Consider the following 72089-nt stretch of genomic DNA (forward strand, 5'->3'; position numbering starts at 1 on the left):
TCCTTTCCAACGCTAGCATGGTGAAGGGCATAGACATAGCGTTAACTTTGAAATCATTGGTCCAACCTAACCAATCACATTTCTCAGGGATTTCTTGACGGATAACTTCAAACTTCACCTAAACTTTACAAACTGACAAAAACATAGTTTCATACATTCTTCATAGTGCAATTTGTTATGTTTCCAGGCTTTTCTACTACCGTTTACCACAGCCACTTTTGGTTTCAAATTTATAGCGTCATCTCCTCTCGTCACTGATAGGGCAGGTGAAATGCTAGTGAACTATGGTGTTCCAGACTAGTATCTCCCTGAAAGGAGATGGGCGTGGCCAGGCTAATATATATCCGCACTGCAAACATCCAGTCATCCATCCAGAACACCACAGCACCTCATTAGCGACAGTGGACAAGGCATTCATTGGACTCACCACTAACTGTTAGGGTGCTGTGCACACATAGTTGGTAGTCTTGAAATAAGTGACAACATGGCATAAACAAAATACTGGTATGTCTCAGTGTTTGGCCTTGGACACATGCTTGCCTGGTCAATACCATGGTGAGTTAGAGCCCCATAGTAAGATTCACTAACTGCTCCCAGAGTATTTGCAAGGTTAGCAGCCGTAAGCATATAACTGGCAGTCTGACAAGCAGCGTAGGCTACTGATGTGTGTCTAGAGTCTGTGGTGATGTGCTAAGATTAAAGCCAACAACATGGAGTAGACAAAGTCCTGGAAGCTCAACAGTGTAGGCTTTGTGGTCATGTTTTTTTTAAACAGTGCCCAGCTTGCACTTTGATAGATACATCCTTTCAAGTCACCCAAGACGTCGGCTACAGTACTTGTAGAGTGGACCCTCAAACAGTCAGGGGGAGGGAATCCTGTGGCCTTCCATGAACCAGTGGGAAAGCCTCTGCCTCGGTAGTGCATGGCCCACTGACTGTGTCCATAGCAGAAGAACAGGCATTCAGTCTTGTGCAGGGAGCATGTGTAGGCACAGTCGGTGTAGCACGCAGCGGGAAGAAAAGCTATCGTCAACTCAAGAAAGTGTTATGTTATACAGGTTTAATGCACTCGCTAGCCTAGCAGGTTTTATTTATTCACATTTGGACAATGCTAGCACTCGCTAGCCAAGCTAGTTCATACCATGAAGCTAAAATTAGTTGATAACGGCTGTCATGTTATGGACGAAACCTACTAGCTGTTAGCCAATCAGAGTCAAACAGCTTAGCTTGTTGAATATTAATGAGAACTGGCGCAAATCAAGCTTTCATGCAGCCTTCATGCAGGCGTTCAATACCACGATAGAATGGCTTGAAACAAGGTAACCAGGGGGGCTGTGTCGTGACGACATCTCGTCATTCTCAATTGCATACTGCATGCAAGGAGTTGATAGGGAGTTGGCTGATAGAGCCGTTTGACTAATGTCAGCGCAAGAAAAAGCACCATTTAAGGGACAGCATTTTCAGCTTGATATTGAGGAAGCTCAAAGGGTGCACTACTGATAGGTTTTAGCACCACTATGAGGTCTTACAGGGACATTGAGGCTTTTCGGGGTGATAGACGGAGATAGCCGCCATGTACACTTTGAGTCTGGTGGCATATCGTACAGGTGTGGTGGCTTTTTGTAATCAAATAATACAAACTCAAAAGAATTCCAAACAACGTAGATAAATACTGCAGATGATGGCTTTAATGCATTCCAGAGCATTGGTTCGCGAAGCAAGCTGCTTCTGACTTGGTTCTGTACATGGTTCTTATACCTTCTCACGTCGTCACTTGTGAACTCAGAATAAAAAATATCTCCTGTGTCGTCTTTTACCACATTAGGAAGGACATACAGTATGTGCCTAGGTATTTTCCTTCTAATGACCTCTGATCCTTCTGAACAGCTGCTGAGGCTACCCATTCTCTCTTAGGCATACATGTCCTTATACGTAAACTCCTGGCCCCTAAGCATGCGTATGCCTTAGCTATAATTACCCCTGCTGTTTCACCACATGGACCTCAGACAGTTTACAGAATATGTTTTCATAAAACTACTGCGTAATAATAAGAATAATAAGAATATCTTTTCATAAAGCTACATAACTAAATAATACTACCACACAGGGGTCCAGCCTAGCAGAGTGGAGTCAGAAGTCTAGTCCATGTCCAGATTACACACTGTATGTACCTGTCCACTGTGGGGATAGCCCGACTGAACAACTCACTTCTTGACTGGCAAGATGGCGGTGAGCGGAAAAACCTACAGCTAATGTGAATTGTTCAAAACCTTTCTTTTTAGTAAACTCTGTGTACACAAACAATGTTGTCAATGCTCGAGTTCATGTGTAGAGACCCTGGTGATACTTCCAGCAAAGTTTCATGTTGAGCCGACTGCCGAGCCTTCTTAGTGTATTAAAAATAGTGCCCAAAAACGAAAATACAGTCAATCTTAAAAGTGGTTCTTATGTCGTAATTATGCTTTTAAACGAAAGTTTGACTCAGGTACATTCACAAAAAGACCCTACAGTGGGTCCCAGTTAAGTTTGGACGGGTTCCTTCATGAATCACGCACCCCATTTTCTCAGCAGAAATGGCACAAACTGCAGTTGACACAAACAACCACAAGGTGTCACTTGGGAGTTCTGTCACTACTATTTTTGATGCGACTTGACTTAACTGCTTCCATGACGCAGTGAGCCATTACCAAACATATATGATAATACAATAGCGTGAGTTTATATATCTTATACGCTATCTCGAGCCTATTATAAGGTCCTTATAATAGGCTCGAGATATAATTCCAAAGGGGGCAGATAGGGGCCTACTGCACTTAAAACTTAAAAAGATTGAACGAAGCTTCCCGAAATTTAAAATTGCGATCAGTGACTGGCATCGGGTGAAGCTTTTCGAAGTTGAACAGGCTATTAAAAACTATTTGCGCACCTCAATGTCACAGGAGAGACTGCTCTCCCTTCTATGAATTGAAAAAGACTTTATACTACCTGCAAACTGGCCTACGATTTCATTGCTGAGTTTGCGGCAAAGCAAGACAATGTTTTTTCAGAGTCAGGATATGGCGACTCAGTGTCATTTATTTGTCCAATGTTAGCCTACAGACCTTATTAGACTAGGCTACTAAAATGCACCGACAGTAGCCTTGGCTATGTTTAAAGTAAGCTATCGCATGATTTCATGCACGTAACTTCATGCATCTGTCAAGTTCGCACAGGGCCTCGCACCATCTGTCAAGTTCGCACAGGGCCTCGCACCCCCTTGCGACGGCCCTGCAGCTCCTCCTAAGACAGCGAGGAAAAAGTTAAAATACGCAATAAATCCGGGAAAAGTTGACAGATTTGTTTCGGTCCCGGTGATTATTTGTGAAATTGTGCAAACGACAGCCTTTTCGAGGCATTTCAAGGAAGGTGTCGTATGCAAGCTCCCAAATTGACCCAGTAGCCTACAGAAGGCATCAATAAATTGTTGGGACTGGGGAGGGTCATGTGTTTTTTCTCAATCACTTTGGAGGGTCATAGAAAAATGTCTTGCTGGCGAGGGAGGGTCACATCTTTTTTGACTAACGCTGCCAAAACTCCTCCGGTAGCCCCTTAAATAAATAACGAACAGTCCCTAATTGATTATAGCCTGTAGGCCTACACCAGCAATTGTTGAACATTTACCTGTACAGGACATTGACAGTAGCCCAGCCTAACAAGCAGATGTTGCAAAAGACTTCAAAAGACGCAATTAATCAGAAATAAATAATGTAATCTGCATCGCTTTATTTAACAAACTGCAAGCAACGAGGGTTGAGTTCGCTGTGAGGCCAAACCCAAGAGCAGAGCCTATCTGTTAAGGCACTCGATAGGCTATGGTAACGAGCTGTGTGCGCCTGGAAAGACAATAGAAGATGCTTTCTGAATAGCACAGCGAAGACGGGTCTGGTAATCCCATACCCTCCCCCCACTTCTTGTAGCCTACCATTATGACTTGTTGCCGTTTTGGGACATTAAGCTTTTTCACGTTAAGCCCCCCTCCCCCACCCCCTTCTTTCACAAGCAGTAGGGGAGCGCGGGGCACAAAGTAACACTTTTTGGTAGACAAAGGAGGGTTCTCCGCGCTTCTGTCGTTTGGCGACAATCCGGTCCAACCAGGCCAGGACATATTTTAGAAAGGAGGAGAGACGCCGGTGCAGCTCAGATGTCTTCTTAATTTTCTTTATTCTTTAGTAAAAGGTGCAGAACATTATTAAACTTTGACTAACGTTTCGATGTGTCGATGTTTTTGACTAACGAACATCGAAACGTTAGTCAAGCCACTTTTTGGCTTTGGCTAAATATTTCTAAAATCATTTGAGTTTCACTAGTCACATGTTTTAACAAGGAACGTTAAATTGAACTAATTATAATAAACGTATTGAACTAATAACAGACGTGTGTCAAAAATTTACTTTATTTTACATACGGAGAAATAACATATGCAGAGTCTAAACAAGGTCAATCTTGCCAAAAAAGCCCTCAAACCTGAAAACACATGAGGCAAAAGTGCAAAACATCACAAAACTAACTAAACTAACACGCGCATATTTTTGTATTGCAATCATTGTAGCCTACAGTTGTAACAGCGCGTAACAGTCGTTTTACTCCCCGCATGCGCTCATTAGAAAGAACGTTTAACGTGTCCCCAAAACAGCTATCAACTAATCACCAAACGTCTTATAAACAAGTATTGCCAGGAGCAACACCTTGCAAAAAATAGGCCTAGGCCTTTATATGGCTCTGCTCCTGCCTAGATTCGAACTCCGAACTGCGTGAAAGTTGTAACCTGTTCTGGAAATACGCGCATTAACCCACTCGACCGTCAGACAACGCTATCTGCTTCGAGTAGGCCTATTGGGTAGGACTGTAGCGTACACTGGTTGCTGTGGCACAGTCTTGAGTGACCGAATTCATTTTCCTTTGTCATATGAATGCTGTCATTTTGTTAACTTTATTATTATTTATTTACTTTATCATTACTGTTAAGGAGATGCTGTAGGCAAAGGCTATATTTAACATCGTTAGTGTAGTAAAACAAATCAGAACTATTCACGAGGTTTTGCAGCATATTTATGTTCTGTTAGCAAGCAAACTTCTCATGACTGCCGACAAAGTAGCCTACTGCCAGCTGACGAAGCTCTCATTTTAAAACATTACTGAGAGACAGGCACTGTACAATCAAGACATCTTGCCACTGAATCCAAAACTATGTTTAACATTATGTACAAAGCTTATAGGCTACAGTGGACTAGCATGTTGCAGGGGCTGCTAAAAACACAGAGAAACGCACTGAAAACTCCCACGCGGCTGCAGTTGTACTTACTTGTGGTGCGAATATTTTAGCCCACAAAAAAATCCCTAAGATGGGTGGTTGAAGATTGGTTGAGATCGATGCCATCATCTTAGAATGACTTCCCATTGGTTAACATCGAGTGAACTGTACACATTCTTGCTCGTTCTCAGAGTATATATGGCGTATTCTACATTTATTGGCACCCCTGCTAAAGAAGAGTAAAAGAGGTACAAAAAAAATAATATTTTGCTGTTTTATCTTAGTGTTAAAAATTTTAATTTCTTTATGATAATTGTTTTCCTTCATGGTTGGATTTTCCTCATTGTTTTCATTGTAAAACTACGATTAAAAACTCCATAAGATGATTTTTAATGCCTCTTTTTACTTATTATTACCAGGGCTGGTAATAAATGTGGAGGGCACTGTAGTTAAATACATTGTTGTGCGTGAACGAGTTCAAAAGAGCGCGTTCATTGAACACGCTCATTTTTTCGTGAACGTTGAACTGAACGCAACACATTTTTTAATAAAGAACTTGAATGTGAATTAGTTCAAATTATGTGTCATGAACACTGTAAATGAACGTTGGAGTGACATCTGTTTTCTCTTTTGAAACGCAACGAGAGAAAGTTCCTCCCTCCTGTATTCTCGCTGGTGCCGCTTAAATCATGTATCACCAGACAGAAATGGTTTTGACATTGTGTGCGCAATGCATTGCGGGCAATGTAGTGTCCGGCTGAGAATAGTTGAATAGCATACTGGCTTCCGCAAAACGTTACCCGTGATGAATTGCAGCAGAGCGGGGTAGGCATAGCAACGCCGCGTAGCAGGCAACGACGAGAGCGCGGAGGGCTGGATTTCAGTCAAGTATAGAACTGGTCTACCTTGTCTGTACTGCTGCAAGTTTCATCACCTGGTGAATGAACCCACAATTGCAGTGTCATGAGCAAATGTCTACAATGAGCAGCTTCAAAGAACGTATAGTGATTTCTAGCTCGTAGTGTGAAAAAAAGTATTTATTTGAATATCTCACGAAAAAAAGTAAAATGAACTGAACTTTGAACTAGTTCAGAATTAAAATTGTGACCTTTGAACGTGAACTGTTCACTTTGAGCGTGTATGAACTGAACTTTAACTAGTTCAGAAAAGCTGGCACAACACTGGTTAAATATATGCACCCACAATGTACTCAAGACGCCACACACACTATCCCCCTCCCACACACAACATACTCATGCAGTGCTATCTCACACTCTCTCCCTCTCACACACACAGACACACACTATCTCACACACTCTCTCTCTTACACACACACTTATGCAAATCCTGGAGCCCCAGTGGTGCAGCAGTGGATCCAGGCCTGACCTGATGTAGTTAATATTTATATACCTACGGTCCCATGCCAAGAAGCCGCTGCTCTGCTCTGCTGTGTATTGACAGAAGGTAATCTGGTGTACCACACCTTTAAGGTTATCACATCTCACCGGTGAGACAACAGTGGCAACCATCAAAGGGGATTTATCCTGAGCGAAAATTCCACACAGCTGACAAACAACTATCCCTTAAAACAAACAAGAGGGTTGTTTAATAAGCATCCTATGTAAGTCACTCAGAATGAGAGAGAGAGACCCAGAGAGAAAGAGACATACAGAGAGAGAGAGAGAGAGACGTTGAGAGAGAGACGAAGAGTGATGGAGGAGAGGTAGACTGACTGGACTCTATTGTGTATAGGAGGTATGCTAGGCCCCAAAGAAAAGAGTGTTCTCTCTAAATGCTGACCACATTCAGAGCCTCTGGGCAAATTTAATAAACTGACTCAAGCAACTACTCCCTTAATTAATCCATGTACAGCTCGCCTTCTCTTCACCATTCACTCCACTCTCCCCCCCCCCCCCCCCTCTCTCTATCTCTCTCTCTCCTTCCCTCTCTCTGCAATACACAGTATCTCCAATAAAGGACTGTACTTTGTGGATTTCACAGAGAAACACTCAAGGAGATCGACAGAGAAAGACAGAAGGGCAGAGAGAGAAAGGGGGGAGAGGCGGGTACAAGAGCGAGGGGAAAGATGGCTATTTACTGTCAGAATGTCCCAGGAGTGCACTCTGAGATATAGTGTTCTCCAGAGTGTATCATATTAAGTGTGCTGGGCCCATGTCACGTCTAAGTGGCGACATACTAGACTTTGTTTCTTTTTTAAAAATAAATGAATTAATGAATGCATTGCCGCAGTGCTACACTTTGCCAAGTCAGCTGCCGGTGCTTCTGAGTGCGTCGTGTAGCTTTTCAGGGAAAGAACAGCAGAGAAAGAGGGACAGAGAGAGATATATAGAGAGAGAGAATAATAATAAAAGGTAAAATAAAACAAGACAAAATAAGATGTGGGCGCTGCTGTTGTCTTGCATCAGAAGAGATCTGCCCATGAGGATGAAAATCTTAGTGGACGCTCGGAGAGCCTTCTTGACAAGGCTGAGCCGTGTCTGCGTTTGAGGCGAAGACGCGCTGTACCCGTCACGCACCATATCTCATCTCAACAGATGCCTTAAATGCCTGGGCCTTGTCAGTGTTCACAGCGTTTCTGCATATTGAAAGAGACTGTTATTATTTAGAGTATGCCCTCAGAGCAGGTCTCCATACATGTGGACATTGGTATCGGCATGGGAACATTGTCTACTTTATTCAAACCATGGATGCCAATAATGTCTTGTACAAAATATTTTCATTCTGAGCCGTACATTGCCGCCATGTGCTTTTGGGGTTAACTGAAAGGCGTCCAGTGCGATCCAACAAATAGTCACTCAACCACCTCACTAACTTGGCCTCGTTTTATAAAAGCACACCAGAGCACGACTGATCATTATCATCATCATTGACATCAGCTTTCATCCGTTTGTTTGAGCGTGTGTGTGGCTTTATGCTGTCCCACAGTTAATTATAGCTCAAAAACACACACAAAATACATCCTTTGTCTGTGAGGGGAAAAAAGGACAATGTCAGTCAAACCGAGTGTGGGTGTGTGTTCTGCCTTTCTTTTCATATTCCTGTCGTGAGTCCTCATGACAACACAGTTGCCCATGAAGGACAGTGATGCATCTAAAAAGTTTGGTAGAGAGAGAGAGAAAGAGAGAGAGAGAGAGAGAGATGTGGAGAGAGAATAAGAGGGACAGAGGGAGGGATTGAAGAAAGGGACACGGTTTACAGTCTGAAGTGGACAAAAAAAGAGAGTGAGAGGTTTGAAAGAATGGAAAATAAAAACATCAGCATCCAAAAGGAGGCTGATGAAAAGGCAGCGAGCGGAAGAGGCCAAGCTGGGCAGCGTGAGGGAGCCTGTAGAAGGGGAGGAGGCCGCTGAACCCGCAGCTACTGATAAATAAAACCCCATCAGCCACTCAGCCATTATTGCAGGGCCAGGGAGAGCAACTGCAAGCCTGAAAAAAAAGACTGCAGGCCAGACTCCAACAGAGAGAGAGAGGGAGAGAAAGTCTGCAGGCATCGTCCGACAGGAAGAGAAATACAATGAGGGGGAAAGAGAAAGACAGACTGACTGCAGGCTGTGGTCCAACAGTGTCCGAAAGAAAGAAGGAAATCTGGAAAGGAACAGCAGACAAAGAGCATACAAGGCAGAAAGAGAGAGAGAACGAAGGGAAAAAGGAACAAGCAGACAGCCGAAAAAGGAGAAGAAAAAAATGTGTCTTTCTCTTCGTTCGGCAGGCTGGTACAGGCGAGGGTGTGCTTCAGTGCGTCCATCCAGCTTTGGCGCCTGCGAGAGGGAGAATGGGAGACGGCTAATAATAGATTAAATGCATAATAACTAGCTAGCCCCAGCCTCTATCAAAGTGCTTGCAGTCACTTTGCTATCAGTCCATTTATTGTGCGGCCCGTGACAAGGCCCGTGCTTGTGATTATGCGTCCCGGTGTGGTCCCATGTTAACCCCACTATCCAATTAACAAGGTCGATCAAGGTCATCGCAGCCGCGCCGGCTAATCTCTGACCCTCCCTTCAACTCTGGATCAGACGCCGTGGAGTTTTTCTCTGGTAGACTAATTCGCCCCAAATTCAAGGTTCTCCTCCGAGCGAATTCATCGCCGCCAACAGAGGGGAAAATGTCTGCTTAGAGACATGAAACGCAATGCACTGGGGAGAGGCCTGTCACCAGTCGAACACCGCTTTGCATCCTGTGATCAGCATTTCCACCGTGGCTCCTCTTGTCTCGTGTTTCTGTAGTTTTTTCACCCCCCCCCCCCCCTTCTTCTGGTAAGTAATCAACACATTTGTTTGCCTTTTGTTGCCCGCCACTGTTGTTTTAATGTGTTTTTTCTTGCCGTGACCTGAGTCATCTTTTCAGGCGAGATCAGACAACTCTTTTAGGTTCTTATCTCCAAAGCGATAGGCGATGCTATCAGGGCTTGCTGACATGCCAAGGTGTATCATATTGGGCTTTAACACTGGCATCGTTTCCGCTGTGTTTATTTATTTATTTATTTATTTATTTATTTTCTTTTACTGGGCATGGCTACTTTTCACTCCGAGTGAAGCCTGGCAAAGGCAACTGTAAAAGCTCTGACCTTGTCACTTGATAGAGAGATTGCCTGATGTCGCTGAGTGAATCATTCTGAAGTCTGAACCAGCGAAGCAGGGCTTTATCGGGACGCATACCACTGCTATAAGAGGAGAAAGCTTTGATGTATCTTATCCAATCCTTTGTTCATTTGATTTGACCCTCCCGACCCCCCCTGGGTCCAAGCCAAACATTAATCAGAATTTCAAACGAGACCACTCACCCTGACACCCTCTTGTTCTTGCATATAAAGAAACATTAATATCTGATACTCTCCCTTTTTTAATGAGTATATAATATATAATCCAGCAACACTAATTAACTTCAAAGATCGCCTTTAGAAAAAAAAAACCTGCATGCATAGAAATCAATAGTAATTCTAAACCTGATTCTTTTTTCTCTCTTTTTTTTCCCAGGACGTTTTTTTATGTAAAGAATGCATGAGTAATGGGGTGCTGTCTGCGAGAGATACAGATTTATGAGCAACCCACGGGCAGTGATACGCGCTCCTCCATTCTCAAAGCCTCTTTCTTGGAAATGTACACAAATGTGTAATAAGGACAAAATGCTCAGAGTTAGTGTACCGTGCCCAGCCGGCCTCAGCACTCACTCTCGTATGATAGGGGGGAGTGTTTGTTCAGTCTGGCATTTTGTTGTGCAGTGCACTTCTAGTTGCAAGTCATGTAGACAGCTGATTTCATGGTATGAAGTGAGAAGGCTAATAGAAAAGGAAGGGCCGTTTTTTACCATTCAACCGCTAAAAGCAGCGGTATCAGCCAAACTTCACTTAGTGCTCACAACAGCCCGTCCTATCAACATACTGTAACATCTACCAGCAATATCTTCTGTATAAAAAAGGATGACCGTTCAAAAAAAAACTAACTGGCACACCAAACAAAATACACATACACACGCACACAAAACCCATACACAGATAGGCACTCTCTCTCTCTTTCTCTCTTATAGCTCCTTGGACAGATTTCCTCTGATTTCTTTCTGATTATCTATTTTGTCCATCACAGCATGTTTACAAGACAGCACCCTTATTTTATTTCCTGATCTTATCCCCTTTTCATTTCCTCTGAGTGTCTTTCATTTTGCTGGGGCCTGCTTGCCATTGCCAGGCCTTGTCAGAACCCTCTACTAAAGAGCATTTAGCCATGTCTCCATCTCTCTCTCTCTCTCTCCCTCTCTCTCTCCCTTTCTCTCATTGTTCTTTCTTAAACTGATAGCTGCAGTAAAGCGTCTCTCCGAGGAAATATAGAGCCTGGCAGAGAACTCATTGAATTTGTTGTACAATTGATCCCACAGTGGAATACGATGCGGTGGAGGAGGTGGGGGCTCAGAAGCTGAAGGTGGGTGGCTGGGGAGAGGGATGGAGATTTGTGGAGCAAGGGGGTGCTGAGGCAGGAAGTCGAGGGGTTAATGTGGAAGGCAAGAAGTGTGTCGGGGGATTCTGATTGAGCATAATGGCACCAAGTCTCAATTTGAAGCGATTACACCGAGCCCTGAATCCCCAAATGCCATCAAACAACCCCCCCCCCCCCCCTTTCCTCTTCCCTCTTCCTGTCCCCGTACCCACAACCCCCCATTCTATACACCCCCCCCCCCCTCCCTCCCTCCCTCAGCACCACCAATCTAAAGCCTTGTGTAAAAAGTGTCAGAAGGGCATGCGCTGAGAAAGGCGCTATAAATAGCCGCGCAGGGAGCTTAAAATTCCACATTTACCGGTTTAAAATTATTAGCGCCGTCCCGCTTTCTTTCACCGCGGCCTCGTGCTGGGAAAAGCTGCGGATGTGTGGAGTATCTGATGCCATTTCGGAAGAGTTTAGCCCCTAATTCACTTCTTGATTTAAGGGGTGGGAAGGGGTGCGCAAGGCCTCAAATGTGGAGGGAAATTGGCCTTTGTCATGGTCTAGTAATTACCATGAGCAGTCTAAGTCCGGTCAGTTCTGACACACAAGGTCCTCCATTGTTCCAACATGCCATATAACACGTCACTGAGAAATAGGAGGCTCACTGTATGTCAGCTTGCCAGAGGATGTTTGACCTTCTCTGAGCCTCGAAGCTACTCACACACCCAAAACAATGTCAGCCAAGTTAAGTCAAAGGCAAACCTCTTGGACTCACACACACCTAATGCTCGAACGCTGAAGTTATGACCAAATATTCCAGGCATCAGATGATATCAAAAGGATATTTCATTGACATTGTACGATTGCGCCCCGACCTCACTGCATTAAACGAGCATGCTGTTTAATTGAAATGTAATTTGATAATGAAACAGATGTCCGTCAACAGGGCGGTTTTGGACAAAGACAACCTTTTTGACCGGCAGCCTGAGAGCAAACATTGGAGAGGAAAAGATTCTTTTTTGTTAAATTAATGGAAAATGAAATATCAGAGGCAGGCGGAGGAAGGTTTCCAGACTTATGCAGAATTAATAAATTATTTGGATGAATTGAGAATGGGAGCCAGAGAGAGATGGTGAGAGATGAAGTCAGATGCAGGGCTCATTCTCCTACTCTCCCTCTGGTTTAGAGGTGGCCCTGGCAGAAAACTGAGTCTTGCTGAATCTCCTCTCTCTCTCTCTCTCTCTCTCTCTCTCTTTATCTTGCATACACTCTCTCTCACACACACACACACACACACACACACCATACATCACACATATGCCCAAACATACACACACATCACAAATACACCCAAACATAAACATAAACACACACACATACACCAATAAATAGACACAAACAAACACACAGACACACACACACACACACACACACACAAGATAGATACTTTTCTTCCTGGCAGGCCTACAAAGGGAAGGGGTGGCTCCAGGCACCCTGGTCACCAGCGCTGTGGAAGCTGGTTCGGTGGACTGATTGGGGGAGTGAGGCAGTGTGCTCCCCCGTTGTGTTATCCTGGAGATTTCTCCATCTCTGCCAGCTTTGAAGTACCCTCAACACCCCGCAGGAGCAGGGGTCAGGCCAGGCAGAAATCATTTTCTGAGACGGTGGCTGTCGCACAAACACATACACACTCACACACACACACACACACACACTCTCTCTCTCTCTCTCTCTCTCTCTCTCTTTCTGTCTCTCTCTCTCTTAAACACATTCACAAACATGCACAAACACACACACTCTCTCTCTCAAACACATTCACAAACACACACACACACACTCTCTCTCTCTCTCTCTTTCTGTTTCTCTCTCTCAAACACATTCACAAACACGCACACACACACACACTCCATCCCTCTCTCTCTCTCTCCCTCTCTCTCAAACACATGAAAAAACACACACACACACAAACATGCACACACATTCTCTCTCTAGAGAGAGAGAGAGAACAAGAGAGAAACAGACATACATGCATATGCACTAAATACTGAAGACAGACGTGCACATAGTCACACCAACAGATAGAGACATGCATGAGCACACAAACAACCCCACCCCTGATACACACACACACACACACACACAGGCACACGCAAACACACCGGCAGTGATTTAATCAACACCACCCCAGGGCGTCATTTGGAGGACAGACTGAGTGATAGACTGAAGCGGCCGGTCCCTTGTTCATCTCTCATCACTTTTTCATGGCCAACCTTTCACACGTCCACTTCCCCCTCAGCGTCCCCTTAAACCCAGCCGCAGCGCAAACAACAGATCTCAGACCAGCTGGCTCAGGAGCCGCACCGAGTTTGTCTCCACACCAGCCTTTCATTGCACACTTCATAAAGCCGGTGTCTTACTCTGACAGATAGAGCCGAGACCTGAAGTGCCGTAGCACAAGGTTCAATTTTGTTCCAGCAGCCTGCAATTCCCTGTGGCTTTTAAGGCACAGTATCCAACTGTGCTTTAAGATAAGAATGTAAAACGATTATTTTTTCCCCCCAATGAGTTATCAGAACAAAATGTACTACATTTGCAAAAAGTACAGTTTTGAAACAATGCAATACATTAACAAATGTATTCAGATGTATTGATCCCACAGGGACCCAGCGAATCCTATTAAGGTCACATTGATGATGCAGTGGTCCCCATAGTTCCATATATTATACATTATTTTGATAACATCTTCATTGTGACATTTTCCCATAAACCACAAAATCTTTAGCACTTGAGACATTTTGAACTGTAACTGATTGAACCCCTGCCAACCAGTATTCCGTGGAGGTGTTTGTGTCACTGTTTTTACTGCGTGTGGCTGTGAGTGATGTTACTGCAGCTAGCTCTGTGGCGCTCAGCGTTTCCGCACTGTCAGCGGCGGCACCTCAGAGACGACTGGGCGGCGTGTCATTGACCGGACTGGGTCAGGACGATGCATGATCCATGACAGGAATCATATAATATTTTACGACGTGGCCGTTGACTTGTCACTCGGCTATGTAAAAGAAGAAGCAAGGGCTGTCCGACTTACTCGGGCAGGGTGACAAGAAGACCAAAAGCCCACCACAACGCCATAGATCACTCGGGGGTAAAAGGATTACTCCAAGCACTGGATGGAAAGGAAGGCCCCTCTTCTAGGATGATGCTCCTGTTTTAACAATACCCTCGACTGTGATGTAGTGACAGCACTGGGTCAGTAGACGGGTAATGAACGATCCCTTTTGCCCCAGGGGCGCGTCTCATTGGAGCTTGACCCCTGCAAAATCGCAAAGGCAAACATGCATTAGTGCGCACCCACAGTACACGCCGCTGGATGTTTGTGTTTCCCTGAAACCCTTTACAGTCAGCAGTCTGGGCTGGGGAAAAGACTTGGCAACAGAAGCATTAGCTAGCGCTAACAAAAAAAACTAGCCTAGCCTCTGCAGTTTAGAACACACGGCAAATATTGTGGTTCAAGGCTGGGGTCGATGAGGAGGAGAAGGGGGCCTTTAAAAAGCTAAGCAGGTGGTCTATTCTGGCTGGAAATGAGTCAGGTGAAAACATGCTATTTAAAAACCACAGGGGTTGGGTGGGGTGAGGTAGAGCGGGAGGGGAGGGCTAGGAGTCCAACCTAGTGGTAAACTAAAAGCCATCTTCACAGCTAAGCGAGTGTGACGGCCTGAAAGAAAGACAACGGAGAGAAGAGCCTTGGAGCGTCAAATGTTTTCTCTCTCCATCTCTCGCTCTCTTTGTCTATCTCTCGCTCTTTCTCGCTCGCTCACCCCTCTTCTTTTTATTGCCTTGCATTCACATTGTTTTGCGTGTTGCTCACCCAACACGAGAGTCTTGCAGAGACTTTGAGAAGGACAGCCATTCTCATTCACCTAGGTTGTCCAAGGCCACAGCCTCTCCTCTTCCACAGATGTATCTACAGCACCTTCTGCTGGACAGAAAAGGTAACTGCACCCACCTCTCCAATGCTCTTCTAAAATGTCTCCTGTTTCACCTTGCCCGATGCGTTTATTTTTATCTCGCCACAGATCAGGGGCTGAGGGATTTATTAGTATATCAAATCAATATGTAATTCCAGCCAAAGCTTTTTTTCTTTCTTGTATTTGGATTTGCTTGAACGTGAGGAGCGCTCTCTTTTTCTGTTCTCTCTCTTTTTTTTTTTTTTTTTGGTCGTCGCCAAGATAAATGAGCTGTCTCCAGGTCACTCCCACTGCCTCTGTGCAATGACAAAACCCAGAGGAGGCGGGAAAGAAGATCTGTGTCATCCACATTTCTGATTAAAACAGCTTTGTACCGTGTAGACACTAAGAGAGTTTTATTTTTTACTCAGGCACTCTGTGCAGTGGGAGGCAACACATTGTTGTGTTACTCTCTTCATAATTAATATAGAATAAAACAGTGATAGGGAAGAAAGTAGCTCCCACAAAGTTTACTCCGAACCAATCCGAAGTGGTAGTGCAAGTGTCACGTGTGTGTCGGAGGAAGTTTGATGTCAATGGTGTCATGTTACTTGTGTTGACATTATGTATTTATCAATCTGTCCAAAACATAAAGTGCAAATGCTAATCCACCCACAGAAGCTGGTTTCTTTGTTTGTTTGTTAGTCTGTGTTTCTCATGCAGGACTGCATTCTGAGACTTGGATGAAGCTCCAAGCTGGATGGCCTCCAAACATCAAGTATTTTCTCCCTTCATGTGTTGAGTGTGTGTACACTTTTAGATGGAGTCTATGTGCTAACCAACACTCCGTGTGGGAGTAGGCCTACTTACGACTCAAGTGTGTCTGTTCTTTGAAATCACACATTTTTTTTCCCCTTCACAATCACACATCCCTCTAACAACTACAATTTGTGACAAATGGTCTTGATTACATCATCATTTTGCAGTAATTCACTGCATGGTTTTATATGCTAAATGGATTTACGCAAAACGGCATAAAAGAGCATATGCGTGCCTACCTATTTTTAGGTATGTACTGTATGCATGTATGGTGGTAATCACAGTAACCACAGCAGAAGTAGGACAAACAATATCACCAACAAAAGCATCTTCAGCTCAGCAGCATCTTCTTCAGCCTATCATACCACTCCTTACATGTACACAGACTACATATGGCGTTACCATAAATCTAAGATACCTACTGTATGTCATTATATACAAAAATAGTCACTGTGATCCATTTATATATACTTTTTTTTTTATATATATACTTTTTTTTAGCCTGCCATATGGTAACTGAACCTGTATGTTCCCACATCAATGTAAAGCTTTCAATGCACTCATCTGCATATCCCTGCAGTGATCACACAGGACTGGGTGCTCTGTTGCCAGGATTTGCCTACTTATGCCAATCTATGGAATAGAGTGGAATGAAGGATCTGTGCAGACAATATCCAATGTAGCATGGCAAACTCTAGTCAAATTTTACCCTCAACACACCGAAAGGAGGATGCTCCACAAATATAACCCTGGAATGTGATATTGAATTCTTGTCTTTCTCCAGAGCTTTGTGCTTGTGTATCCTTGGTATGTGAAAGAAAAACATTTGTCTATGCTATTTCAGCTTCGGACTGCTTTGTGTTCCAGCTTTCGTTTTTTTTCCAAGAAATAGCACTTTCCTTGAGCAGAGTAATCAATACACGTTGCTCCATTATGAGTCTTGTCATACAATATTGTCTGTTTTGTGCTGAGTGTGTGATGTTTGATTAGACCCCTGCTGAAGAGTAATGGGGAAAATAATCCATCATACTGTCATTACTACACAGTCACAAACAAACAATTACACACAGACGCACACACACACACACACACACACACACACACATACACACACACACACTCAACCTCAGATTTATATTCATACCCACTCAGACAAGGATACATTTTTAAACCCCCAAAATCATAAGCACAAGACACAAGGCATACCTTCATCATACCATCACACAGACAAACACATATTTACACAAAGATGTGTACACACATTCTTCACCACACACACACACACTCACAGAGAGGTTCATAGACATCCTTATGCACACACAAACACACACTCTCTCTCACACACACACATACACATACAGAGAGGACCAGTAGGTGTTGGCAGTTTCTCAGCAGCCGCATGGACTCACTGCGCTGGAACACATTCGGGTAATCTATAAGCAATCAGTCCATAGAGGCGCACTGTCATATCCCGTATCCTCTGTGCAAATACCCCATAGCGCATTAGTTCCACCTGCGGTGACAGCGTATTTCAGGGTCTTAGGAGGAAAGAGCTGAAGTGTTTTTTACAGTCCAAAGTCACTTATGGAGGCCAGGTTTTTTGTGTCTTCTCTTTCCCTTCTGGTTTATTTCTCCTCAGTCGCTCAGTTTGGTGAGTAAGGTGTGTATTTTTTTTGTTTATGGGGTCTGGTTCAAGGGAGGGACTTGACCTGCCTGCAACCATGTGTGCTGTTAAAAAATAAACAAATAAGTAAAACTAAACAAGGTCAGTTGTCCTTGTGTTGTCTTGTACCTTAGAGAACCTCGTTCTACGATATGACAAGGAAAGACAAATAAGTGAATCGGAAAGAAGAGAGGGGGGATGGGTGTGGGGGGGGGGGAGGGGGAGTAATCTGGCGATGCTTGGTTGACGTCCTCACCTGTTAATTTATGGTGTTATCGTTTTGCTGCATTTTTCCAATTACTTTAAAGCACCAAATCCCAGGCAAATTTGGAGTGCAATAAATTACCATCATTTAATTAGGGGAGGTAGTAGACATGGGGACTATCAGTCCATGTTTAGCTTCACACTCTGAGAAAGATTGCATGATTGAGGGTTTCTGACTAATTGGATTCTCCACTAGGCCTGTTCAGTGTGTTTTTCCAGAGCGAGAAAAAATATTGAGAGACAATAGGTGGGTGAGAGTGAGTAGGTGGGTGAGAGAGTAAGAGTGACAGGATGAGTGTCTATGTTTCTGTAAAACAGAAATGTTTTTGTCTTTGTAACATTTTGAGACTTTTTTGAAATGTTCTGTTTTTGTAACTGGCTGATTCACTGAATGTATTTCAGTTTGGGAACGTACGCACATCCAAATTAAGGTGCAGAAGCCAAAAGTCCAAGATCCAGTAACAAAGATTTTGTTACTTTTTTTTTTTACTTCAATCCCCACACACATGACGTTTCGAGCCTAATTCACTGAATGTACCAGACAAAGCAAATGAATATTAAAGTGCCTATGATGTCTATTACGTGGATAGAATTGTTGATTAAAATAACTTATTTTGCCCACAAAGGGAAAAGTGTATTCAACCTTTTGTTCATAAAAAGTGTAACAGCCAATTTAGTGGCTGTTTACATGAATCATATCTTGTTTTCTGTGCACAAAATAATGTTCCGTGTTCCATGGATAAAATGTGCCACGGTGTTACATGGTTGATTGATGACCGCTCCAACTCAGACTACATTCTGTCCACAACATAAGGTGTGTAACATTTGGCACCCCATACTGCAGATGAGAGGGTGAGCACAAGTAGAATGGGGAGCAAAATGGCAGCCTGAGGAAAATAGATTAATAGAATAGGGGGGAAATGTAGACACATAAGGGGGTGACTGAGCTGGCGAGTAAGAAATTGAGAGTGGGGTTGAAAGAGAGAGAGAAAGAACGGGCAAGAAAGAAACCCCATTCCACTGAGTAATTTTGTTGCCTTGAATAGAAGAGGAGAGAGTGAAATTGACTCTCAAACTTGGGAAGCTGAGTGCATCTTTGGGTGCCTCTCAATTACATCTGCCCATCAGAGAGTGAAAGGAAGGCTTCTCCGCATGTGGACCAAAATCAGGGCCTGCTTATTCGCGTCCTGGTGACAGCGAGGGAGACGTTCATTTGTCTTCGACTTGGCTCTTCAGAAGCACTCTCGTTGTTGTTTTTTTCTAACACTGAATGGGAGTAGATGTAAGAGAGGGATGCCATTATTGTAAGATAAATATGCCTCTCTGGCCTCTGAACAAGTGTGCACCAGACTTGCTGCTTGCACAATTTGTTCCATGGAGTGCAGTCAGTGCATCGCCTCCAGTTCATGTCCCTTCTCAACCACCCAAGGTGAGTGCACAGCAAGCATCCATGCCAGGGCTCCAAGTTCTACGTGAAACACGGCAATACGATGACCACTGCAATGGCAATGCCTCTCAATCAACCGGCAGGTGAGCTTTTAGCCAGAAAGCCAAGTCAAGCCTCAAGTCTCATTCTCCATTTTACTAATGATACTCTCTGTGTGCAGGGCTTTGCTGCTATGTCAAATCACTTTCTATTTCTAATCGGATTACACATATTCAAGGTAAAGCTGGTACACTTAAAATATAACGCAAAAACTCATTGATTATGCATTTGTTCATACATGAAGAAAATGTATAAGGGTTGGTAAGATGAGAACATTAAAAATATGTTTAAACCTTTAAAACAAAACATGCCTGAGATTTGCTAAAGTGTATACTTTGTATTTCTGTTGTATTCATATTATTTAATATGACGTGTATACTATTTTTTAACAAAAGATGGAACTAACAGCCTGTTAAATTGTCAAATGGTGCAACCACAAAAATGCAATTGCTCTCATGAAATTATTAGTTTATTTTGTAATATCCTATGAGAATATGTTTTATTATATTTATTTCTAAATTTAAATTATATGGGTTTTTCATTGTACTGAGCAAGACCATATGCTATAAACATCTTGTTTTATGTCTATTTTTGACCATTTGAGTAAAAATGGTTTAAACAACCATTATTACAGTGAAGTCGAGTTTTAAATCATTATCCATATTAACTTTTTTGTACATTATTAGTCTTTTAGACAAAATATTGGTTACACCAATTGACATAAATCGGTTACACCAATTGACCATAAAACGTTTATAGCAATAGGACAAGAAATTGACACAGAAAATAGGCATCAAGGTAAACTGAGTTGGATATTTTGATATGTATATTCATGTCATGTCATATTCCATATCAAATATCATTTCATAACATCAATGAAAAAACTTGTGTTCTATTTGATTTCAGATCAGTTCTCATACAATTTCAGTTTATACCCATTATTTTCAAAGAGAGTGAGATAAAGGGCCCTATTTTCGCGATGCAAAACCTGGCGCAAAGCGTATTATTATTCTGACGCAAAGTTTTTTCCTATCTTACACTTCACTTTTATTAAATAATGCGCCCAGGGGTGTGGAAATTACCGACATAAGGTGTGGTCTGGCACAAATCACTATCTAAAAATCATTACGCCACTGACCGAGAAAAGTCTGGTCTAATAGCGAAAGGCGCATATGAAACACAACTAAAGACGCACTGTCACGAGATGTAAGCAGCAATTCCTCTGCAGAATAAATGTCCTTAGGTTATTTATTCAGTCATTTGAACATTATAGGGGGAAGTGTTGCTTTTTTCAGGCTAAGTTTTTGCTGGTAACCCATTGTCAGTCAATAGTGAAAGTAATTAACTGTGTATAACTTTTGTCATTGACTATGACACCACGGTGAAGTTAGTTTCACTTTGCCTATAGTTCAATTAATAGACAAGTGCAGATGTGTGTACTCTGATAGGTTTTAGTAAAGAATGACTTAGTGGAATACCTGTTCCGTCTTGCGTACAAGCAGATTCCTTCAAATACACCGCTGACTATCAAAATACTGATGCGCTGTTTGATGTTGCCCTGCTTGCTGTTAAAGGGAATGACAGATGTCCTCCTCATTGGTTTAAAGGATGTTAAGCCCAAAACACACCCATGACTGATTAAGAAACATAAGAGCCACCTTTTTGCACCAGGCACCTGATGTTTGATAACAAAACTCCCCCAAATGTGGACTGGGCAAACCCCTAAATGTATTTACGCTATTCACTAGTGACCATGCATTTTAAATTGCTAAAATAGGGGCCAAAGTGTGTGTGAGAGAGAATAAGAGTGAGTGAAAGAGTGGGTATGATCATTTCTTAACAACCAACCAACAGCAGGATCTGCGTTCACTTGCACTCTGTGGCGAGACAAGTTTTCCTTGCTTGTAAGTGGCATCCATTGGGGGACAAGAGGTACATTTTATATATAATAAATGTATGTTTATATTATTTATTTATAATTTGAACATACTGTTTACATACATCATAATAAAATATTTAAAAATAATTATGGAAGTTTAAATTTAAAATGAAAAGCTTTGACATTTCAAAAATCGCTTAAATTGCAATCTAATTAAACCCTTTTAAAGCTATTGTTCATGCTGAACAGTTAGTCACTATTTAAATTATAAAAATAATATAATTGGCACCTAAAATTACATACTCTTGGCCCTGAATCTGACCAAACTGGTCTTAAACAGAAAAGAGTCAAATGGTGTAACCGGTTACACCATTTGACATTTCTATTTAAAAGCAAAATTTGCAGGCATTATTATGGACAACTATGTACACACTTCACCTTTATGTGAATATCCAAACACAGTTTTTACATTAAATTGAATATTTTATTATTATTATGATTTATAAACATTTTCAAAAGGTCATACCATTTGACATGTAACCTAAGCTTGCCTGGCCATGGCCTAAAAACACTATTATGTTACTTTAAGAGAGTTGTTAACCTTGACTCATAGCAATTGGGGTCTTGAAGGGTCCTTCTCTATGACATAGTTTCCTGTCACATGATTCTCTGGCATAATACATACAAAATTGCTCCTTAAATGGTGGTTACACCACTTGACATTTTAAGTGGTTGATGTGACAGACACGATTCCCCATAATAATTAAAACATTCAGAACAATGGGGTTTCATTACTTGTATTAAATATAGAAAAGTTCTTCTTCAAGATCATGCCAGATTATTTTAGAAGGGATTTTGGAGAGAATTTCACATTTTTTTCAGCAAGTGTAATTATTTGGTTCATGTTTTTGTGGTTACACCGTGTTGACAATTTTACCCAAATTAAGTTAATACAGTTCAGTTGATTCAGTCAATTCAGTTGATGAAAATGATTAGAAAATAATTTGTAAAATTATTTTCAAATTTTAACAATTTTAAATGTATGTAACCCATATGTACACAAAAAAATGTTTGACATTGACCCATATCATTTCATTATACTGTATGACAAGATTAAGATACAAATGGAGTCCCTTATCAGTAGAGGATCTCAAAGTGAAATGCAGACCATGTAAAGCCCACTGGCCTTTGCAACAGATGGATAGATGACCTTCTGGACACAGACTTTGACCAATTCTAAGCATTACGACTTATGTGGACAAGCAAGCTAATTTTGCAGATCAGAATATCAAGTTTGTGGACACCGTGCCACAGAGCCTGTCTGGGTTTTCCTCCTACCATCTGGACACCAAACAGACGATGCAGTCTGTTCAGGCTGTACTGGACAAACAATTACTTGGCTAAAGTATTCTTTTGTGGAGCTGTGGAAAGATTGGGGGAGTGTGTGAGCTTAGGAAAGTGCCTCAGTTGCAGCTGCCCTGTTAGTTTCAGAAATTGGAATAATGAGAAATCGGCAAACAAGGCGCCCAAACTCACACACATTTGCACATGGTCACACAGACATAGACTCACACACACACATACAGTACTAGCCAACACAAACACACACACACACACACACACACACATAAAGGGAGAATAAACACTAAACAAACAGTTGTGAGAATATGCTAACAACCTTGCCAGCTGCTATCTACGCCCAGTTTAAGAAAGGCTTGTAGTTATTCTTCTGCCTGTGTTTTGTCACCTGGAGGGCACGTGTGGTTGTTTTTTCTTCAGGGTTTTATCTTCTGGCGGCACAGCCAGCACTTCCTGTGAATTTGCAAGCAATGCAGGGACGAGGCCGAGCTTTCGCCGCCCACTAAGTTACTTTGAATGTGCTGCACAGCGTGCCATATCATTAAATTTCTCTCCAAATATAACGGCTAGATTTCGTTCTATGCTAGGTGAAATGCTTTACTTCATTGAAGTTGGTAGTAAGATATGATGATAGCAAGAGCATGTGGCAATATCGAAGTACAAAAACAATGTATCGGTGCGTCTACTTTGTGGACATCGCAATTAGGCAAGTTTTCCCCTACACTGCAGAGACTGGGTTCTGCGCAGACGATGTCATGCAAATTGTTACTCAAAAAATCATTGAGTTTTGAGCCGTTTCGAATCCATCGACTGGTAATTGTTCTCCAAAAAAAAAATCTAATTTGGGGAGGAAAATAAATAAATATATAACAAATCTCGAGGCTTATGGGGATCTGAGACTGAGACCACTCTCGACAGACGCCCCATCAACCCATTCATTCCCAGCAATCTCTGCTGTAATTCCACGGCCGCAGGACTTCCATTATCTGCATTAATTGGCTCCAGGGTGGTAGGAGATCAATCATGGACAAGCAGCACTTAATCAGCGGTCACTTTATCGCTTGGCAGGACAAGGGGAAGGCTGTCCATTCACACGGCAGGCGCATGATGGGCAGCGAACGTGAGGGAACTTGAACAGGAGCTCCAGGGTGACCAGGGGTGGGTGGGTACATAAGACAGGAAAACACAGTCCTGTGAGGCAAGATGATAAATTCCATGTGTGAGGGGCTATAAGCCCATCCTTGCATACTCACTTTATGGTGTTTTTTGATATACATTTAAGTTTGGGTTGCACTTAAATTAGGCACTAAAAAATGAACCCTTATACATCAGGCAGATTGTGATTCTTTTCTTCAGGGTTGGAGAATCAGATTTTTAAATGAAAAAGATACAAATCAAAAGTGTGTATATACCTATCTACACTTATGAGTATGGGCATTGGGTGTGACATCTAGATGAATACAGCACGCACACACACACACACACACACACACACACAGAGACAGACACACACACACACACGCTTTATGGTCACATTAAGAGTGGTGTTAGACATGCCTTTATTGTGAAGAGACGGGTGTCTGTGTTGCTGTGTCTGAGATGTCGCTTCTACTTGACTTCTTGTCCCACAATACCATCGTGCGCCAAGAGCACGGACGGCAGGTGGTCTCGCTCTCAGTGGAAGCCTCCTGTCGCTGTCGTCCTAAACTAAATGGCACGTGTATGATACAGTTGGCTAAATTAAATCCTGCGATACATATCATGATTTAGAGATAGCTACTTAGTTGACAATGAAATCTTAATTCATCCTGGCTATCTTTAAATCATGTAATTGCACTGAAGGTGAGAGATAGCGAGTGGGGGATTCTTGGGGATAACAAATTGGTTGTGCAGGAATCTTGTGATCACTATCTTCTGTTCACAAGATAAAGCCAATGTCTCAAGGTGCTTTGAACAAGCATTTTGTTCCTCTCTCTCCGACTCCAGAACAAGAAGATGCAATACAACCCACCTTTCCTACATGCAGTCTCTGATCAGCATCTTTTAAGTGGCATCAGATAAAATACCACAAGGGAAAAGATATCATGTGTGAATGCTCTGTTACTTGTTCCCCCCTAATTATTTCCATCACATAATTTATACAAACAGAGCAGGCATGGCGTGAACACTAAACATTCAATCTCCTAATTTCTCATCTTAAAATGGGTACTGATAACCAGGAAAAAATGTGCAATTGAATTCACTATGCTTTATGTTTTTTTTCCCCCTGAGAAATTGGATTACACAATTCCATTCAAAAGAAGTTATAAAGAATGTTTTTGACTGATGAAGTGCAATTCTACCTTCTCTCCAGTAGAGGGCACCCAGTGATTTATGCTTTTTCTGTCACATCAGCACCTTCACTCTCCAAAATGCAGGCAACTAAGAAATGTGAAAATGAGAAACACTGAAATGTGCACATTTGGGTAATATTGTGTAGGTTTCTAATCTCACATTAGAATTACTGTCTTTCCACCATTTATGTCCTATTGATTAAATCAAACCCAGATTTAAAAAGAAAAATGGGAACTGGAATTTTTGTTCTCAAGTGATTTTGACTCACAATTCCAAAACTTTTTGGGAAGGTACATGCTGAAGAAACTGTTAGGTGGCAAATTGTCTTATAGTTGGCCTAAATATTGATGTTTTTCTTCCATAAAACCAATTTTATTACTTTCATGGAAGCACAGCATGAAATGCAAACCCAATTTTTTTTTGCAATAGTATGTCACATGTAGCCAAGACATGTAAGATCCAAATTTTCTATTTCAACATCCCCTCAAGACATGAAGCCTGAAGTTGAAGGAGCCAAACTGGTCCTGAAAGATCCAAAATGGCAATTTTCTGAGGTGTGTCTATCCATAATTGAAAAAACATATCTCACGAAATAAGGTATCATGCTGAAATGAGGTAACGAAATAAGGTAGCAGGCTGAAATAAGAAATGAGGTAACGAAATAAGGTAGCAGGCTGAAATTCAGTATGACAGTCATACGGGAGACTGTTTAGACAAACGAAAATTAGCAAAGATCTGAGACCATGGTGTTGAATCCAATATTTTTGTGCTGAATAGATATGGAATAACCCATAAGTATGTGTAGTATTGAATGCAAAAGGGTAAAATAGAATAAAAAAGGATAATCACAGACACATGAAAGACACACATACACACAGTAAGCTATAGATTAGTAGCTTTTCGAGTTCAAGAATGTCAAAAGCAGTGGAATTGTCAAGTGAGTAGCCATATTTGCATATAACTTAAAGAGAAAAACATATTTTATAAATGAAATAATGTTATGAGGCATATTCACAGTCCTATCTAACTGGATGTGTGAGCAGATTTGTAAACTGCACGGACAAACCCACACTCTACAGTAATGAAATCTGACACTGATGTAGAGCTTAAAAGCAAAATTCAATTACTTTACCCTAAAGCGAACAGCATATGAAGTCTTTCAAGATGGATCATGAGAATTTACTCTAATATATAACACAAGAAATAAGGTTTTAATAAACAGACAGGCCTCTCATATTAAATGTAGAATCTGACCGTAAAATTAACTCTTTTTTTCTCATGAAATGTCTTATGCTTGTTCACAAGCATTTAACAAGCTTTCAGTCATACCTGGAGGCTCTGTACTGAACGGAAATAAGCTGACCAGAGGAAAGAGGACTCATGCATTTACTTCTGCTGAATACTGCTGATAGCACCAATCAACATTTACATGATATATCTTGCAAACATCGGCTGCAATACTTTTTATATTACATTTGTGTTGTCTTGATGAAAATACTATTCGATCAATCAAGTAGAAACTTTAAACAGCATATATAATTTTTAATCTGTTTTTCTTGTTAACTTCATTCAGAACTGTACACCACATAAAATGATAACATATAAAGTCATTTTGTCATAACTTATACTTGTATACTGATTTTTGCTCCTTATCACAATGTTTATTCATCCAACCGAATGTTTGTCATTTGTTTGGTTAGCTTAAATAAAACACCTTCTCTGATTCCGCAGGGTCTACTACTTTCAACACATAGATAGACTTTCAGTGGCATTGCCAAAAGGGGTCTGGAAATCCCACTCACCACAGGTTGGTTTATGCAGTACTTGTAGCTAAGGTTAGGCTTGGTTATGCTGTTGCAGTTGAAGGGTTCTATTTTTAAAGGATGTTGGGCTGGGGGTGTGGAGAGTTCTCCCTGAATGCCTCTGTTGTCCTCTGTTGTTTCCCAGAGTACCCTTTGATCACCGTAGCAACACCACGCTTGCTTGAGACCCCGGTGTTTTCTTTGTCGACACATCCCAGCAACAGACAGGTCAGCCAGACTGGAATGTTAAAACAAGTCATGAAATCTGAACGAGTGGCCATATTGCAATTAAAACCAGTGGTATAGTCATCAATGAGGAGAGGTGGTGTGAGTGAGAGAGAGCTGCAGCAATCAGAGTTAACATGCTGTAACAGTAGCACTAGTCCTAACATTAGTGATATCAGTTGTGTAGCAGTAGTAGTAGTAGTAGTAGTAGTAGTAGTATAGCATAGCAGTAGTAGTAGTAGTAGTAGTAGTAGTATAGCAGTAGTAGTAGTATAGCAGTAGTACTAGTAGTAGTAGTATAGCAGTAGTAGTAGTAGCAGTAGTAGTAGTAGTATAAGTATAAGTATATATACTTTTTTGATCCCGTGAGGGAAATTTGGTCTCTGCATTTAACCCAATCGGTGAATTAGTGAAACACAAACGGCACACAGTGAGGTGAAGCACACACTAATCCCAGCGCAGTGAGCTGCCTGCTGTGGCAATGGCGGCGCTCGGGGAGCAGTGAGGGGTTAGGTGCCTTGCTCAAGGGCACTTCAGCCGCTGCCCACTGGTCGGGGCTCGAACCGGCAACCCTCCGGTTACAAGTCCAGAGTGCTAACCAGTGGGCCACGGCTGCCCAGTAAAGTATAGCAGCAGTAGTAGCAGTAGTAGTAGTATAGCAGTAGTAGTAGTAGTAGTATAGCAGTAGTAGCAGTAGTAGTAGTAGTATAGCAGCAGTAGTAGCAGTAGTAGTAGTATAGCAGTAGTAGTAGTAGTAGTATAGCAGTAGTAGTAGTAGTAGTAGCAGTAGTAGTAGTAGTAGTATAGCAGCAGTAGTAGTAGTAGTAGTAGTAGTAGTAGTATAGCAGTATAGCAGTAGCAGTATAGTAGTATAGCAGTATAGCAGTAGCAGTAGTAGTAGTAGTAGTAGTATAGCAGTAGTAGTAATAGTAGTAGTATAGCAGTAGTAGTAGTAGTAGTATAGCAGTAGTAGTACTAGTAGTAGTATAGTAGTAGTAGTAGTAGTAGTAGTACTAGTAGTAGTATAGCAGTAGTAGTAGTATAGCAATAGCAGTAGTATTAGTAGTAGTAGTATAGCAGTAGTAGTAGTAGTAGCAGTAGTAGTAGTAGGCCTAATCATTGCCTTTGTGATTTACACAATAGAGAAATTAGTAGTTTAACAGTAACCCACCTTTACATAGGTAAAGCAACTAGTCATCAGTCTTTACATTATCTCTGCATTAAACAGTACATAAAAAACACTTGGGAAAATATATCTTTGACAGGAATATGCAAGCCAGTTATAAACTATTTCCACCTTGATGAAGAATATCTGAAGAAAAATAATTGGCCACTAGATGGCAGTGTAAACAACAACTGACATTATATCTGATTCTCTGCAACAGTTTGTATTTGACTTTTTGTAATTGACCTTTTTTATACACACAAATTTATACAAATCATTCATTACATTAATGTTTAGAATTGCGATAATGAGATGTGTGTGTTGGTGAGAAAACAATGGAGTACATACAGCCATGAGAAACTAGTTCTGATTTAGTGTTATTTCCATATTCACTGGCTGTATAGTTATTACTTTTCTGTTAAACTTTACTTCATATTTGCATTCACCTGTTTTTCGTTAGATCTATTTTCATGATAAAAAAAATCAACAGCAGAACATATTTTGAATGCAAGGACAAGGCCCTGTATAAGTCCTGTATTAAAGTCAATCATGCTGTATAATGCAAGACATTATGCAAGACAAATGAGCAACAGTACAGCACAGTTTCAAATATAACTTTACACTGTGACTATATTGCTGACAATGTAAAACAGATGTAGGTGTTAACAGTGTGATAAAATTAATAAAATTAGTTCAATTAAGAGGATCTTTAAAGGGGAACTATGCAGGTTTTTTAGCTTAATTTACCTAACAGCTTCAGAGTCATTGGAATGGTTATATTACTTTTTTCGGGTGGTTGCCGTCTCGCTTCCCCCTAGCGCCTGTGAGCGGAAAAACCACCCTTGCAACTTGCTGGCGGGCCGATGGCCTCAGTGTCAGGAAGTATAACGATGCTTTACTGCATTTAAATACACATACAGGCCAGGCACCGGCTAGAACAAGGTGGCGATGCAGTTTCTCAGACATTCGTCATGACAGAGCCAGCGAAAAGAAGCAAAAACCGAGAAAACAGTGAAGAAATTGGCAAAACTGCATAGTTTCTCTTTAAAGGTCACCCCTATTTTCACAATTTGAAATTGTCTTGAGATCTTAATAAAACATTTGTGTCAGTCTTTGGTCAAAATATCAAAAGAGAGACGGACCATAACACCGTTTTCAACCCTGTCAGTGGCAGTGAGGTCAGGTGGGTGTGTGCCCTGTTCAGAGTGGCATACCTGCTTCTTGACAAACGAGCATATTACACAATGGCTTTTTGTCGATATTTTGGTAAGAGGTCCAGAGCATGGGATAGAAGCAATTTTTGCCTTTTTATTCTTCAGTCATGAGCAGAAACATGGTTCTCTACCTTTTCTTGCTTCATGTATGTAATTTGCTTATTTGTCACTACACTGAAGTAACAACAAACTGAAAATACATGTCTGAGCAGATCTACAACATGCATTTCTAGAATGTCTTGAATTTGTTTGTTGAGATACCCGTTTGCTCCAGTCCTCCAGTCCAGTCCAGCAAGCCGTACAAAGCAGCCGTTCCTTTGCATGTACCAGGGAGTTTTTCCTTGCCCCTGTTGCTCTTGGGTGCTCCTTGTTGGTGCCCCCCACCCAATCCCAATCCTCCCCCACCTTTTTTATGCAGCCCTTGCCACTTAATCTACTAAACCCCTCTTCTACTGCACTCTTTACCCCCCCCCCCCCCCCATTAATGCACAAATAGGCTGACACCAGACATAATTTCACTGCATTTCTTACTTCCAGTAACTATATGCATGTGACAATAAACTTCCTTGTATCCTTGCAAGTAGGGAAGCCAACAGGGCTAATAAAGATGCTTAATTTGCTCCTATGATGAGCTCAATAAGGCAAGGCGGACCAGCTCATCAGCGGCACACAGATGATTAGCTCACCTGAGAGGTAGGCTAATTCAATTAGAGTTCCCGTTAAGTGGCTCCGAGCACCCACTGATGGATTTCCCCACTGCCTTTCAGCACACACCCACCTGACCTCACTGCCACTGCATGGTGCCAGCACAACAAAGTGGGATCCAGCAGAAGAATGGGAAGTAATACTTACCAGTTATTCCCCTTGAACACTGTTGTGTTACTGTTTTTTATTTTTTTCCTTAAGAGCTCAACAAACTAACCACAAACCTATATAACACCAGCAGAACATTATACGTGTTTTGCAAAAGCACACACAATTCTTCAAGGGAGTAGGTTTGGTCTGAGCTTTGGTGGGGACACTACAATACACCCCCCCCCCCCCCCCCCCAAATAAAAGAAAATGGAATTAAATAATGTATGATGCACACCTGACTTACTGATCATATCCCTATCTGAGCAACAACCTGGTCGGGGTTCCTCTGTCACCTGATAAAATATTGATGTCATGTCATGAGCAGTGACACAACAACTCAAATCTCAAAGAAAACCAGCAGTATTCACTAGGTCTACTTTTAATATTATAACTAGCAAACACATAAAATTAAATTATTAACGACCACGTCCTTATTCAAGTTCACCTGCTGCTGTGACTCTGCCACATCACCTCTGTCTGATAAAGAGGGCGGCTGGGTTGCTTCTTCTGTCACCTGACAAGGTAACAAATCAATCAAATAACAGACCCGTCTCAAAGACGTAGGCCTATTTTGGGAAGCGGTACCGAAGTGGGAAATTATTTAACCCTTTGTGTAGGCTACTGCATGAGGCACTTTTTTTCCATTTTAACCTGAATATTGGTGGGGACGTTTCAGTCGTCATTTGACATTGCTGGACACGTCCTTCCGGCCCCACGCAAATCTACGCCCCTGCAATTCTTACTAAACTCTTTTAAAGATGGTCTTTTTGTGTCAAAACAGTTCACACAACATTTTGTGAATAAGCACACAGTGCACCAACTACGGATCCCGCCTTAGCCAGACCTGGCAACAAGACCTACATTGCAGGTCTCGCATTGCACAACGCCTTGTGAGCCGTATCCACCCTTGAACTGACTCCCCATATATTTTTTATAGCCAAAAAGAATTTGGTAACACTTTACTTGAAGGCATCTACATAACAGTGATATGACACTGTCATAACCCTAACCTTAAACCCTAATTGGCATGACAAAAACCAAATGACACACACCCTAACCTGTCATGACAAAAAACAAATGTGACGTGACAAAAGCGAGTGACAGAAGCGTCATGTCAAACGTTTATGAGTTGTTTACAATGGTTATGACATGTTCATAACAGTGTCATGTCACTCTTATGTAGATACAATGGATCTTTCTAGATACCTTCAAGTAAAGTGTAACCAAGAGAACCAAGTGCAAAACTGAAATTGTACAGGTACACAATGTAGTGCTACACAATGACTTTATAGTGCTAACATTGATTGTTGTTCAGTTTGTGTGTAAGTGTTTTCCGATATGTTTTGCACATATGGAATTGAATTTTCCAAATTTAATTTCTGAATGAAGCCTGCCAGAGGCAGTGTGTAGTGTTTTGCAACAAGCCCAAGTGTGCAAAGCAACAAGCCCAAGTGTGCAAAGCAAAGAGTTGGTGTTCCATAATTGGCACGTGTTAAAACACTTTTAAATAATGAATTTACACAGCAATTAAAGCTTGAGCACAGATAAGCCTTTGGTCTGCATTTACACTGAAGGAAAATTTGGACAGTGTATGAGGGGTAAAATTTAGAGGAGGGGAGGGGAGGTGAAGTAGTAAGAGCAGGACGTAGGACCAGGAGATGAATACTGCAAGACAAGGAGAAGGACAAGGACTATGCAATACCATGGTGCATTAGACAACATTGGATGTTGCATCCTCGCAAATCAGCGCCAGTCATGAACAAGAATTAATGAATGAACTTTATGACGAAGTCATAACCTTATAAACTACAGTTAAGCCAGTGGGGACATTAGTTTCGCATGCAATGTCTTCACCACGCCCCTCACTAGGTGTGAATCTACCCGTGCTTTAACCATCTGTTAATGCAACAGGAGCAGGAATTATGCTACTTGAGGTACAACAGACACACTGGATATATATAAAACTCAGTTTTATTACAATATTAAAAAAAGGCCACACACACATATATATATGCAACTAGGTACCGATGCTTCAAACCAGTGTGGAAGATTTAGAGATAGTAGCTAGTTAACTGCTTCAAACCAGTGTGGGAGATCTAGGGATAGCAGCTAGTTAAAGGATAATTCCGGTGTGATTTTGACCTAAAGTGTGTTGAAACATGATACCGAGTGTGAACGTATGTCTCATAGCTCACCTAGGCTTGTCCCCTGCACTCAGAAATCTGGTGCTAGTTAGCCAATGCTACCAACATAGTGTTTCGTTGTGGTGCCTCGGGCATCGGCCTAGCCATGCAAATAAATCACTGTTTTACACCATTTACGAGGCTCAAAGTAGCTCCATACGTCATTGGTAGACTTCCGAAGGCCTTGACATTTAAAACAAGACATAGAGAACTTTGAAAAAGCACTGGTAGTTTATTTTTAAGACTATTTATACAGACAGTACCTTAAGGAATTTTACCATTTGACGCCATCTTGAATTTAGGCACGATAAGTCAAGCGATGAGTACGAACAAACGGGTATGATAAGGGATCAGATTCCAAAAAATACTTCTGTAAAAATGCATGGATTCCAGTTGCTGCTACTGGAAGCAACTGAATCCATGCATTTCCACTGAATTATTTTTGGAAAATCAAATTAAGTTCTAAATGGAACGCGATGTAATTAAGCTGTTCAGATCTTTTCCAGGCGTCTTGGAGACGTATGTGTGTTTGTACGGAGAATGAATGAATAGTCCAGCAACCACTCACGACCCAGCCCACAGTTCGTAATCCACAACACGGAACAAGGAAGTCGCCGCCGTCTCGGCCTCTTTGCCTCTCGCACTGAAGCAGGGTAGCTCGCACCTCTCGTCGCCAATGCTCCTTCTTGAAGGTCAACAGTCGGCACTCCACCCGGAACTGCGAGGAGGAGGAAGTGAATCAGTTGAGTATCCACAACAAATCGCGGGGTAAAACCCACTCACAAGACAACAGCACAATTACTTTCTTTCACGTGAAGAATTGGGTGTGTTGGATAATCCTTTCGCGGCCCTCACTGTGTCCGAGCGGATGTTTGGCCAATTCGCCGTTGTAGCTGGGAAGTCAGAGGCAGTAATCCCGACGTCTCAGCTCTCGTGGGTTGCGGTGCGTGAAGTATCCGGGCGCCTGTTGCAGACAAAGGGAATGCACCGATGAGAGGGCCCAGTCTGCTTTTATCCCCTTCAGCCACCAATCACGGGTCCTGCCAATTGTCTTCATTATCGGCAGCACCTGTGGAGGAACGTCCCACAAACATGCACACACACACATACACATATGCACAAACCCCGCCCCCAGACAGTTAATTCAACATTTTGACTGTAGAGCCCCGCTACATTCAGATATACGCTCATTCCAGTAACCCCCAGACTTTGGTAGAGACTAGGGGGCTGGTAGCCTAGTGTCAGACCAGGGTGATTTTGAAGTAAAATAATTCGGACATTGTGTTCATACAGTCCGCCTGTTTGATTCCCGGATCATGTCCGGAGTCTAGTGCATGTTTGAAAAGGGCTAGAAAACAAAAGCCATACCTGTTTTTCATTTATATTTTCAGTAGTTGGTGATTTATGTGCTTATTCATAATGGTTATGTGAACTGTTTTGACACAAAAACAAGACTGTTTTGCTGGTTTGGTGTGGACTTTTGTGATTAGTATTTGCAAAGATAACCAACAGTTGCAAAAATAGGACCTAGCAATAATTAAAAAAAAACCTGTAACACGCAAGTATTGATGGGTTTCATCAGGTCCCTTTCCACAGGTGTATTAATCAAGCACCATGCAGTCTGCATTGATAATCAAGGTGCTTGATTTTATACACCTGTGGAAAGGGACCTGATGAAACCCATGAATTAATAGAGGCACTCTGGCCAAAAGGACACATTTTGTTTGCAAAAGGCAACTTTGGTATTATTTCCTTCAAATATGCAAGGAATTGTACAATTAGCACCTAGACAAATGTGTACATTCAAATAGAACTTTCTTTGGCTTCCCTGATTTGTGCTGGCAAATAGCAACATATAGAAGTGGCATATATTGCTGCTTGAAGAATGTGCAAGCACTATCTGATAGTTGTGAATAGGTGTTTTCCTTCCATTTGTTTGGAGACTTTGGAGTCATGAGATATGTTCAATGTTTTGAAAGGGGTGTAAAAAATGTGTGAAACCAATGACAAAGTGTTAACACGTTTGCAAGAGATGACTTCTGCTGTGCTAAGAAGGTAGATCAAAGGGATCCCAGTTTCATGAAGTTTATTTTATCAATAAAGAATCACATATAATCTGTCATGCTCATCATTTTCATCTCACGCATACTCAATAAACAATGCCAGGGTAACACTTTACGGGTACATGAATTATCATGAATTCATGCATGAATTTATTAATGATTTATGCATTACTTAATTCCTTTATATCTTATGAATCGGAATTGACATGAGTTCAAAGTCTCTCATTCATGACCTCATGCATGAACTACACATCAACTAAAGCATAAGTTAAGGTGGGTACATCATTCTGATTTATGATTTCTTAAGCATGATCATCATGATTACATGCATTTAAGGTTAATTATTCATGATTTCATCATGTTTGTGACCCCTCAACTAAAGTGTGAACAATGGCATGCATGTGCTTAGAGAACTGCACAAGTTGTGATCAAATTGGAATTTGAGTAATGATGACCATATTCTTGGAAGAAAAAGAAATCATCATGATCATTCTTAATAAATCATAATGATGTGCCCACCATATTTAATGCTTAATTGATGTGTTGTTCATGTATGAGGTCACAAATGACAAACTATGAACTCACGTCAATTCCTGATGATTCATGAGATATTAAGGAATGAAGTAATACATAAATCATGGATTAATTCATGCATAAATTCATGATGATTCATACCGTAAAGTGTTACCACTTGGGTATATCTTTGTCTTCGTAATGTGTTAAATGACAATGGAAACCCGACCAGATCCGTTCTCATTGAGGTGCACTTGGCCCTGCAATAAAGCTTTTAAAAGTCCCTGGTTCCTGTTGCAGAGAACGCTGGGCTTGCTGCCTCTCTGCCTGGGAGTTCATTTAGTTTTTTTACTGTTGTCTTTTGAGTACTTGTTGTCTTGATTTACTGTCTTCTTGATTATGTAGATATTGAAGTCTTCACTGATATTCAACCTTTACTTTTAAAAATCCAATGGCTTTCGTATATTTTTAAAAGGTATGAGAGTTTGGGTCAATGGTTTTGTTGTCGTCATATGGCTCTCCAGGGGCCTGTTGCACAAAAGCAGAATTAAGACATCCGGGATAAGTTACTGAGCTGCGCTCAATGAATCCAAAACAAGAGCGTACAGGCTTAATTGGTTGCACAACGAGCAAGCCAGGATGAGCAGACACGGATTCATCAAGCCAGGTGAAACCTATCCTGGATAAGTGCGCGCTCACTGCTCCCTCAAATAGACCCCGCCACCGATCACAGATTCACTGATTCACCATGGCAACTAGAGCGGCTTCACTGCTTCTTCTACGGTGTGAAGTAGGTAGATAGCCTTCTCACAACAGCAACAAACAGTAACACCTCTGTTAAGGAGAATATTGCAACTAGTTCCGCGACCACCACGTGTGAAAAGGTTCGGCACTCCCGTGACGTCACATTGTCGCATGACAGGTCGGGAATGGCGAGTATGTAAAAGTTAATTAATGATCACAAATGTTTAAATAATGACAGTGGGTCTAGGTATATGTGATGACAATGTGTAGTGGGCAGTGGAATAAGTATTGTTTTTTCATTTGTGGTGACTGCTGACTGAGATAAGGGATGAGATTAAATAGATCCTGGAACTTCGCCTGGTCTAGAGCAGGCTAGCTCCACAGAATAAATCACCATGGTAACTTATACCATAACATATCCTGCTGCCCCCTATCCTGCTTTTGTGCAACTGGATCATGGATAAATTGAGCCAGGATAACCAAGATATCCCGGCTTAATCCCTTATCCTAGTTTTGTGCAATAGGCCCCTCGACACCAGGCGGGACACAACTCCATTTTCTCTTTTAATAACTGTCAAACATGAAGCTATGAAATCGCTCCTCTCTCACTTTGAATGAATGGATCGCTCAAGTCAGGCCATTCAATGCATAATGCGTTGTGATACTAGCGGGCTAGCTAAGACTCTGGGTGGGGATGTCCTGGGATACTGCCACTCATGGAATGCACTTGTCCAGTCAGAGAGTAATACATAGTTTGACCGGACCTAATTTTATATATGATTAAGCGAGGTTGGTGATTGGCTGGCAGCACATAAAGGAGGACCTGTACAGATCCCAGGTAGCATGTGATGTATGTTGTGGCTGTGTTGAGCCAGTTGTGCATTGCTGTCTTTCTCAGCCTCGATTGATTGATTGATTGATTGATTGATTAAATGAATGAATGAATGAATAATTTGGAATCTTACATTTCCCTTATAGTTTTCCATTTTTTACAACTTGATTCTTTTGAAATTCGTTTTATCTCTGGCATGGCTTCTTTGTCGAGCGGCAATCGTGATTTCCCAATCAGTTATTTGTTTAGTTTTCAAATTCCTCTGAGAGGACTGGAACCGTTAATTTCTTTATTCTACAAATGTATTAGCTACAAGAGTTGATAGTTTCAGATATTGTGCTTCAAGAATCTAATGTTTAGTTAATCAGAAAGTAATTGTTTCAGAAGTCTAGCTAGTAAAGAAGAGGACTGCAGGGTTATCAGATCTAAACAAATAAAAAGAAGCAGACAAAAACAAAAGCAAATGTTATGACAATAATCACAATGATTCACTCTGCATTTTGTGAGTCTTCTCAACATTTAACTTCAAAGGTGCAGTCAGCGATCATACGCAATTTCAAGCCCAGAACATTTTTGTCACATTCAACCATCATCTCCTCGCAATCTGCTGGCTGTCCATTTTGTGAGTATAACAAAAAAAAAAACACTCTGTATAGACAGCCCAGGCTCTAAAAACGGGTAACTGCCGTATTTCATTTTGGACAAAAGCACCAACTAATCATTTTATATATAAACAAAAACATTAACAAACATAAACAGAAGTCATCCAAGTGGCTTGCATGACACTGTTATATCTTACAACACTGAGCATATATGGCTGTTTATGACATCTGACTAAAATCACGAGACATTGAACATAAATGCAATGGACAATTTGGTTTTGGTTGCACCAAAGGTTGTTTATATTTGAGCTCAACATTTGATTGGCTGGGATTATGGCTTGGTTCAAGACGCTATTTCTTTCCCTTTAGCAAGGACTGATGAACACCAGTTTGCTCAGTGCAAACAGAGGATATACTGCATATATATATATATATATATATATATATATATATATATATATATATATATATATATATATATATATATATATATATATATATATATAGATATTAGGGCTGTCAAAATAACTGATTAATTTCGATTAATTATTTTCAGAAAAAATAACTGATTAAAAAAATTCGTGCAGATTAATCGATTCCGTATGACCTTTGACCCCGAGCCGTTCTAGTCAGTAAAAATTAGACTGTAAAATGAAGGCGAGAAAAGAAAACGTGCTGCCTGGATCATTGATTGGAACATTTACTTTTAAAAAATGGCCTGATGGTGATAAAAAATAAAGTGTTGAAAATAAAGTCCTCTGCAATGTCTGCAGCAAGGAATTTGCATATCACCGGAGTTAATCAATTCTATAGTCGCACATCAATGCAAAGAAATAAGTGTTGACATTGAGGGGAGTGTTGATTTATTTTCATTGTGTCCCCCAGGTTATATCTGTGGCCTGAAATGCCTTGTATGTGAAAAATGTGATAATTATTTGAACAGTAAAAATAATGTTTTTTAATTGTAATGTAAATTAATTGTTTCAACTTTAATGTCACTAATACTGATTAATCAATGATTCATTTGAATTCAAATATTTAAAATACTTTCACGGCAAAAATTATATATGCGATTAATTAATCACAGAGTATGTAATTAATTAGATTATAATTTATATATATATATATGACAATAGGCTACAATTGTGGTATTGGTGTGCACTTTTAATTAAAAATGGGGTTTCTATCATAAGTTATTGAAATTAAAAAATATTGCAAATGACATTGTCAATGTATCCAGCTTGCTTGATATTGCATAACGCTGTTGATCAGGAAGGATCATGACCCTTTTGGGTTTTAACAAACTGCGTACCCTATACCCTGCATGCGCTAAATGGTGACTGATGACAAGAGGGATAAATATGAATTTTTCATCATGTTGCTTTAGGTGATACATAGTGCAACTTTTTGAACAATATTGCAGGGCAACCACATAACCGGTCCCATGTGTTCGGATTGGGCGATTCAACTTCTCAAAAAAACTGATGATTAAAGTTATCAAGAAACTTGAGGTTATGTGAGTGGGAGTGTATTGTCTGTGTAAGCAAACTGCACATTATTCCTCTTGCGCTAGATCATCTTGAAACACAATATTCGAATCACAAAAAGTCTGGCCAAAATACTCAGCACCAGTCAGAGGCTACAGTACATTCCTTGTTTTGCACTTTTTTCATGTCTCACATCACCAAAAGTATTGGTTGGAGTATTTTCAAACTACACAAAGACACACCTGTAACATATTTCGATATAAAATATGAAGCCATTTTTTTGTATTTGTATTTTGTATTTGTACTTTGTATTTGAAATATGTACAGTTTTAAATGCATGTATCATAAATACTGTCCATCCCTGCTTAACAATTTGTTCTATTTCTCCTTGAAGAAGAGCACCAGTCCACTAAAGATGACAGATGACAACCAAAACTTTAAACAACTGATTATAGACTGCAGTTTCAGAATAAATTAAGTGAATGTTTATTTGGACAACATTTTTCAGACGTATTTAATCAACAAATGATATGAAATGTTTGCTGATAGTTAATGGTTACAGAAAAACAGAAGTTCTGAAGAATAGTTGGTGTTAGCCTATGTCATACTCATGACGTCAACAGCTATTAAAAACATTTGAATTTTGAAAGATGAAAGTTAACAGCTGTTGCTGCCTAACATACAGTAAAAATAATAAAGAAAAAACTTACAAAAGACTGATACTCATTTCATAAATTATTTGTGAGGTTTTTTTTTATAACTAATACCTTAAATATGAAAATAGTGTATGGTAGACCATTTGATTTGATTCATTATGGCTAACGTAGTACTGTAACTCCACTGTAAACCTTTTAATTCAGATCACACAATCTGACCGCTTGATTGACTAATCGGATGGGGGTGAGCACATTTAGTATAATACAAGTTTGAAATTGGGACATTGTTTGTTCTTTTTTACATTATCATAATCTCATTTCAGACACAACTAAGGCACAAGATCATGGCCAGACTCTGGCTCAGGGAAAATCCAAGGTCAAGCGAGTATAACTCAGCAATATAGTCCAAGGTCACAAGAATTTTCCCTTATCCAAACTCTTGAGTATGAGCAAAACGCTCATCTTCTTTAAATAAGAGAATGCTTTTTGTTTAATGGTACTTGCATATATTGAACATTGAAGTTTGTTTACTGATTTGTATTGTTTATGTTAGGACTGTTTTGAGTAGCCTATATTTCAAGTGGAGATAACTCAGACATTCAAAGTTACGACTCACGTCATTAGTTCAATATGTTGATCATTTCCTTCCTCTGAGCTTCATATTATGTAAAATGTAATCAGAAATCTAAACAATTGTTTTAAAGCACATCTGCAGCGTGTTTCTAAAGTAGGCTTGGTAAAGCTGTATTAAATTCCTCTTCTTTGGGGGAAAAAAGAGTACAGTACGTGTTAACATCATCCTACACCATGCTTTCATGTTTTATTTGTTCTCAGCGGAAATTTGTAGCCTCCAGAATCCAACTAAGTTTCAGGCAGCATTTCTCCAATGTAGCCATAAGGTTTCAGAAAAAAAGCACAACAGCTGGTGGGGTCCTCTGTGCAGTCCCATGCCTTGTTTTTGTCTTTCTCTGTCTTGTTTCCCTTGCAGTCTGTCCAGTTGTCCTTGGCTGGCCTGTGCACTTCTCATGTGAGATTTCACAGATGAATAGGCTGTGGTAGGCAGAGGTGAGTTTGACTGACCTTAGGTCATAAACAGGGACAATTCTTTCCCTGGCTCTTTTGGGAAGAACAAAAAAACATCTCCTGGCCCCCCTTGTGGGAGGAGTCAAACTGCTGCCATTTTAGACAGACAGAGGAAAAGGGAGAGAAACTGAGGGCGAGGGAGTGCATGTGTGGGAGACTTGCTTTGTTGATTCGTAAAGGAGAGCTAGGTGTTTGTAATGATTTTTTGTAATGGATAGGCTAGCCTACTGTAGAACTAGTTACTTTTCTCAAATGGGAAGACTAGACTACTATGAACAAAGTAGTTTAATAACTACCATTTTTAACCATCTCTGTTACGCATGTGGAAACACTTACTATTTCAATGTTTGCCTTACTAATCTGAAAAATACTTGAGTCAGTTGTTGCTGTAAATACATTTTTGGCAAATTAGAATCTTCTGTTCCCTCCATTGCCATCCAAAATGGAAGCATTTCCTTTGTTCAGAGGACACTAGGCTCGGGGTGTTGACCAAGGGGCAGCCTTGAGCCGCATCTGACCTCTGTGTCCATGTAAGGCCTAAGGTCTCTCCCCCCACTGTGGCAACCCTGGCCCCCTCTCTATTGGTGAGTGGGGGGTTGGGGGTTACAACTGAGTGATCAAGCACAAGACAAAGCATAAGCACCACACAGAGAGAAAAAACCAAACAGTTGCTTCTGGGAGAAAATGAAAGAGGAGGGTAAAAAAGGTTGAAGAGATAATGCAAGGATGAATTGAGTCAGATGTGGTCTATAACATTGATATTTTGAGGTAAATAACAGAGGAAAGGACAAGTATTTACAAATGTAAATGTAAACTCCAAAATGTTTGAGGTTGACCACCATATGTGTATTTACTGCATGATGAGGAAAAGGTGCTACCAAAGAATATGACTTTTCACTATGGTAGCATGCAGTTTTTGTTTACATTTTTGGAACTGGCAATTGCAAATGTGGATGCATAGGTAGTTAGGCCTAGATAGTCAATAGGTTTTTTTTTAGATATAAAACCAGGGGATATATATGCTAAAAAGCATACAGTCTTTACTTTCAAATAAATACAACATATATTTTATATTTAGGCTATAGATTTATAGAACGTTGTACTTTGCATAGGGCACTAGATATAAGTAGCCTAATTGGCAAAACGAAATAGTGACCAAAAAGCCTCTTTACTTAGACTTTAGAATGTTCTATTGATGCTAGAAAAGTTGCTTAATGGAGGACTTTACAGAGTTGTCTAAAGTAGGCTAGGCGACCTTTTTATCCGATATTTCCCAGGCTTATATTTTTATCAGATGTTGCATAAAATGTTTTTCCCCCAGAAATTAAAGCAAAGCAAAATCACGTGCCTCTGTAAAACTCTCAATAAAAAAAAATACTTATAAAAAATATTTCGTTTATAAAGGGAAAAAAACGAATAAACATGAGCTGTAATGAAGACATCGGGACTCTGTGTTGAACTATTTTCCCCTTTCCTCCAACTCTTTTTTAGGATTGGTGGAGGGTAAAGATCGGAAGTAGTTTATTTATGCTAATGAAGGAGTTGGGGGTTGTAGATATTTACGTTCAACGGGAGCCGCCCTTCATTCACCCACATGGTTATAGGCAGGTTGTATTCGCGCCACTTTCGCAATTTACTATGATTTATAAAGTCAGGTTGGGGCACATTTAGCTCTCGTTTGGATTTGCTCCCTGCTCTGTACTTGAGCACAATCGCAAATTAAAAGTTTACGGCGTACTTTTCGCACATTTGCTTGTAACGGTGACAGTAAACGGTAAGTGTGAGCAAGTGAGTGAAGATGGTGGATTTCACTGGTGAGTGTCTTACTGTGCGTTATTGACAAGGAACCTGTTGTTAATGTTTTGCTGCGGTGGATTTGTATTTCAGTCATCTTTTCTTCTCACGCTTCTTTGGATTACCCGGAGTTTGGATTTTTGCTGCAACCCTTTCGGGAATTATTTTTATCGCCGATAAAAACAATGTAGTATGAGGCGCATGGTATCCCTCTCCTCCTCCATAGTTGTGAGAATGAGGGAGATTTGAAAAGCGTGCTGCTGTTGGGTTCGCTGCAGTGCCCCCATGAACTTAGTTTATGTGACGACTGCTCGTGACTTTTGATATAGTTTGGTCAATAATCTTTTGTTGGCTACGATGGAAATCTATTTTTGTGTCGTAATCGAAATGTTTTCTTGACATATTCTATGTGCAGTGGCGTGTGAGTTAAAGTGCCTCTAGAACAAAGCAGTAGCACATGGGGCAGCTGTAGGCCGCGCGCTCTCTAGTTAGCTAGCTAGCTAGCATATGATCAGGTACTAGGGTTTATATTGCGAATTACAAAATGTGAGGGTTATTTCCGAGTTGCTTAACAGACTGAGCAACACATGCCACACCATCTCATCTTGGGTTCCTTGAAATGTAATATGAATGATCTAAAATATTTGACCACTGGTTAGCAAGCTAGTTGAACCTAGTTAGCTAGTGAGCTAGTTAGCCTGTATTTGATGTGACTGGAGGTTTTAACGTTATGCCATGTTGACTATCGTTAGGTGCCTAGCTAGCTATCCTATTTTATTTGCGGCGCACTGGTATTCAACATATCTCAATATTGGTACTAAAAACCTTGAATGTTTTTGGAGTATCGTATTTTGTATTACATCGTAGTTTATTTAGTTTTCTGAAGTTGGCATGCTTCAAAAGATTTGCTAGGTTAGCCTGTTAGCTCACAGCAAGTCAGCCAGTGCTGGCCGCTGCTAAGTAAGGCGCGAGCCGTTTCTCAAGACACGAGTGGTCGTCTTACGTTCGCTTCTTTGTTTTCGCTATGAAATGCTTCCCATCAAGTTTTCGCAAAGTCTACCTAACAGATACTTGACTCATGTCGACGAAGCACAATTTAAGAATGTTTTAATGCAAAATAATTTAGGCTTGCGGACTCGGCGGCGCCATGTTAGTGCAGACCGTGGGGGAGGGGTGAGCATTGATGCTTTCCAGTACGCACGCGTGGGATTCGCCGACAACGCGGGCCGCAAGCTGCGCAATTCATTCATGTTTTCTTCTTACTTGGGCAGTAACGTTGAAAGTACAAGTCGTTATTTGGTTTGATAATGAACTATTGTAACTGTCTGTTTACATTTGTCGTGTTGAATACGAGAGTAGCGTAACTTTAGCGATGTGAAAGGAATACCTTGATATCTATTGTGGCATGTGCCGTGCCATGAGGTTGTTAAACATACATGTTTGGAAACCTATTCAACATGATTCCAACACACTAACCCAAGCAGGATATCAGATAACTGCTTACTGGATGCTTTTGCAATCTGTCCATATATAACACTTGTAAATTCTTCTCGCCTCTCTTTTCCAGAACTTTCCTGATGTCCTCGTCGAGCAGTTCGTCACTGTTGCGTGCAGTTTGCCGTTTTGACAATGGGATGAAGACCTTTGCGGAACTCCGCCGTTTGTTGTCACAGTATTGCCAAAGTGCTTACAGTGCAGGTAGTACTATGGAATACCTACTGCAGTGGAGGCACTTCTAGCAATATCCTGGCTATGTCGAACCAGTGTTGAATTTGCTGAAACGACTTGAATAACAACTTTGTGCTAAGGTGCATCTAGTGCAGATAGTGAAGTAGACTAGCACCTACTGCCCTAAGTGCTCCTTCTGGCATGAGGGCTTGTTATCTGCATCCAGCGCAATGTGGACATGCCATCTTCCATAGGGTCATGCTTATTCCTTATTTTTTTGCAGTTCTCTGCTAGTTTTGCATAGTTGCACTACAAGAAAACATGAGTTGTGCAAATCTATGCAAAACTGATGGTGGCCTGCTTTGTTCACCACCTTTCCAAAAAGCCTTTTTAATTGGAGGGAGGGAGTGGAATTCATGTACCAAATTCATGCCTGTACCCTCCCCTCCCTCCCCCAGACATCCCTAGTCCATCTCTCCCTGGCTTGCTTTGCAGAAGTATGTTGTGTGGAATGAGTTTCAGCAGTGCTAAAGTGCTTATAGTGCAGGTAGTTGTTAAGCCCTCTACTGCAGTGTGAGCACTTGAAGTACTTCTAACTATGGGCATCTGGATAGGTGTACTAGTGTTGGACCCACCCCATATCTGCCACAAGTGGCTGGGCACTGCTAGTTTTGCTGGTTTGCATTCAGCTTTAACAGATGGATGCTGTGCAAATCCATGCAAAACTGACTGTGACAGCAAATTGACCCAGAATCCGCTTGTTTATGTGTGTGGTCCCTTTCTGCACAGGTTGGGATAGGTAGCAATGCTGTGCATTGGAAAGGTATTGCACTTGTCCCGGCCTGTTGAGGATTGAGGAGATTATGCCCCTGATATAAATTCTGTAATGTCTCAGTATTTCAATTAATGGTATTTATCTTGCATGATGTTGGCCATAAATGTTAAATAAACCGCTACAAAATGTATTCTGTTTTTTGACTGCAAAATGTAATGAAGGCATAAGCTTATTTGTTCGGAGACCTGTTAAGTTTGAAATGTATGTGTTATGCCTGGTACACTTTGTTAATTATGATGAGAAATTGGATTTATTGGAATGAGATGCAATATTGTGTGTGGCCTTTGTTTCGTTGGTAATGGAAAACTGATGTCCAAATTTTGATGTTTTACTCAATAAAATGAAACTAATCTGAGCCAGAAAGTGTGGACTCTTGTTTTGCGGATGGGAAGTGCAGATTCTGTGGAAATGTGTGCTAATGCTACATTTGTTGGTATTGATAAATCTTGATGGCTCAGTTTTTCTGTATATTCTGTTAGGACCAAGTTAATTCTGCTCTGCTTAATTGTAATGAAATATTGCATTGATGTTTTTCAATGGAAGCATGTTTGTAATTCCTAGGGTCGTAATGTGCATGTCCGATCACCGAAATTGTATCCAATAGCACCTGCTTGATCTGGAAAATGTTTCTCAAGAGTTATTACTAATTCGATTTATCAGTGGTAGGCGAGGAATATGTATCAAACGTGATGACATGGAATCATATTTTCAATGCGAATATTTAGTGTGAACAATGTAATGTAACTACGCTACACTAGATAATACAGATGGTGTATAACCCATGTTTAGGGAGTTTTAACAGTAAGTGGCTTTAAGTTACATTCAGAAAGATACGAAGGATGTGGGAAGTCTACTAGCTTTGTCTCCCCGTGGTTGTTTTTTTTTTTTTTTTTTAAATCTTTCTACAGATGGTTTAGTTCAATCCAATTAAGGGAGTGCGGAGTGAGTTAAGTCATCCTGTTAGCTTGTGTTTGTTTCAAGAGCAACATATTAGTGCACCATTTGAGTTGCCGTAATTCTGTAAATTAATAGTAAATTCGCGGTGCAATTGAACTTTTATAAAATAACATAAAAATAATGATTAGTAAATACCATATGGTTTAATACAGTTGTTTTACTTGGTAACGGGTATTTGGCTCGCATGTATGCCCATTACCCACTTAGTTTTCTTTCCAGAAATTTCCCATATTGGCATAGCAATGCATGGTTTAGCTGACGCTCCTGAGTTATTGTGATTAGTTTTTATTTCACCTGTCAATCAGTTCTCAAACTATAATTCAGTCCTAAATCATTCTGATTTGTTGGCTCTTTTTTATTTATTTAATTTTTCTCTCTTTTCGTCTTCTGATTGCGTCGATTATGGACTATACAATGATACAGATGTGCACTTATAAAAAATGAAATTAATATTAAAAATCCAAAATATGCAGTTTCGGTGTTTACCAACAGGTGGCTCTTTGGTGCATTTCATATTCACGCACGCAGGTATGAGTTTAGCCAAATGCTTCGAAATTTAGTTTGATATCAACGACACGCCTGCAATTTACTCGTTGTTCAAGTAGGCTTAAATAGAAGTTCCAATGGATTTTAGTGTGAAAAATTAAGCGGCGGCTGTATCTCGTGTAGACACTGTATATGATCGAGCGTCCGCTTGATGGCTCTGCTTACCGTGACTGTGAGCGCCAACACTGAGTCCTCTTGTCAAACTACAGATGCCGCCCATTTTCCCTTGACAGCTCCCACCATTGCCAGTTGTGTTAAGCATGCTGCTACTCGCGACACTAACTTCTTTCAACTTGGGAGTGACCGAATTACCACCGGTGTGACTTCAACATCCGACAACAGAAGAGTCTTCGTATGTGATACTGCGGCGGCACTCAAAGAAGACAAAGTGCATTGTTTTTTGTGACTTTTGAAACGTGGAACTAAAACTTATTGCAAGGTTAACTGTTAACAGCGCTTTTGCTGAAGAGAACTGAAGATTTTGATCGGAACGTTATTTCTCTTATGATGGGAGCACATGCATTGGTATTGTTTTGTATGATGTTCGCCACCTTAACGTGCTTAAATCTGGGAAGTCCCCCGAACTGCGATGAAGTACGCAAAGTTTTTCAGCAGAGACAGATCGGACCGGTGAAATCCTTACCTGACAAACCGCGGACAGGTATGAACGACTTTGTATTCAGTGTACCTGAACACCCAAATAGCCTAACCAAGCTAGCAGCGATGTCCTAGAGTTGGAATGGCAAATTTTGCTAGGCTGTTTTTCCTTTGTATTTTCTAACAGTTCTGTATGTCCGTAAATGTAAATTAGCTGGAGGTGGTCAAATAAATCATAAAAGGGGCTTTGTTAAACTTAGAGCCTGCGCCATAGTCAATTTACCTGTCAGCTTCAAGACGACTTTGCTGAATTCTCACTGTGCACAAGGCTGTTTGAAGGAATCAGATTTGTCTTACACAAAGCCTAAGTGTTTCTGGAATATTAGGCTAGACCAAAATAACAGATGTACTGTATGGTGGTGACACAGTATCTAGCAGGTCTTTAGAAGGTAGGCCTATCTTAGATTCACTGAAATAGACAATTAAAGATTATTCCTTTTTTCAGGCATGCTGCCATAGCAGAAGGGATATTAAACAGCCATTAGAATGCTCTGTAGCTACTCCCTATCTTAAAGCACTGTTACATTGAGGCAGTTTGTATAGGGTCTCCTCCCTCCCTATCCCATGCCATTTACGATGTCCCATCTTTGACCAGACAATGCACTTGACTTATGAGCACAACAGCAATTAGTGGCATGATAACATTCATTCCTGTTTACACAGCTGGTGCCCAACATGGGCTTATTGCTGCAGTGTTTGACTTGGGTTCTCCTCAGGCCTCAGGATTTTGCGGATGGTCTCTTTGCAATAATTGGAGACTGGTCTGTAGCGTGACTAAACAGGAAAGGCCAAAACTCTGCGAAGTTATGGATGCTAAGTGGCACTTTAAATGGATTTTATTATTAGGGTGTTGTGGTGTTGGACCCCCCCCCCCCCCCTGGGTTACAGGGAATAGGCCTGCAAAAATCAAATAAAAAACAAAAAAATCTATGATATTTACCGATGGCAGTGGCTGATGTTTATCTGTTATGTTGCATATTCTTCTGCACTATGTAAATGTGTTACATGCAGCCTGGGACATTCAGAGAGGGTGCTCTGAAGGCTAACAACAGAAATTAAGCTAACAAACAAATAAAAAATATTGGTATTGATATTGGTTATCGGACAAGTATTGACATCTGCTCATTTTAAACATCAGTACCGACATCTGCCCAGAATTTCACAGTCGGTGCATCTCTACAAAAATGCATAGTCAAAGATGTGAAAACATTGTCAAAAATGTTGTCCAGTTTAGTTTCTGGATCTTCAGAATTGTGTGCCTGGCTCTGGTGCTGCGAACAGTGATGAAACTTGTGATGAGACTCAAGTGAACACAGTGATGATACCTGAATGTGGAATCAGATTTAAAGTATTAGAAGAAAACTATAGTGGGCATGCAGTCCAACATGCAATAGTTACACTGTCAGTGTCTTCAGCATCAGGTGACGTTGACCTTCAGAGATGTGTTTTTGCTTGAAAGCCCTGGCCTGTACTATGAAGAACATTGTTTTTTTTAACATGCTGCTATAAGTCAACAGCAGCCTTTTTTCTTCGTCTTGACAGGCACTGTAACACTTGAAGTACAATACAAGCTGTTTTCAATGTTTTCATTTCATTTCATTTCATTTGTAATAGGAGGACGGCCTACTTGAGCACATCAGGGACTGATGTTGGCTGTTGTAGCCTATGTCCTAACCTGTGTTGGAGGATTGACCTAGCCACAAACACTACGGAGTAATGTGAGGAGAGGGCATTGAGTTTCCTAACTTTCCCCCCACCGCAAATTGTCTGCAGAAGAATCTGATAATGGCTGAGTTTGGGAACAGTGCCACATTTAAATGCTGAAATTAAATTTGTTTAAAAGTAGTTAATGTCTATCTAATTTCTACAAAAGTGTAGCGCCTGTACTTCCCCGGTTCCTAGTCAAATAACATAATGCAATCTCTGTGGGTCTGTTCACAGGATCCATTATGTTTATAGGATGTATGGGGAATGTTATTAGCTTTTTGTTAGTAATTACAGGGAGAGAGGATGTAAGTGGACTGATGTTTCTTTCAGAATTTGCTTTGCATCTGAAATGCAAGAGATACAGATGTCCAGATCCTCTAGTCATTTAGGCCTGATCTGGGCTGAATCTGACTGGTGTTGGCCAGATGCCAGAATCGGTCCACTCTGTTGCTATAAGGATTGCTATTCTTTAGTTGATTCAACCATTAGTGAAGTTACACACTTACATCATTACATGCAAACACAGACATATTCCAGCCAGGGTGTACACACTAAAACAAAAAACAGACATAGCAAGGTCAATTTTACTAACATATTTATGCCTATCATACATGGCTAGATACAGTCATGCACATTGCATCTATATCTACATATATCCACATGTTGGTACGCTGAAGTTTGCTTGCTCCTCTTTTTCTTTTTACATTAGATTTATACCCTGCTATATTTGAGCACTCAGAAGTTTTGTTTTAAGGCAACACAGGCCATCAAAACATGAGGCCTGTCACCCAAGAACATCACTGAGTTAATGAATGAACCTCTTTCATAGATCTTGCAACACCAAAACATGGATGTCTCAGAAAACATAGCGGTGGCTGGCAACCACATAATTCATCCTTGTAGCAAGAGAGTAAAGGTACATGAAGCTGCAAGCCATGAAGCATTGAATAGTCCAATTATGTTCTCCTTCATTAACTTCCTCTCAAAGCTTTTCACGAGGACGCCTCTTAAAAAAACTAATGTCTAAAATGAGTGTTGGCTGAGGCTAAGAAACAGAAGGCTTTCAATCTGGCCCCTGTCTCCAGAGTGAATCGCTTACAGTGCTTACTCAAATGTTTTTACATAAATTTAGCCTCTTGAGTCAGACCTATTTATTTCTGTAGGTTAGCATTACTTGGCAGTGGTGTAAGATATGTAGCGAATTTTTTTTCTTATAAATTGGCAGTTGCAGTCTATAGCTTGTGGTTTGAGAGACTTATAAAATAAACTGACCACCCTTTTCAAACAGGTCCCTTCACAGTCATCTGGCCCCCTTAGCCCCCATCATGGCTCTGCTATTAGGGTGTCTGGGGCACATGGCTCACATGCCAGAGCAAGCCGGTCCAGGAGGAAGGCTTCACATTTCATTTGTTTTGATTCGATCAATCTGAAATCTTTTGTGGGCAATTCCTGTCTCTGAAATATTTTTTTTTTGTCAAGGTGTGATAATTCTGCTGATGTGTGCCTCATCAGAGGTTTGTGGACTTAAAAGGCTGGGTTCAGACCAGGAGAGTGTGGAAGTAGGCTACCAAACAGACTCCCTGTGAAAGCTGATTTTTTTTTTCTCTCTCTCTTTTTGAGGAGTAACTCTCAGACTAAGTAGCTCTCTGTAGGTGTGTGAAAACATTTGAGCAGTCCCAGCCTGCTAGGTGAATATGGGGTCAGTTCAGCAGAGCCAGTATTCATGACTTCCATGAAAACATCTCTTTGATGGGGAAAAATAGGGGGGAGAAGGGGAAGACATTCAAATCTGTGTTTAGGCTGTATGGGCTGAACAAGAGAAAATCAAATGATCTGAGAAACATTTGGAACAAAGGCCCCACCATTTGTTGGTTCAACAAAGATAAAGTCCTCTTTGCTGATGGAAAATTGAAAGGAGGGAAGAGGAAGAAAACAAAAAAAAACAACAGAAATCCCACCGTCTGCTGAGGAACAAGAACAAATCAATCTTAAGATTTTTTCTGCGGTGGATAAGTGAACATACTTCTGGGAAGCAGTTGTGTGTGTGTGTGTGTGTGTGGAGGGGGGGGGGGGGGCAAAACCTGGGGCTCTTTCATGTCATCTTATCAACACCATGAATTCCTCTTCTATGTGCCACCTTCTGCGTCTCGCCCTCAGGACGTCCAGATCGCTGTGGAAGGAAAGACCGATACGGTCTCTGCAAGTGTTGTCACAGCAAGTCCATGGACTCTTTTTCTGGTCCTTCTGCCGTGGGCACACAGTCTTCACTGTACCCTTCATGTTCGTGTGGATTGTTCTCTCAGACCACGGCATGGAAAAAATTAGAATCTTAAGCCTGTCATTGCGTGCGGGTGATAAAGAGACTGATCACTTGAGAGATTTGCCCGAGTGTTGTTGCATTCACCAGCTTGTTTGAGCATGCAGACAGCACTGCAGTTGAGCCTGAGTTGATGGCCTCCTCTTGCATGCCTGAATCGCTTAAGTGATGGTTGTCTGCCTCTGGTTGAATCCTCTGATGTGATGAGCAGCAGAGAACTTGGGAGTAAAAGTAGGTCATCGCAGGGAGATAACAGGACAGCTCAAAATATCTAAGGGGGCTAAGCCATACCTGAGCCGATATCGTATTGGCAGGGGATTGAGCAAAAGGAATATTTTATGGCGTATTTGACTGACGGGGATCCAGAGAAGCATAAGTGAGTCAAAAATGTTCAAAGGATTTTTAAAGTGACAAGAAAAGCTGCAATACTGCCCAAAAAAATCTCAAGACATAAAAGTATTAGCTGAGTCTGATTTGTCTTCCTGTACTTCCTGTATCCTTTTTTCTCATACAGTCCCGTAGTTCCATCTTCCATCCAAAAACATCTGCATTATACTGTAGTAAAGGCATGGGGACTGAAGTCCAGATTTTGTTATAACACCATCCTCAACCAGTTTGAGCCTTATTAAAACTTAAGTGATATCTGAACTCCCCCTCTCCAGGTAACGACCTCCAGGTGTGCTCGTCCAGGAATCTGACCTGCTGCACCAAGAAGATGGAGGAGCGCTACCAAGTAGCTGCTCGCCGTGACATCCAGAACCTTCTCCAGATCTCCAGCTCCCCGCTCAAGTTCCTCATCTCACGGAACGTGGCAGTGTTCCAAGGTGAGTGACACATCTTGACCCCCCCCCCCCCCCCCCCCCAACACCACCACAGGTTTACAGGATCTTCTGCTATACAGGGGTCTCTCTCTGAGCAGGTGGGTCTGAATGTGTGTGTGTGTGAGAAAGAAAGAGAGAGAGAAGAATAGTGTGACGATGGCCAGCACTCTGAACTCTGGGCTGCACTGGCTGTGTGTTTGCTCCAGCTTTGCGGGTCTGATGTGGAAATTAGTCTTGCCCACGGCTATGGAACGTGTTGAGGCCCGACAGAGGCTCCTAAAGGATAACCCTGTAGAGCCCTGTGAATTTGGGCGTTCCTCTAATCAAATTGTCAGCGCCGGCATTTGGGTAATTAAGTTTCTACCAAATCCAATTTTCAGTGCTGGGTGATGTGACATAACAGTAGTGTGTAGCCAGCACAGACTGCACTTAAATTGATAGAGGACTAGTTCAGGGACTGCAACATTTGAGTCAAACTGTTTTGCCCCTGTTTGGTATACACTTAAAACATTCAAGTAAACTTCCATGACCGCGTGCACCCATGGAGGTCTGCATGAGTTGCCAAATTAAAAACCCTTTTGTCTGTGTAATGTCTGTGTGCAAATGCCCGCCCCCTTACAGTTTCAGTCTCTCTCCTTGGAATGATAACCTCCACTTGAACCACCCATCAAAAGACAAACGTGGACAGCCAGTAATCTGTGGAAAGGGTTTTTATTATAGGGACAGCCTGTTTCTCAGCAACAGAAGAAGAAGGCCCCTCTTTAGTCGTCGCTAATGCTCAGGGGAGAGGTCGGCTCTTCTTTCTCTCTCCTGACTGTGTGGGGACTTGGGTTACTAATGGCGATAATTCCCTGTCAGCCACTTCAGTTTGGGCACGGGCCACACGGAGAGAAGGAAGTGGACGCTGACGCACGCTGACTTTTGTTGTCATTTGTGAAGTACGTATGCCCCTGCCCCCACCCCACCCCACCCCCCCTGTTTCCCTGTTTCGTGTCTGCTGTAATGATTTGTTAAGAGGACCAGGAAAAGCTAGTGTGTGTGGGTGTTGTTGGATGACTATGAGGCTTGAGTTAGAGCAGCCATAAAAAACTTCAGAAAGAACAATCGGTTTGATGTACACTCTGTTTCTCATTTTGTTTAGATTTACCTCCTATTTAGTTTTTATTTCTAGCAAACTTTATGTTTGAATAAAATATATGTACCTAATTGACAACACACATGGGCCAAAATGGGCTTTGCTACCTCATTATCTTGTCTGTGTCTCCGTCAGTAAGTGACCTAGTATCTCAGCAATGTTCCCCTCTAACACAACCTCAGACAGACATTACCTAAGGCTACTGAGTCGTTCAATCTTGGCTGCCTTACAGGCCAGCAGTGACAGACACATCATCAGGTGTGGAAAAACTCCTGTAGCCATCCTCTGAACTTAAGGTTGTTTTTCAAACCACATAACTAAGAGCTTTATTAGGAATACACATCAATCACTAATTATTTCACGGTCTTTCTCTCTCTATATCTCAGTCTTCTTTGTGTGTGTGTGTGTGTGTGTGTGTGCGTGTGTGCGCGCCCGCCCGCCTGTGTGTGTGTGTGTGTGTGTGTATACATGTGTAGCATTTTAAAGACCAGCATTTATCTTCTTGGTGTTTATGTTTAGATGTGTCTTGAAGATTTACAATGTTATGCATTATAGTCACCATGGTGTTTTGGTAAACCCCTGCACGTACTCCTGGTTGCAATTGGAGGGAGGGTGTGCCCTGATGTTGCTTTGTAATCACAAGATGTGCTTTATAAGATTATACCCACATTATAACAGCTCCTGTGTCAGTCACCTGTACACATTTTCAAACACTCACTTTAAAGAAGTTAAAACATAACATCTTGTTTAGCAACTATATTAAGTTACTGATATGAGGCCTGTGTAGAATATGCACCAACAATAGCATTATTCAGGGCTCCAGATTACTTACAGATAACTTTTTTTATTTAGGCACCAGCACATAATTTAGGTGCACACACACACACACACACAAAATAAATAGACCATAAAAGACCATAACACCTCCATTTATCACCCAATTCGTTCGAAAATTCAAAAACAATGTTTTTTAATACTTCAAAGTAACATTTGATAAATTAACCTTACATTTTTCAGTAGCCAAAGGTGTGTAGATTTGAACAAAATCTGGTTTGGTTCTTACCAGGGCTTTTACTGCCTGAAATATCCGATTTTGTTTACCGTGCTCAAGGGTTAGTGCTGGCCTGGTGGGTCGTCTACTTTCACCCTTTCAACGGCACATGAACGGTTAGGCTGAGAATTCTCGTCGCTACTTCAGAATTCCACTGGAGCTCCAAGCGGATTTGTACACGCAGCCTTACAAGACTGTTAACAGCTCTTTAAGTCACGGTAAAATGTAATTTTTGGTACATAGCTAATTTAGATACACTTATGTTGTGGGTGCTTGCGTTTATTTAGGAATCCGCCATCTTGGTTTGTATAGAAATGAATAGTAAGTGACACATACACGTAAGAGGACGGAAACATGGGACTGGTGGTAATAGGGGGCGATCCGATAATTGTTTTTTTTTTTTTGGTACCCTCAATCTTTACTGGTTTGGAGAGAACCATGCACAGCAACATCTACCAATAGATCTATATTTTTAGGATCTCTACCTTACATCCTTGGTTATGTTAAAACGTTAGACCTGAACAATAAAATGGTATACAATATCTGTAATTTGTGTATAACACATTAAAACAGGTTATTAAGATTATCACACAATTCAGGTTACTAACAGATGATAGCAACATTTTAGGTGCACTGGTGCAACCAATGAAAGTTTTTTTTTTTGTTGCACTGGACAGATGTTTGCACCCTGGAGCCCTGAGTATCTATCATAAACATTTGAAAGACCTTTCCAATCCTTTATTCGTATTGCAATTTTGTTCCTGCTACGAATTTGGGGGAAATGACTTTGTATATTGCTTCCAAACCAATTGAATGGAAGTTCCAATTCAAATCGGAAGTTGTGTGCTTGTTACAGGGCTGTTGTACTGCACCGGATGGCCTCAGAACTCCTTTGTCTTCTATGAATTGTGCATGGATAAGCATTCTATGGCTGGCTGATAATCGATGGCCCTTTATTCCCGGTGGTAGTATTTATTCTGCTCAGGGCAGCACAAAAGTGATTTCATTTTATGGACCCTTTCAAGAGAGTTCCATTATCAGCATCATAGTTGGCCCCACAAGGCTTCCTTTTTAACATTCCATATGTTATCTTAATGCAGAGGAAGTAGATTGGGGCCCAAATAGAACGTTCAAGCATTGTTTTTGTTTTTATTGTTGAAAGGGTCTATACTGGGTTCCCCTTTGTCACATAGTACCCACCCTTTACAAAAACAAGGTGAGCATAGTATGTAGTTGATGATAAAATGCTGTGTTCAACATAACTGACCGGACAGCAGTAGCCAGCTTTAGAGATTGCACATTTTTCATCGGGCATGATGTAAATGTTAAAGTGATTTAAAGCTATGGCTCCTAGAGTTGTTGTGATGCATAGTAACACAAAGTATTCATAGAACTCTTCACCTTTCATCATGGATTACTTGTCGTGTGGATTGCATTCTTCAGTAGCTCTTAGTCTTATCCTCCGTGAGTGGTTCAAATGCAAATGGCATGTGCTCCAGATGTTCCATTAATCTTTTATAGCGATGCCTCACTTTGACTTCTGAGAAGGTGTGAAGCCAGAATTTGCTCCAGCCACAGTCTACCTCTCTCTCTCTCTCTCTCTCTCTCTCTCTCTCTCTCTCATCCTCTTGCACCCACAGCCACTTGGGGTTTCGGTAGCCTCGCTCAAGTTCCACCCAGTAGGGAACAGCGTGCTTGTCATTGTTGTGGTGCGACATGACAACCCTGAGCTCAAGGCAAGGGTCAGTCCAGGATGACTCACTGGGGAAACCCTGTCCCGAGTCTGAACCGTCAGCGCTGTCACCAGAAGGAAAGAGGCGAGTGGACGCGAGTCTGTTCCCACCATCTGTTTGTCCCTGGCTACACTGGGCATGACGAGTCTCTCATGCAGATGATGTTCCGATTGGATCTATACAAGATCCCTTTGTGCAGCTCAGTTGGTCAGCATAATGTCCTGCAGCATCCTTTCCTCCTGGACATGGGTTTTCTTTGTAATTGAGCAAACAACTGCATTTCAAACCTTTGTTTACAAGAAATTGCGAGCCTATACTTCCGAAAAGATGGAGAAGGAGTTTAATGTGCCAGTTTCAGTTTCATTTCACTACTGGTTACAGCCCTTTGAAATCGGAAGTGAAGGAAGGGTCTCCAGACCCATTCTCAATCTCAATTAAGATTTGAGAAGCGGTCTGGTGTTAGCCAGGCTAAATGTGTCCCATTGTAGTTACAATGCAAAATTAGATATGTCTGAGCAATGCTGACTCAAGCCAATTCAAAATTCAGCAGTATTCAGCTTAGTTTTCTGAATAATTATTTGGCTAGAAGCCATCTGTTACTAAGGCCTAGTCCACACGTACCAAACCGATCTTTTTTTCCTCCGTCTTCCCTGGAACAGTATCAAGAATATTTGCGTCCAAATGGATCCATCTCAACACGGCTCAACACGTTACTTCATACCCCAGGCCTATAGGTGGCACTGTTTCTTTACAGAAATTGACCAAAACTTGCACTTTACAAACAGACAGGCTTTACTTTACGACGAAATGGCTAGTGCAAGGAAACCAGAATTGTTTGTGTGGACTGATGGTGAACTGTCAACTGTAGTCAACTGTAAAACTAATAAACTTTATTTTACGGTTTGTGAAGGGTGCAGTCCCGTCCTTTATTTGGCTAACTTAGGCCTCCTACTAATCACCTTTACTTTCTTTGGTTGTAGGATAGTCCGTGATTCACATTAGTTTTGGCTATCACCGCAATTAGGCTACTAAACGCAAGGCTTAACCAAGTTCTAGGCTATTCTGTCGCCACATTTATAATATTGCTATAAAACCTTCGTTAGTAACAGTCAATACTTTTGCCTGCATCAAATCGCGCATTTGCATTCAGTGTGCTACCATCGGCTTAACGTGAGTTCTAAGCGTCTTTGTATGCTTATATCTGATTTCACTCGACTGAATGCATGTATATATGTTGTAAGACATGTAAAATAAATGAATGACACTGGCACTACGCACAAATTAATGTAGCCTAAACTTACACCGCACTTTCCTAATAACTTAAGTTCTCTCGCGTCACTGACAGTAGCCAGAATGCATAAAAAAACACCGGGAAAAACAGTGTTCAGTCCACCAAGTCATAAGCTATCGGCGCTGCGCAGCACCAGTTGTGATATTTATCTTAGGGAGTGTAATCGTAGGTAATGTCATGTATGAAAACTAGTATTGTTAGGCAATACTATAAGTGCAAGTCCAGGGCAGCTGAGGTGTGGCGATGACATCATCGATACGCAAGCAGGATGTGCGGTTTTACTGTCTAAACGAAAAAGTGCGGTTTCGGGCAGTGCGTTTACAGGATTCGTTTGGACGCTCGGCCAAGACGAAGCAAAACCTCTGCGTTTAACCTAAAAAGCGTCTCCGTGTGGACATGCCCTAAGATGTGTAAATGTGTAGTTATGTTTATTAACATTTGTGAACAGAAGCCTGTACTCCTGTTAACATGAAGTTTAATGTTCCCTGATGTAGTTTATTTATTTAAATGAGTTGTTTGCAATTCAGAGGGGAGATTATGATAAAGCTTTTATTATTTTATTAGCCTACAGTCTTTTTGCTGTACTGGTGATAAATGACGTGGCCTTGAGAGAGATGGTTTTTCAACACCTGGCCAAAGTGCATCCCCAACCTCCTTTTCTCATTCTGCCCTTATTGCATCTCCCTGATGGTGGTGGCTGTAATGGTCGTCACCCCACCATCTCCTCCATTGTCAGCCATGTTTTTTTTCCCGCTGCGGTCTCCGCTCCTCTGGCCTTGGCACATTGCTTTTGCCACCTGTTAATTAAAGAAGGTCACCCAGGTTTGTGGCTGACTCCAGCCCAGCAGGCCCTGAAGATGAAGAAAAGGCCCGTTGCCATGGATAGATGACGAACCTGAGGGAGAGAGGAGGCAAAAAGGGATAAAGAGCCAAGCAAAGCTTGGACTCAGTGGGTCGCCACATACTTGCGCTTTGTGAAAGTGATGTGGGAGGGCGTGTGTGTGTCTGTGTGTGTGTGTGTGTGTGTGTGTGTGTGTCTGTGTGTGTGTCTGTGTGTGTGTGTGTGTGTGGGTGTGTGTGTGTGTGTGTGTGTGTGTCTGTGTCTGTGTCTGTGTGTGTGTCTGTGTCTGTGTCTGTGTCTGTGTGTGTGTGTGTGTGTGTGTGTGTCTGTGTCTGTGTCTGTGTCTGTGTCTGTGTGTGTGTGTGTGTGTGTGTGTGTGTGTGTGTGTCTGTGTCTGTGTCTGTGTCTGTGTCTGTGTGTGTGTGTGTGTGTGTGTGTGTGTGTGTGTGTGTGTGTGTGTTTGTGTTTGGAGGGTGTCTTTACAACACTGGATTAAATATAAACACAGACCTATGAGCACTGAAAAACAAAAGTGGGGGAGGGGAGCTGGTCTCGGATGTCTGTAGTTTCAAAACAGCCATCAGAAAGGAGCACTTAGTCATGATTTCTTTCATTTTCTTGAACTGGCACACAGACGTGGGTGTCTATCGTAGGTTACACTGACAAGAACAGACAGCAGTGGAGTACGACCGCAGTTTTCCGTCTCACTTTCCAGCTTATTTTTCCAGTGAGACGACAAATTGTGAGGATGGGAAATGTTACAGTGACCAGCCTGGGAATAGGCTGAGAAGAAGTGGACAGGCGATCCCACGCGTGGTTCTGCTTGGACAGGGGGGGGACTGCGGGAGTGGTGCTTGTTTTTCCCAGTGTTCACCTCTTCCCCGACCGCAGGAGAGAGGTCAGCAGTGGGAGCGGCGCTGTGTCGTGTAGAGCAAAGAATGCTCTTTTATAAGCCTCTGCCTCCATACCAGTTTAACATGCATTGCAATGAGGTCAGTTTCTAGTACCCCCCTTTTGTTGTGTGCAAGCTTTTAAGATTTTTTTCGGGGGGCGGGGGGGGTAAAAAAAAAAAAAAAAACTCTTTTTCTAGCCTCTTACGCACGAGTCTCCTTTCAACAGTTGTCAGTGTGGTCAATCGGGGTGGCTGTGAAAGCTTTGGTGTTTTTCATCTTTTTAGGGTTTTTTTTCCTGTCGCCGTTTTTTTTTTCTTCCTTTCTTCCAGGCTCCAAGCGAGGCAGTGAATTACTCACCATCCCCATCTGTTTCAAGTAAAGATGCTTAATTGAAGGCCTTGCACATGACAAATGGGTACATTATATTGTCCTCTTAGTTTTTTTCCCTTCTCGTCTCTTCCTGAGCATGTGTCTCTTAATCCACTACACACTGTTCATGTGGCTGTTTTCCCTCAAATCGGAGCCGACGTCCAGGATTGTTAACAGACTGCCGTGTCCATCTCATTTGTCTTGTCCTAGTTATTTGGCCCTTGTGTTACGCCTGTCTCTTCTTTCTGTCTTGTCCTCACTCCGTCCATTTAGCTTGTCCTCCTTCCCTCTGTGAGTCACCCAAACATCCCCAACTCTTAAAGATAGTGCTGAGAGACCTTCAAAGAGAAAACTGCAGAAGCCGTTTAGTTATGGCAGTCGATAAATTTGTCATGAAATGTATCGCTTTGCGCTGGACTCAAAGTCAAAGTCAAAGTCAGCTTTATTGTCAATTTCTTCACATGTTCCAGATATACAAAGAGATCGAAATTACGTTTCTCACTATCCCACGGTGAAGACTAGACATATTTTACCAATTTAAGTCCACAGACAAACATAACATTCAAGTAAACAAAAAAGTAAGTAAATAAGTAAATAAGAGGGCACATATAATAATGAAAAAATAAGAGCAGCAAAATTTGGTTGAAATTGTGCATAGACAGTCAATAAAATACTAGTGCAAAGTCAGGCCAATAAAAGGCTTGGGTAGTTCTGTTTGACCTAAGTAAGAAAGAAAGTGGCATAGTGGTGCAAGTTATGTAAGAGCAGCAGAAGTGTTGTGTTTTCAGGACAACAACACCAAGTTGTAAAGTGTACAAGTGTGCAAGTGTGCAAGTGGAGTAGTGCAGGCGGCCATTTTGGGTCCAATGTCCAGGATGTTATGTAGCTGAGGGTGGAGGGGGGAGAGGAGGGAGAGAGTTCAGCATCCTTACAGCTTGGTGTATGAAGCTGTTGGTGAGTCTGGTAGTGCGGGAGCGCAGGCTTCTGTACCTCTTCCCAGAGGGCAGTAGATCAAACAGATTGTGAGCGGGGTGACTTGCATCACTCACAATTTTGGTCGCCTTGCGGGTGAGGTGGGTGGTGTAAATGTCCTTCAGGGAGGGGAGAGAAGCAACATGTCCCTGATCCTTCTTTTTTTGGTGGTCGTCTGAGACCAGTCCTCTAGAAGCATTGTTATAGTGTGTTTAATTAATTTTAACTGGCAGAGAAGGTGTTCTATGTGATAGTATTTTTTTCCATTAAAAGTTATCGCCTTCCACTGATAAGCTATTGGGCCAAAAGAAACTATTCCATCGTGAAACGTGGAAGCCTACTTCAGTAAAGAGAAAAAAAAGGAAAAAGAGAAGGAAAATAAAGGATAAAAATCGAGTCGGCCCTGAAAGCACTCCGCTGTTGAGGAAATAGAATTCGCTCAGGTGGATGAAACCTACCGTATCAGATCACCCAGGTGCGTATTATAGACTGTTTTTTCCCTTTCCAAAACATCACAAAAGTTTCAACTAGCAGACACTCAGTTATAGCTCCTGTGTGGGAGGTGATGTGTTACCACCTGCCACTTTGTCTTATGTGGGCTCTGCACAAGAAAAGCATAATCATATAGCAGACAAACAAACTGAGTGATTGTCCTATTATTTGTCAGTGCTTTTTGACAGTCTGTTGGTTTAAGACATCAGCTTGCCTGGCATGACTCTCTGGTAGTCTTTTAAATGACTGTCTCGGTATCTGCCTCTTCTATGAAATCTGTCACAGCTGCCAAATTGAATGTGTCTGGAACAGTTTTCAATGAGGAGGTAGAACTGCCAAGCTATCTCATATAGTTGCAGCCAGGGATGGATTACTGCACGGGCCTACCTGGCCCAGGCCCAGGGGCCCAAGGGATCAGGGGGCCCTTGGGCCCAAGCCTTTGCATGGAATCATTGCCTCAATATCAACAAATCAGGATGTAGGCTATGAATCTGATTGAATTAAAGTATTGGCCATCCCCAAAATGCACCAGAATACAGGAAATCCCCCCCATATATGCGACAATGCCCGTAATGCATCTTGGCCCAGGGGCCCGAAAGTTCATAATCCGCCCATGGTTGCAGCAAGGCTTTTTTTAATCTTTTACCTTATCATTGTTTCTTCTGGCATGTAAAATTGGATCTGCTCAATCAAAGATGCGTGGCTCCATACACGGTAGGCACGGCACGGTAGGTTTTCCTTCAAAAGAAGAAATTGTCAAAAATAAACAAACAAACAAGTATAAATAGCCCTTAAGATTGTCTTCAGGTTTGACCAAATAAAGATGATAAAATAAACCAAATAAAGAATTCACCGAATAAAGAATCACTAATCATGTTAAAATCGTGATCAGATTATGGTATGTTCAATTAAATCAACGTCACTTTCATTGGGCATTTTCCCCACTTTCATTTAATAATCATGTGGTGCAGAAACTATTGCCCGTGCTGTGCAAGGGGTTCTTAAGTGTTCATCTCTGCCTTTAGAAGAGTAAGGCACTGTGAAGAAATCTGCAATTAAAAGTTTCTGCAGGATTGGCGGTTATACTTTGGTGTGTGTGTGTGTGTGTGTGTGTGTGTGTGTGTGGTGTATGTGTGTGTTTACCCCATTCCTGCTCTCTGAGAAATTTCAGAATCTGGTCTTTGAACAGTTTGATAAATGCGGCGGCACCAACAGTGTGGTGGGAAAAGAAATGGAACTTTTTTTCAACAGAAGAAAGCCCTCCTTTAAACTTAAGCGAGTATACGTCTTCCTTATCGGGCAGTGAAGAGAGAGAGAGAGAGAGAGAGAGAAAACAGAACAATGACTTCTCATTACTTCAACATCATTGAGTGCTCCCAGATGATAAAAAGCCATGTTATATGCATGACTTGTATTTTTTTATGCTGTGCCAGCTCCAGTGGCATAACAATTCCTTTGTGGCTGTTTGAGATGCAGGAAGCTCTGCTGGCAGGAGAGGCCGTCCCCTCTGAGCTCGCCATGAATATGTGACCACGGAAACTTTCTTTGCCCCGGCCGTCACGAGAGCGACTTTTTGACTAATTGGCCTCGGTGGCGGGAAACAACAATGCCATGTGGGTGGTGCACGATTCGCCACAACACAGTGCCCTGAATTCTGTGTGTGTGTGTGTGTGTGTGTGTGTGTGTGTGTGTGTGTGTGTGTGTGTGTGTGTGTGTGTGTGTCTGTTGTGGATTAACATTCCCTGGAGACACTGGAGGATATGGTTTGGAATTTTTCAAGCCACTGAATTATTTCTGCGGAGGATCTAGAGTCAGCTTCCTTGACATTGTTGCGGTGTCGTTGAGCCACCCAGTGATGAGACAGCTTCTTGGTTCAGGGAGTTTGTGGTGATTTGCATGATTCAAATGAGATTAATGAAAAATGAGTCTGCTTTTCTTTAATGAAGCTGTCAAGTTTTTTTTCCACTTTGTTTTTTCGAAACTTTTTCTGTTTTTGTCCGTCCTTATAACTGTTAAATTGGAAACATGCGAGAAAATCTCTGGAAAGAAAGCTGAACTATCGTGCTGCTTTTGAGTGTTTCCAGCCTGTCCATCACCCAGTAAAGAAAATACATTTGGCCAACTGGAGCAGATCCGCTGATGACAGATTTTGAAGTACACTTGTACTCATACCGCTGTTGATTGACAAAAAACCCTCCTTTGAAATGTGTGTGCTTCTGGAAAGGCACTCCAAGTGGTACTCCAAAGGGCCTTTGTTTTTAAAAGGTAAATGCAGTGTAGGGCTACTTCAGCTCTTTGTCATGCACATTTCCAAATCTTTGGACTTGGGAGTATATGGGTGCATAAATCACTCCTGCCACCATAATAGACTGCGGTTTCCCCCGCCTCCTATTGACCCCCCCCCCACACACACACACACACACCGACGCATGGTTTCTTCCATCATTTCCCGTGCGAATAATTGAAGCACCAGGAATGCCTTTCAAGAATTCTGGTGAAGTCGCTTAAGAGGCAGCAGAGAAAAAGCAGGACACCTGTCTTCTGTGCAGACCCCTCTGTGGTTAATTAGAACCTGTTGCTCGCTGAGTCACCAAAAGAACCGCAATGAGAGCACGGCTGCAACCGTGCCACCAACAGTGGCTGCCAGACCAGCCACTGGAGAAGGGACGGGGGTGGGGTGGCATGGGGGTAGAACTTGGGCAGATAAAGGGCACTGGTCAGCTGGGCGCTCCTCCTCTAGTGCTGGAGTGCTGTCCATTCTCTTCTTCTTCGCTTCTCGCCGCCTTGAAGAAGGTCTGGGGTCAGGCCAAGTGGCTCTCTGGGCCCTGGAGTGCTGCTCTCACATTTATACATTTAGATTTAGGATTCATGGAGTGTGCAGATAGGCTGGTGGAGTCTGAAGAATGTGTGTGTGTGTGTGTGTGTGTGTGTGTGTGTGTGTGTGTGTGTGTGTGTGTGTGTGTGTGTGTGTGTGTGAAAAGGGAAAGAAGGAAGCTGAGGATTTAGCCTCTCTCAGTTAAAATACTGTTCAGGAGCTTAACAGTAAATACCAGCCAAATACATAAATGAATAAGAAAATAAATAAATATCTATTTACATGCCTGAAATTAAATTAGAAATGGTCAAAGTCTCAAACCAGCTTTTCACTTGCTATCAGTTAGTAGACGGGGATGTCAGCCTAGCACTTTCGGTTTTACTGTCTTTCATAGTCAACGGATAGCTTGTTGTGACCCAGCCCATATAAGGGCTTGTGCTTGAATGTCAGGCAGCCTTTTAAAAGTGTCCCTTTGACCATAAGATGAAGTGAAACTGGTCAGCAGTGTCAGTCTTCCTGTGTAGAACAAGTAATGATTTTTTAAATTGTTACATGCAGTAGCTGTACAGTATATTACGCTATTGTAAAAATGTGATCTCAAGCAATATTGACTTCTCTCTTCACTCCTGGCTTTCTTATTAGAGGACATCTATCATTCCCTTTCCTATTCAAGTGTACAGGTTGGGGTTTCTCTGTTCTCTGTTTGGAGAAATTGGCATGAAAAATGAAAAATGTCTTTCCCTTCCTTTTCACACTACTTATTGAGCTTCTGTGCCTGTGTATAGTGTGTTTTTGTGTGTGTGTGTGTGTGTGTGTTTTGTGCATGTGCACATGTGTGCGTGTGTGTCTGTGTGGGAGTGTGTGTGTGTGTGTGTGTGTGTGTGTGTGTGTGTGTGTGTGGGCGTGTGTGTGTACGTGTCAGCACTGTTGGCAGTAAAAGAACCCATTAGCGTCTCCTCCGTTTCACCACAGAACAGCCCTGTGTTGACAGGTCTTCTCCTGCCGTGTGTGTGTGTGTGTGTGTGTGTGTGCATGTGCGTGTGCGTGTGTCGATATGCCTGTTTGTGTGTGTGTGTGAGTGAGTGACATGTATTGACCCATGGTGTAACTCACCACTTTCTTATTGTCCTAGCCAGGCTATCAAGCTCTCTGCTAAAACTGTTGCCCAGTTTTCCTCCTCTTGTATTGAGTGGACCACCTAGTCTAGACCAGTGTTTTATCTTAACACAACACAAATCAATGTGTTTTTCAGTACACTTGACTGTGAAATATTATGGTTTGCTGTTTGTTATGAGCTCGTGACAAGAGTTTTCCTACCGCAAATCATGGAACAAATGTCATTGGAGACTGGTATCATGCAGATGTGTGGGTGTCTGTTGCTGCACCCATCTCTGTGTTAGTTGTAAGTTTTTGATTCTTCAATGTACTTTAATGTCTATGGAATGATTAGATTCTTCGTTGCATGTTCTCAAAGACTAGGGAATAATGTGAAACATGTTAACACTGTCTCTGGGCCATAAATTACTGAGATGTATTCCGTAACCACAGATTTTGAATAATTCAGACTATATGTTTATTCAGGAGGAAATCTAACCCAGGCCTTGGTTTTATTTGAGCACTGCTCTCACATAAAAACTCACTAGTGAAAATGTTAGTGCTATTTTTCCTTATCCTAAATGACAGGTTCTGGTGTAGACAGTCTCTTTTTTTCTGTGTTACAAAAGTGGAAACTTTGCAACCTGTGCTTTGACTGTTAGCCCAAGAAAATTTGAACCAGCCTTTCTGGTTAAGCATTTCCACTTGTGTTACACTAAAGTATTTTCTCATGCTCCTCAGCGTCGTGGACAGGCCAGTGAATAAGAGCTTTGCCGGACCACGCACCAAAATAGGCTTAGTCAGCCTCCTGAGAGGACTGAGATTTGATGGGGGGGCTGAATAACAACTTGGTGTCATTCGCCGATACAAAGTTAAATCTATGACTGTCTCGGTTACTAAGGACACCACCAAGAGAGGGAGAGAGAGAGAGAGAGAGAGGGAGAGGGAGAGGGAGAGGGAGAGAGAGAGAGAGAGAGAGAGAGAGAGAGAGGGAGAGAGAAAGAGAAAGGTTTTCCTCTGTCTACCCTGCTTACACTCATGGGATTCTAAACTTGTGACTTGGCAGATTTCTCTCTGCAATTTCCCCCCTTTTGCTGTAAGACAAAAAGACAAAGAGACAAACTCGGTGGTACTGTAATTTCTCCCCACCCACAAACATGGTTAACCCTGCAATTGTGCAAGTGCTCTCAGAAATGTGTGGCGCTGAATGCCGGCTATTATGGTATTTCGATGACGCACACATAAATGCCAGTGTACCGTTCATAGCCTAGGTGGTTGACAGACACAGCAATTCAAAACAGCACGAGACAGTATTTGAATGGGCTTGAAATAATCATAGCCTGTGTGTAGATTAAACATTAGATTGACATTTGATGCAGCTTGATCAACAAAGCCCAGCGGGCAAACAGAAAGTATTTGATTTAGTTTGATCAACAAAGCCTACAGGCAGACAGCAAAGGGGATGCTTGTGTTTCACTCATTTGGACCAATGTTCCAGTAAAAAGGTTCTATATTGGTTATATGCACTGGCAGCCTTTCCTGTGCAGAGGAAATTGCAGTGTTTTTTTTTTCTTTCTTTTTTTTAAGGCTTTGCATTCTTGTGCCCGTGCCTGTGTTTTGCTTTTGTGTGCTTGTGAAGTTTGCCCCTGGCCCTCCCCAGAGGAAAACACTTTTCCTTTGGCATTTGACTTGTTTGCTTTTGTTTTCAAACTCAAGATGCTGTGCTGTTTTGTCTGTGTAATGGTACACTTCTCATTGAGTATGTCCATGGTATGTGTTGCCATGCAAATTTCATTTGCACATTGGCAAATACATATATTAAGACACACACACACTGTACACACACACATACACATTACTTCCAGGCCAAAGTATAAAAAGCAAGTGGTGTGACATTTGCCTGAATTTGTACGTTTTACAATGTTTTTGTCCCTTGTGTGTCTAGTCATCCCTTTGAGGCCCTTAACCGCAGCGAGGCTGCAGGCTGCTGCATATACTACCTCTTGGTGCCTCTCTCAGATGACTTAAACCTCTTTACTGGCTCCAATCAACCATAGCATCGTGTTATCCTACAAAGGCAGTTGTCACTATATTCACAAGCCTCGTGTGAAACACTGTTTGACGGAGAGAGGGAGGGGAAAAAAATCCATTATTCCATCGAAAAAGCTTAAAGCCACTTTTAGCTGGATGAGGTGAACTTGACTTGCACACTTCAAACTTCTCTGCAAGTGCAACAGAATTGTAGAATGCGGAGGCAATCTGCTGCTGTTAGTTTTCCCCTCATTGCGTTCATGCTCATGGCCCTGGAGTGTTTGCCCTGATGTTGGATTAGCAGTTGTGCGTGTATTGTATGCTGCTTTTTTACAGTACTCAGGTGGATATAGGATATTCATTACATTTCTACAAAAACTCTCATTACATTTCTACATTTCTCATTACACAAAATAATGCACTTTGCAAACTTGTTTGACTTCATTTGTCAGTGTAATCTTAATAGCAGTTTTTATAAACGTTGTGAATACTATGAGTTTGAGAACAATACGCTACTTAAACATCATTTAAATGAAACAGAATGCGATTCATTGGCTTATTTCTTTAAGGCTTGGCCTCTTTGTTTCTGTGGCTGCTTGAATTCCTTTAGCTTTGGAGTCTTTTGATGTGGTGGCTTCTCTTCAGCTCTTTGTCAGGTACTCTGGATGGAGCCTGTCCGCCTGCTTTGAGTCACGGCCGCTCTGGCTCTTTAGCACCGTAACCTTGTTGAATTTCCCAGTTTTGGACAGAGCTCAGGGGGCTCTACTGCTGGGTGTCCTGAACAGCAGATAGAAAAAAAATGAATGGAAGATAAATGGAGGTGTGTGTGTGTGTTTGTGTGTGTGTGTGTGTGTGAGAGTGAGAGAGAGAGAGAGAGAGAGAGAATATTGTTTTTATGTGGAGAGAGAGAATGATAGCGAGACTTGGGACACTGCCAGGGTCCTCTGTGAGTTTTTTTTTCTTCTCCCAGTGTTTGAAGTGTCAGTGGCTGAGTATTCAGTTTATGACAAGGTTTCTTAGAGACGGTACCCCACACAATCATACAGGGTTACAACGTTTCCAGCCCAACCACCAGCCAGGTTTGAAGTCCGGGTCTTTCCTCTTATTGTGAATTATTCCACTTTGACTTAGACTATAGACAGCACATCATTTATTGAGTGTTATCAATTTCCAAGTATCAAGTCCAAATAATAAGTTATCAACTGCTTTGAGATATGCAATAGAGTTCCAATAGCATGCAGTGTTTGGTAGCATGGAGACCTTGCTATGTGGTTTAGTTTTTGGACTTTTTTAACACTGGGTATTGTCTCGAAGCAAACAGACACTGTGGCCCAGGGTAATTAACCATTGGTCAGTGCTGTTCATTTATGACATGTTGTGTGTTCGTAGGAAGGAAATAAGGCCCACATGTGACCTAAGCATTTTCTGTTGGGTTACATGCCATGTTTCTGACATTATGTTGACGTTGTAGTAGCTGACATGACAAACCTATCAACCCTTTGTAAAAGCATCAAAGTCAAATCCTCACTAAATTAAGAGCTGTCACATTTTTGCACTGTAACCTTCTGTGCTGGAGGAGTGTTTTAAACTGTTTGGAGACACGTGTGTGCTGTCTGATGTCAGAGCAAAGTGTTCAACAGGTGCAAACCTATTTGTGACAATGTTTAAAGCTGGTCAAGTCACGCTTCTGAGACCACCCAAAAGACATGGGCATGGCAATGTCCAGTAGACTGCGTTTGTGAGACCGGTCTTTGTGGACATTTTCTGAAGAAAAGCAGCTCGGTGTAGGCAGAGTTGTGTGGCTTCCCAGAAACCTTCAATAAGCGTTGGCTACTGCTCTGCCTTCATTACAGATGGTTGCCAGTGGTGGTCTGTTGAGGAGTGGGCATTCGCATGATTTGTGCGGTTAAACACACGATGGAAATTGAGCGCTGGCAGTCTCTCGGCTTGCTGAGCTCATGTCACAGCTTCATATTGAAACAGTGGATTGGCTTGTGTTGTGGCGGCAATTTCATGCCTGTGCCGATGTTTTCTAAATCAGATACGCTTTTCCTTCTTGAAAAGCACGGCTGAAGTCATCGCTGGTGTTGCTGTAGCCATAGCAATCGAGAGAATCTATTTGTGCGGTAGTGTGAAGTGCCGAGAGTCCCTCGAGTTGGTGGTTACGGGCAGGAAAGACTGCACTGGAAGTGGTTAGGGCTCCGCCATCCTCCTTTATTTCGTTTTACACGAAACATGGAAAAGCATAAATCTACGGCGTGAAGGGACGGTCAAATATAAATCAATGAGGAGGAATGAAATGAGGTCATAGCTGTTGAAAACATCAGCGGAGTGGAAACCCGAGAGCAAAAAAGAACACGAGCATGATTTAAAGGCGTCTGTATAAATCTATGTGCCTATTGAGACCTTTTTCAAAACAGTTCTGCTTTGTTAAAAGTTGTATTAGTTTAGGTCGCTACTGATTGAATGCTAACCCACATTCTAATCCGTTTTTTCCTCCCATAGCAGCCTCCTCGGAAACACATAGAGCACATATGTTAGATCAGAGCTAGAGGCCAATGCTGTCTGGGACTACTCACTCAGTGACTTGGTCCCCAGTGTACCACACATCTACATCACAGAAACACACATCAAAACACCCTGACAATCATGAAATAAATAATATAAATAAATGAATATACTGAAACTGTGTGTAGGCTTCATACATTGTTGGAATCTAAAACTTTGTTCATGTAGAAATAGAATCTGCTGAATGAGATGTTGTGGTTGTGGACTGATTTGGGCTATTTCTTTTGCGTTTCTACATAGATACTACTGTAGCTCACTGAGTTATGAGTTATGAGTAGCAGGACCTCAGATTTCAGAACTTTCTGGCAACTGTGACACTGCTTCATTACATCTGCACCATATTCAAAGAATCCAAACAGCCAACCAAACAAACAAACAAAATCTAACGAAACAATTTGTGGATTAAAAAAAGAAGTCGCCTATGCTATTACTAATGAAAGACACAAGGATTTTAGGCAGCACTTTCTGACAAAAGTTTTTTGAGGGGGAAGAAAGGCAACTTGAGTGAAGCTGACTGAGCTGGTCATAAAGACACTTTTGATGCGTATTTCAAGCACTGCTGGCAAGCATTTCAGAAGCCGTCAGCCAGTGTCTATTGTCTTTTTCTTTCTCCCAGAGGAGACACTAATGCATTACCCTGGGAGGAAGACTTCCTTAGAGATTATGTCTTCTTGGGAGTAGGTCCTACTTTTAGGATCCATCATCCTTTTAACTTGGTCTCTCTCTCTCTCTCTCCCTTTCTCCCTCTTACTCCCTCTCTCACTGTCTGTATCGCTCTACCCCTTGTCTTTAAAAAGACTTGCCACATCACCCCACCATAACGTCCGGTGGGAATGACAGATGGATATTTTGGGGCAATTATTGCAGGGATGAATGTCTCTCCTAACCTGTCCGGTGTTGAAGTACTGATTGTCAGGCTAAACATTCCTTTTTCTCCACATGCCACTGTATGCTTTTCATACCTCCGTTCATCCAACTCTAATGCCTGAGTGATTCATTGTATACTTTATGTTTTTTTTACCATTTCCTCATTAAAGCTGTCCTGTATTTGTTTTATAGCTATGGAGGGAATTGCCAAATGAATGCCTGCCAAGTGTGTTTTAAAGAGTGCTTCAGTTGATTTGTCTCTAAAAACATGGCCTTTGTCTCTGTGTGCTTTTTATATTTTTATTTATTTATTTTTATTTTTTACAATTCAAATTTGCATGGAGGCCAGTTGGTTACACCCAGCACTAAATGGTGTTTTATTGTCTGATTGCAAACTTGTTTATGAACAACCATGCCAGTTATGACATTTATGGCTAAAAGTGGTGGTATCATCCACTCAAGTGGCACCATGCATCCTGTGAAATCACCAAATATTTCACGAGTCAAACAGAGGGGCTTTGAAGTGGAAAGTTTGGAGTTTGATTCACATGCCGTGCCATGCTTGCAGTATATTTTTGGGTGGGGATGATTTAAAAGCAGAGATAGTCTCCTCTGGTTCCTCGTCTCTCTGCCTTAAAGGTTCGTCAGCAGAAAACTTCCAGGGAGCCTGCTGTGCTCTGCGCTTTTCCTGCCAGCTTCTACAATGTGGAGTTTAGAGGAAGAAACCCCTCGCCCCCCACACCCCCAACAACAATGCATCCAAATGTAACTCTGCATTCTATAGATATAATTACTGCTATAAACAAACGAGTATGAAAAATTGGTCCCATTTTATATCAGTGTCCATTTTATATTACGTTTCTGCTTTCAAAAGTAATACATACAGTAATATGTAAAACTACATACTACTCAAATTACACTTACTCTGCCCCTAACCCCTGTTGACTTCATCAACAATAGTATGTGAAACATCCATTATAATCAATGTGTTCAGTATTAAACACAAATAGTAATAAAGGGCAACACTATCCATAGTATTAAAGCAACACTATCCAACAATTTGCATCATAAACTCTCCTCTGCACTCTCTCACAAAAGCCATGAATTACACAAATAGTCATGCTATTGTTTTATTTGATTTACTCACCAACACTTACTGCTCTACTTCCAACACACAATATACGACAGGAATACATCACTAGATCAGTCACACATGTACGTCCTTCAGTACCTGCTTACAAAAACAGCTCTGGTCAGAGGTAATTTACACACACACACACACACACACACTCTCTCTCTCTCTCTCTCTCTCTCTCTCTCCTCTCTCTCTCTCTCTCTCTCTCTATAATGATACAATATAAGAGTTACAAGACACGGGTTAACATGTGAGCAAACTTTTATCAGTGGCAAGTGGTTGTTGCTAGTATTTGCCTTTTAAGTAGTTAGCTCGCTTGTTTTAGACCAAAACTCCTTATTAGGGATACACTAGTTGTGAAATTCTGGACCAATACCAATATGATGTTTACAATGAGAATTTGGTCAATGACTGATGCCGATTTTTGATTATTGTGATATTAAAGTAGCCATTGGAAATGCAACTTCCACACAAATAACAGGCTCCATAACATGTAGTGTCCCCAGCATCAGTGCCTGGTCTGTCTCCAGCCAGTAGGCCCTTAAGCCTAGAGAAGTACCTGTGGGCTGCTTTTGTCTTGACTTCTCTCCCTGCTCCCTCTCAAGGGAGCTGCCCCTGGAAAACTCTCACACAGTGTGGGCTTTCAAAGCCCATGAAAGCTTGACTGTATGCACCCTATTATTTTCATTTGGTCGGGGTTAAACGGTGGTGTTTGTGTCTATACACGCTCCAGGGTTTTGGTTGAGCATGTGGGTGGGTATCGCTCTCTTCCAGCATTGTAGTTTACCCAAGCTAGACATGCCTGTTTTTTTGGTGTTTTTGTTTTGTTAGTTTTCTTGCTCAGGCTCACATAATCTCTTTCTCTGTCTCTCTCTCTTTTTCTCCCTCTCTTTCTTTCTTCTCCTCCTCGCTCTTTCTCTCTCTCCTCTCTCTCTCTCTCTCTCTTCTCTCTCTCTGTCTTTCTGCCTCTGTCTCCCCCTCTGTCCGTCTCTCTCTTTTTCTCTCCCTCTGTCTTTCTGTCTGTCTCCCCCCCCCCCCCCCCCCCCCCTCTCCTCTCTCTCTCTCTCTCTTTCTCTCTCTCTATGTCCGTGACCCTCTTTGGTCC

At 41.6% G+C, this 72089-nt stretch overlaps 1 protein-coding gene and 2 long non-coding RNA genes across 3 annotated transcripts; all 3 read left to right on the forward strand.

The window, feature by feature from the left end:
• The first annotated feature begins 35789 nt into the window (after positions 1 to 35789).
• LOC121698815 lies at positions 35790 to 39130 on the forward strand. Its single transcript, XR_006026872.1, has 3 exons — positions 35790 to 35926; positions 37098 to 37188; positions 39050 to 39130. It is a non-coding gene; the product is annotated as an uncharacterized LOC121698815 (long non-coding RNA).
• A 2867-nt stretch (positions 39131 to 41997) lies between these two features.
• On the forward strand, positions 41998 to 45046 carry LOC121698814. Its single transcript, XR_006026871.1, has 2 exons — positions 41998 to 42168; positions 43756 to 45046. It is a non-coding gene; the product is annotated as an uncharacterized LOC121698814 (long non-coding RNA).
• Positions 45047 to 46284: 1238 nt separating this feature from the next.
• On the forward strand, positions 46285 to 51711 carry LOC121698813 (glypican-5-like). Its single transcript, XM_042081222.1, has 2 exons — positions 46285 to 46855; positions 51538 to 51711. Exons 1-2 carry the CDS (start codon positions 46699 to 46701, stop codon positions 51705 to 51707), a joined length of 327 nt encoding a protein of 108 aa, XP_041937156.1. The 5' UTR covers positions 46285 to 46698; the 3' UTR covers positions 51708 to 51711.
• The last annotated feature ends 20378 nt before the right edge of the window (positions 51712 to 72089 follow it).

Source organism: Alosa sapidissima, chromosome 23, assembly GCF_018492685.1.
Source record: "Alosa sapidissima isolate fAloSap1 chromosome 23, fAloSap1.pri, whole genome shotgun sequence".
Classification (NCBI taxonomy): Eukaryota; Metazoa; Chordata; class Actinopteri; order Clupeiformes; family Clupeidae; genus Alosa; species Alosa sapidissima.

What these genes read in the sequence shown, in the direction of transcription:
- LOC121698813 (XM_042081222.1), top strand. Translation starts at nt 46,699, where the DNA reads ATGATGGGAGCACATGCATTGGTATTGTTTTGTATGATGTTCGCCACC. An exon ending in ACCTGACAAACCGCGGACAG is followed by an intron (nt 46,856 to 51,537) that starts GTATGAACGACT and finishes CCCCCTCTCCAG; the next exon opens with GTAACGACCTCCAGGTGTGC.